Source organism: Lonchura striata, chromosome 16 (genome assembly GCF_046129695.1).
Source record: "Lonchura striata isolate bLonStr1 chromosome 16, bLonStr1.mat, whole genome shotgun sequence".
Classification (NCBI taxonomy): Eukaryota; Metazoa; Chordata; class Aves; order Passeriformes; family Estrildidae; genus Lonchura; species Lonchura striata.
The window spans coordinates 14,634,428-14,692,680 of record NC_134618.1 but is presented as its reverse complement, the minus strand read 5'-3'; the positions used below and the strand labels follow the sequence as shown (position 1 = coordinate 14,692,680).

Here is a 58,253-nt window from a genome sequence, read left to right as displayed (position 1 = left end):
TTCCACACCCAGCCATGCCTGATCCAAGTTCCCCACTGCAGCCCAGGCTGATGCTGCCTCTGCTTGGGGCCTCCTCGCTGAAGGAAGGCAGAAAAAGGGACCTCAGGATCCTTTTGGAGGGCAGAAAAAGGGACCTCAGGGCAGGTTCAGGCATTCACTGCCTGCATTCCCAGGGCACAGCTGCTCTCTGTTTCTGCAGCATCCCAAAAAGCTGGTCTGGGCATGGCTGGGGTGGTGATCCCCACCTCTGGCAGGACCCAACACCACACAGAGTTGTCCCATCCTCACTTTGAGATGGTGCATCCCAAAGAGGACATAAGAGGGCTTGGAAATGAGTCAGAGCGCAGCAGGGGGATGTCAGGAATGGGGACAAGCAGACTCTGGCCAAGTCACTGCGGGTGGGGGACAAGGAGGAGGTGACAGCTCCTGGTTTTGTGTTTGCCATCTCCCCTGCTTGTCACAGCATTCGGGGGGGGACGTGGACATGGCAGGGGGCTGGTGCCAAGATCCCCTCAGGGGCTGCACCCACAGGTGCACAAATCCCCCCTGGTGGGCTCAAGGGGCCAGGGGATTCCCCCCAATACCCCCAGGTCAGCGGGGGGGCATCTCCTCAAGGATGAGCTATTGGTAATAGCAGCAGTAACAGGAGCCAGCTGGGATGCCCCAGGGGAGCCCTACAAAGGGCTGAGAGGGGCAGGGGGCTTTTACAGCCTGTGACTTGGAGAGGAGGTGAGTGGATTGTCTGACTCCTTGGTGGCAGTGCTGGGGCATCGTGGGGTGGGTGTAGGGCAGCAGCAGAGCTGTGCCCTTACGTGCAGGGGGAGGTGGGATTTTGGCCAGGGAAGGGGCTGGAAGCAGAGGTTTGAGGCTGGGGGGAGGAGGTCAAACCTCCCTGCCCAGCCCTGGCCCCACCAGCTGTGCCTTCCTGGGCCCAGAGATCCCCTTCCAGATGGATAACTCCATTGTCAATAGTGAAAAGAGTCCATTAGTCAGGATTAGGAACGGGGCCTTTGGGGATTAGCCCTGCACCTCCCACCTGGCCCTCCTTGATTCCTGCAGCCACTAGTCCAGGGGCACTGTAGTCCCTCTGGGTTTTTTTGGATGCATCTAACTGAACCACTGGGCTGAGAGATGTGGAAAGTGGTGAAAGGAATTGAGCTGAGTCCCCAGGTCGCTTGATATCCTGCTCCCCATTGCATTTTGTCATGGAATTGCAAACTCTCCCAGGAGCAGAACCCCGTGGATAGAAGGGGTTAGCAGAACCCCATCTCTCCTCAGTGTCTGGGCCTCCTGTGCGTCCTTGTAGTGGGGCTGGAGGGAGCTCTGCACATGGAGAAACTGAGGCAGTGGGAGTCCAGCTGTGCTTGCCATCTGGTTTGTGGGAAACCACATCTGGGCTGAAAGTTGAAGATGTTCTTCCTGTGGCATCTGCAAGGAGGGGTGGCTGAGGCGGGGGGAAGTCCCAAAATCTGGAGCCTTTTGATGAGGTGAGGGTGATTCCACTGGGCATTAATTCTATGATTCCCTGTGTCCTCTGCAAAGAGGGGCTGGATCTGGCCTCCAGCTCAGGAAACCCGGTGTGTGCTGGGGTGAAAGCAGTGGCAGTGAGAGCTGGGGGGGCTTTGAGCCCCCCATCCCACTGTCCCACAGCTCCCTTCGCTCCCCAGTGCTGACAGCCTGGCTTTGTCCGTGGGCAAATGGCCACAAGGAGGGCTCAGGGCCGGGGGGCTCTGGCCAGGCTGGCTGCAGGAGGCCCCCGGGAAGGCAGGAATGCAGGCGGGGGGACCGCCCTGAAACCCAAAACCTCGGCACAGGGGCCCTGCTCCGGGCGGCTGCGGGAGGCCCCGGGCTGTGGGCAGCCGGTGCTGGGGCTGGGGGGGCTCTGCAGCCCCCCTGTAGTGAAGGTGCTGGCAGCCCTCTCCCCTGCCCCTCCTGCCATCCCCCAGAGGGAGAGATGTGCAGCCATTCCCAGCTGGAAATGGAGGAGAGCACCCCACTGATGTGAGGTTTGGGGTCCTGGGGAGCAGAGCAGCCCCTGGGCCTGGGTGTGTGCCCCAAAACTGGGCTGGACACTGGGCAGAGCACCCTGGGGGTCCCTGGGAGTGGCAGGGGTGGCCGTGGCTCTGCAGGATGAGGGGAGGCCTTGGTCAGTGGATGACCCACTGCAGCCGGTGCCTCCTTGTGCCATGTGTGGTGGCAGGAGCAATCTGGGTGCAGGCTGTGTGCAATGTGCATGTTGGTGTGTGCAATCCCTCGTGCCCGCAGTTCCTTGTGTGACACACGCGTTGTTGTACACGGGCCATGCACAGCTGCATTTTGCCATGTTCAATGGCACGGGCAGGGCACGCCTCGGTGTGCCCGATGCCATGTGGGGTGTGCACGTGTGTGCAATCCCATGCAGTGTGTGTGTGTGTTGGGCTGGGATTTCAGGTGTGCTGGGATCACCCTGGAGTGCCTGTGTGCAGTCTGCACCCTTGGGGTGTGTGTGTGTGATCACATGTGAACCACGTGCATCTCAGCATGCGTGATCCCACACCCAGCGCGTGTGATCCCAGTGTGTGGCTCATCCGTGGCCTCACATGCAGCCTGTGCAACTCACCACGCATAGCCCTGTGTTCCACAAGCATGATCCTGTGTGGATTTTGTCACAGAGACCCCAACATGTGTGAATGTACACCTCGATGTGTGTGTTCTCACATGTAGCATGCACCGTCCTGTATGCAACACATGCATCAGTGTGTACAATCCCACATGCAAGGAGCATCTTGGTGTGCACAATCCCAAGTGCAGGTTGCATCTCGGTGTGCACGATCCTGTGTGCAACACATGCATCAGTGTGCACAATCCCACATGTGAGGAGCATCTTGGTGTGCACAATCCTGTGTGCAGTGCCTGCATTGGTGTGCACAATCCCAAGTGCAGGTTGCATCTCGGTGTGCACAATCCTCTGTGCAGCACCTACACTGGTGTGCACGATCCTGTGTGCAGCACGTGCATCAGCATGCACAATCCCAAGTACAGAATGCATCTTGGTGTGCATGATCCCACATGCAGGGTGCATCTTGGTGTGCATGATCCTGTGTGTGGTGTGCGAGGTGCATCTTGGCATTCATGATCCCATGCGCTCTGTGCATCTCAGCATGCACGACCCCACGCGCAACATGCATCTCGGTGGTCACGATTCTGTGTGCAGCACATGCATTGGTGTGCACCCCCACGTGCAGGCTGCATCTTGGCGTGCATGACCCTGTGTGTGCTGTGCACGATCCCACGCACTGTGTGCATCTTGGCATGCACGACCCCACGCGCAAGATGCCCCTTGGTGCCCACCGCCCTGTGTGCAGCGTGCGTGATGCCCCGTGCCCGCGGCTCTCGGCGTGCGCGGCCCCGGTGCGCGGTGCGGTGTGTGCGGTCCCGGTGCGCGGTCCCGGTGCGCGGTGCGGTGCGTGGTGCGGTATGTGCGGTCCCGGTGCACGGCCCTGGTGCGCGGTGCGGTGCGCGGTGCGGTGCGCGGTCCCGGTGCGCGGTGCGGTGTGTGCGGTCCCGGTGCGCGGTGCGGTGCACGGTGCGGTGTGTGTGGTCCCGGTGCGCGGTGCGGTGCACGGTGCGGTGTGTGTGGTCCCGGTGCGCGGTCCCGGTGCGCGGTGCGGTGTGTGCGGTCCCGGTGCGCGGTGCGGTGCACGGTGCGGTGTGTGTGGTCCCGGTGCGCGGTGCGGTGCGCGGTGCGGTGCGCGGTGCGGTGCGCGCGGTCCCGGTGCGCGGTCCCGGTGCGCAGTCCCGGTGCGGTGCGCGGTGCGGTGCGCGGTGCGGTGCGCGGTCCCGGTGCGCGGTCCCGGTGCGCGGTCCCGGTGCGCGGTGCGGTGCGCGGTGCGGTGCGCGGTCCCGGTGCGCGGTCCCGGTGCGCGGTGCGGTGCGCGGTGCGGTGCGCGGTGCGGTGCGCGGTGCGGTGCGCGGTCCCGGTGCGCGGTCCCGGTGCGCGGTGCGCGGTGCGGTGCGCGGCCCCGCGCGGTGCGCGCAGTGCGCATCCCAACAGCACCACCCAGCAGCGCGGCCGCGCTCTGCAGCGGGAGCGGCGCAAGGACGGGCGGCGTGGAGACCAACAAAGCGCCGAGCGAGCGAGGAGGGCGCGGTCTGTGCCCGCCCGAGCGCGGCTGGTCCCCGCTGCGGTGCCGCGTCTGCCCGCGGACGGGTCGCTTCTCTTTGGGCGTTGCTGGGGAACGCGAGCCAGAGCTCCGTGCTGCAGGATTTGAGCTTAGGGTGGGAGTGGGCAGCACAGCGCGGGGAAGTGGGTGCCCCGGTGCCGCCAGATGCCTGCTGGTGAAGCCACAGGCTCGGCGCTGCTCACGGCAGACTCCAGCTTGGCCATTCAGGCAGGTTCTCCTTGCTCTGAGCTGACGAAGTGCTGGTGTGGCTGCTCACTCCGTCACAGCCCGATCCACATCGTGGTGCCCAGGGACAAGAGACCCCACATGATCCTCTCAGCATCATCCATCTCAACCATTCTTTGTGGCTTGGAAAGCACCTGGCCCCCACACAGACCTGTCCCTCCCTTCAGCCCGGGGGATGCTGCACACCCCACGGCCCTGCACCCGCCTCTGGCGCTGTGAGATGTCACCAGAACATTTCCAATCTTTTATTGCTGGGGTGAATCATTTACTGGGGCAGCCAGCCTGTCTGCAAAAGCCTGGTGCCAGCTGAGCACAGCCTCCCCGAGAGTGTTTTGAGGTGTTTACCCCGTTGTGCAGTGGGGATGCCACCAGGCTGATTCCCCTCCTTGGTCAGGAGAAAGCTTCAAACCTCGCAGTGGTGCTGTGTCCCCATGGTGAGGTGACAGGGTGACACAGCCACCTGGACCAACACCCAGGCTGTCTCCTGGGGCAAGAGCAGATGTCACTTCCTCACACCCCAGGGCGTTTGCTGCCTGTGACGCAATCCCGGGTGACTGTGCCATGCTGCGGGCAATCCTGCACGGATGAGGAGCCCTGGTCACTCCTCTCAGGCTCAATAAAGTGCCCCGGGGCACGGCAGGCAGTCAGCCCTGCTTCCTCTGCGGGGAAATCGAGGCAGAGCCAGGGCTGGAGGAAGTGGCATGGAGGGAGCTCAGGGATGTCCCATGTCCTGCTCCGGGCCAGCTCACGGGTCATCCTTGGAGCCATCCCGCCATGAGGATGGGACCAGCACCCAGAGCCTGTGTTCTGGAGGGGCTGGTGGTCCCTTAGATCGGTGATGAGCTCTTTGATACCTGTCCCATGGGCAGCAAACAGGCTTTGCCCACCCAGTCCCAGGTACATCCACACATCTGTGCTCAGGAACAAATTCTTTGCAGAAAATGAGATTTTGCCGCCTGACCAATTGCGGTACCACTGCACCGGATGCCAAATTTTGTTTTCCCCAGGTTGTGCATTTTCCCCCTGGCTCTCGTTGGGAGCAGGGCAGCATCTCCCCAGCCCAGCGTGTCCGGGAGCAGCCCTGGGCCCAGGCCGGAGCCCTGGGCACGGCGCTGGCCGGGGCAGAGCCGCTCCTCCCCGTCCCCCCCGCGCAGAGGGGAGCGCGGAGAGGAAATTGCTGCTGACGGAGCTGCGAGCGCTGCCGGACTGGGGATGACTAAGTTTGGCAGTGCTACCTGCTGGCTGTTTTTCCTTTTATGGAGGATTTGAGCGAGCCGCTGGAGCAATTCTCCGAGAGAACCCGAAGGGATCCACCCTGACCTTGGGGATGGGCACTGCCGGGTTGGGGAAAGGGTGGCTGGCGAGAAGGGTGAGGTCGTGAGACGCTGGGGCGGCGCTCGGCTGGTGGAGGCGGGGATGGGCCCCCCTCGCCCATCCGGACGGGGCACCCGAATGTTTTCACTTTCTATTTTAAGGTGCCGGGCTCTGGCTCCGAGCGGAGGCCTGGCCCGCGGTGCCAGCCGGGCGCGTGGCTGCTGGCACCCTCCGTGCCACCCTGCACCGCACATCCGTCCCTGCGTGGCTTTCCCACGGGTGATGGGGTGAAGAGAGAGGTGAAAGGGGATGTGGCCCTGCAGGGGGACGCTGCTGCAGGGGTGAGGGCATCATCTGCTCAGGGACGTGCTGTTGCAAGGTGACAGCATTGCAGGGGACATACTGCTGCAAAGGGACAGCATGCTGCTCCTCGGGTGTGGGGGCACAGCTCTGCACCCCAGAGCTGCTCCATGGTGCTGAGGTGGAAACGGGGCATCCCAGCCTCGGAAAGTCCCCAGCTGGTGAGAAAAGCAGAGAAAGAGAAACAAAAATAGCACCTTTCCAGTGGCTGCAGTGGGGTGGCTTGCAGGGACAGGACTGGGCTTTGGCCAGGCTGCCAGCTGTCCCACAGCCCTCAGCCCCTGTCGAGGGGCTGGGACTGGGCTCCTCAGCTGTGTCCTGCATTCTTAGCATTATTCTCCTTTTTTCTCCTCCTCTTCCACCCCGGGGACAGCTCTCAAACCTCTCCATTTATGGACAGGAGGTTAGGTCAAGTGGGAGGGTGAGGGGACGCCCGGGTCCCTGGGGAGGGACAGGGGTCCCACGTGGTGCTGGGAGCTGTGAGCACCCCAGAGGTCACAGAATGATGATGTGTGGAAAGTCGAGGGACACCTGGGCACTGCCTTGGGATCCCCATCATGATGCCCAGTGCCACTGGGACCCCCACCCAGGGTGGTGGCTGGGGTCACTCATCCCCCCAGGATGCTGGAGCACCCTGAGCTGCTGCAAGCAGAAAAGAGGCCCCACAGGTGGGGAGGGTTTTTTTCCCTCTTGCTTTATAATTTTATTTTGAAGCCAAAACCTGCCAGTTTGGGGGTGAGGCTGGAGCAGCTGCACCCCACCCTGGGGTGGCTGGATGTGTCCCTAGCCCCAGGCTCTGAGGAGTCACTGGGGCAGGGTGAGATGACTCCGAAGCCACTCCAGATGATGAAACATCCTGACTCATTCTAATCATTAATATTATTAAAAAATAAATAAATAAAGAAGAAATTACTCAGACAGCAGTACTCTGCCATTGGGTGGTGACAAAGTGGCTGCTTGGGGTTAGGTTTTTGGGGTGGATTTCCCCCTGGTCTATAATAACACCTTGGGGTGCTGCTGACAGCAGGGAGCTGAGGGAGAGGCAAATACCCGAGGAAATGTGCTGCTGGGGATCCTCCCACTCTGCCATGCTTTAAAGGGCAGTACATGCAAGCCCCCCCTGAGCCCTGGGATGTCCCAGGTTGTCCCCTGGCTGGGGGAGGACAGCAGCACCTTGTGGGGAAGGGTGAGATGAATGAATATCAGCTGGTTTTTGGTGTTTTAACCAGGCCTGCGGCCCCCTGGGCAAAACTCTGTCCCCATGGGCTGGGGGACCGAGGGAGGGACCTTGGGGACTCATCCCTGCACCCTGTGGGGGCTCATGGACCCCTCCCCAGCTCCTGGCTGACTCAGCCATGCGGGATTCCCACAGTTTCCGTCAGGTGCTGCCTGGAGTAAATGGGGAAGAGGTTTCACAAGCCCTGGTAATTAATGCTAATTACAGAGCAGCGACATGGGAAACATTTCTTCCCCAGGTGTCCTTCCAAAAATGGTTTTGTGCAGGTGTGGCACCATCCTTCACTTGTCATTAGCACTGCTCCGCCTGGGAGAAGGTGAAGCCTTCGAAGGCTGGGACTGTGGGAACGGCGGGACGGGGACGGGGACAGTCCCCACAGCCCCACGGGCGCCCGGCCTAGCTGCTGGCAGCTGGGTTTGGCTGCAGGGCAGGGCTCATGCAACCCCGGGTCAAGGCAATCCATGGGGAAAAAATACCCTCCGACCTCCTTGAGCAGCATGACTCCTCCTGGCAGCTGCTGGCAGAAAAATAAAACCATGGAGAAGGGGCTTGGAGTCCTTTTTTTTTTCCTTTTTTTTTTTTTTTGTGGCTTGGTTCTGCTGCCTGCATTGGAGGGACAATGACATCCCCCTAGGATCAAGGGCTCATGCTGAGAGGGGTTGAGCTTCTCAGAGGCTTGAAAAAGTTAGGCTGAAGGGGTTTAAAACCCCTTTTCATCTTTGTTTTTCTTCTCCTCACCGAGCTGCTCATGCTCAGCCCTCCCAGGTGTGAAGTATTATAAATAAGGTAAGGTGAAGGTGGGCTGGGAGACCTGAGCTGCAGAGCCAGCTGGGATGGGCTGGGGAAAGCCTCCCCTGCCCTAGAACATGCTGAGCATCTGCAGTGCTTGGGTTGTAGGAAATCTCTACTTCCTTTCATCTGGCTGGAGAAAAGAAGTTACAGGAGACACAATTGGGCAAGGTGTGGAGGAAGGGACCACTGTCCTCCATGGCCACAGTGACCAATGGCAGAAATCCTGGGCTGGACTGACAGTAGCAAAGAAGCGGGGTAGAGGTGAGGAAACTCTTTCCATGCAGACTGTGGTGTCTTGATCCCTGAACCCTGATTTTATGTGATTTTTATAGAAGACTGAGCAGTGGGAAGCAGCTTGGACATGATGCAGTGATGCCAGGGTGGTGGTGGTACCATGACCTATAATAGTGACAATCAACCACCCTGGATGGTTGCAGGAATTGACAGCTCTGTTGGTGTCCCACAGCCCCATTTTGTTGTTTAAAATTGGTCTTTGAATTGTGGGATTTACATCTCCACCCTAGGATGGTTGTGTCCTATTTGCCTTAAGCTTGGGACTTCTGGAGCAGAGGGAGATGAAGAGGTTGGTCCTTCCCTGTCTGATGAAGAAGAGCATATCCCAGGCTGGAAACATATTTATTTAGGAGTGGAAACAATGTCAGAAGACTTGGAAAAAGCTCACAGAAGAGGAAATCACATGGCATTAAATCCACCCAGAGCCAGTTGCCAGGCCATTTCCATGCTTCTCCCAGTCTAGGGGCTGTAGGTGCTGCAACTCCCTGTCCCCTGGCCAGCCAGGGTGGGGACCTTGTGACAGAGCGGGGCTGGCAGGCAAAGCCTCATTCCCACTGGGCTGGCGAGCTGGGAAACCGGTCCTGGCACAGGAGAAACCTCCTCCTCCACAGGCTCAATGGGAGCTGTGACTGTCTGTGGGGTTTTTAAATAATCGTGACTTTGCTGAGCTGATTCCTTTTTGATGTGTGCAGACTTCTCCCTCCGACTTTCCCTTTGCAGTTGCTGCGTGTATCCCAATGGATGGGGCTTCTCCCACTGCTCCGTCCTCTCTCCTGTCTGAAGGTGGGGAGGAAAAGGGCCACACCAAAATCCCAGTGCTCCTGTGTGCGAGCCAATTCCCCCAAGGATGGTTGCTTTAATGAGATGTCACAGCTAATGAGGCTGCTGGCAGGGTGCTCCTGGAGAAATGTGCTGGGAAATGGGAACGCAGCAAGTCTCAGCTTTCCAGGCTCTGTCCCATCCCAGAGATGGGAATCCATGGGAGCCCCTGGGTGAAGGACCTTGTGCTCCATCCCAGCAGTAGCCAGGAGCAGCTTGCTGACAGCCCACTGCCTGCTCTCTATCAGGATGTGATTGGGCCAAGTGAAAGGAATAAATTCATCCCAAAAAAGTGGGGTGGCCAACAACCCAGCCAAAGCAAATATTGGGAGCTCCCAAATACACCAGGCACCAGTGCAAGGTTCTTTAAGTGGGACTGGTGATTTATGGGAAGAAATTCATGCTACGGGTGGGCTCATCCTGCACCGTGAGACCCTCCTTGCCCACAGCCCAAAAAAGAACATCAGGCTACCAGCAGATCCAAGGCTCTTCTTTACAGCAGCTGGGCCTGAGAGGCACCTCAAAATCCCCCTGATGAGTGAGCATCCAAGTTCCCTCTACCCCAGCACATGGAGACTGGGGGAGCTCGGAAATGTTTTCACGGCTGAGCACAGAGAGTTCTCTTGGAAGCAATTTATGCCCTGGAATCTGCTGGGAGTTAACCCACAAAAGTAACAATGGGAGGCTGGGGAGGGGGCTCGTGTCCCTCATTGTTCCTTGAGCTGATGCACAAGGGAAAGGAAATACAGAGAGCTTTTCTCTGTATTATTCTCTTATTCTCTGTGCCTGCCTCAGGAGCAGGGTGCAGGATGAGCAGGGTGCAGGGTGGTCCAGGGCACCATCCCACAGGAGGGCACCCCCAGCACTTGTGGGCAGAGGAGGGAGGAGATCATTTCTAAGGTATACTCCTGGTGAATTTAGGTTCACAAAGCCATGGAGGAGGGGGGAGGAGGGCCTCAGCTGCTCTCTGGTTTCCGGTTTCTGCTGCCTCTTGCTCCAGCTGGTTACCGCAGACAGGGCCAGGTTTTGCCATTTAAGGCTGATTTCCCCAGGCTGGGCTGTGCCGAGAGCTGCCTGGGACGGTCCCTCAGCCACTCACTGTTAATTAAAATGTGTGCCCAGAGAGATGTGGGTCCTCTGGGGGAGGAGGGAGAACCCTCACCATCTCGCCATCCCTTTGTCTTCTTTCACTGGTCTTGACGAGCCAAGGGAGGGGGTGTGGGTTCATCTCTGGAGCGATGTGCCCACTCTTGATGGGCAGGACAAAACCTTTCTGGTCCCAGAGGTGACAGAAGGCTCTGGTCCCACTGCTCCAGCCCTGAGTGAGGGACCTGAGCTGAGCAGTGCCAGGGTGGAGCTGGGACACCCTTTGCCCTGCCAGGCTGTTGCCAGGACCGAGCCCAGGCCGTGCTGGGGCTGGAGCTGCCCCACACTCTGGGCTTCCTCATTCCTGTCACCACAGCTGGTTGCTTTTTTCTTCCTCTTGCTTATCCCCATCTGCCCCAAGCTCTTGCAAAACACGAGCAAGGGTTCCCAGAGAATGAGATGTGCTTTGTAGCCCTCTTGCAGCCTTGGGCAGTGATCTGGGAACCAAAAGGAATCTGCAAAGCCCCATAGGAAAGTCACTCCCTATTTTTCTCTGCATGCTGACTTCCCTCTTCTTTAGCCTGAGAAACTGTAAAGACAGTGGCCACTCTTTGCATCCATCTGAGCCCCACCAGGGCCCTGGTGGCCTCTGTACCCACTTGGCTTGCTCTGCTGCTCTGTGCTCCAGCAGTGGAGAAGCTCTGGAAGCCACCTCTGCAACCCCACACTGCTCTGGCTCTGGCATGGGAAGGGAAGAGAGCAGGAATGTGGAAGACTTAACCCCGTTGAAGGCTGGGAGAGGTGTGTTCATACCCCACCCTGCTCATACCAGCAAAGGCTGCCTGAGGACACCTGGGCCAGGGAGTCCCCAGGGCTGTGCCATTGCTCCAGCAAGTGCCACCTGCAGGTACTCGAGGTACTCATGGCACTCAAGTGCATTTTTTAAATATTTCAGAACTGATAACACCTCTGCCGCTCCAGAGAGGCTCAGTGCCTACCCAGGCACACATCACCCATGTGGGACAGCAGAGTGGGCATCCCAGGGTGGCACAGGCACCCGGGAGAGCAGAGTTCTGCAGTCCTTCTCAGGAGCAGGAGGGAACCTGACAACTCATTCAGCCACCTGAGTCCCGCCACAGTTTCTCTTTCTGGAGCTCACCCCACAGCTCACCTGTGGTGGGATGAAGATGGATGTGACCTCCCAGACCAGAGCAGGTGAGGAGGGAGCAGGGTACCTTAATGAGTCAGGGGAGTGACAGCCAGTGCCTGGCACCCAGGGCTTTGGTTTGCCTTTCTCCTGAGATCTTATCACCGGCCAGCAGGAATGTGTGAAATGAGCCAAACAAAGCACATGTGGAAATACTGTCTCGAGTGAGGAATGGAAACTTTGGGGGCAATGGGCTGGGAGGGAAATTAAATGCAGGGGGGCTTGGTGCCTCTGCACCTGGGCTTTGAGGTGGTGCTTTTCTCCCGTGCCCAGTCTCCCTGTGAGTGGACTCGGAGGGATGATATATTTGCAAAATTGCTGGCTTGTTCCCAAGTTTGATGCAGATTTTGATGTGAACTGGACCAGGGGGACTGGCTGGGACGAGCACCACCCTACAGAAAGCCTGTGCTCCCTCCTTCCCCACTGCCAGCCCATCGTGAGTGGCATCACCCCGCTGCTGCCCCAGCCATGAGGACCACAAACAAGCCTGGCACCAGACAAAAACCACCTGGCTCTCCTCCCATGCACCTGCTCTCCAAGGTTGGGGGAGAGGGACGGCCATTGAGTTTCAGTTCTGGTGGCTCTGTGAAAAGGCTGAGTGCTGTGTAAGTGCTGAATCACCCCTGAAGGTTCATTTCAACCCGGAGGAGTGGATGGGGCATTGACTAGGGCAGGTCCCACTCCTCTGTCACTCTCTCCCCGCCTGGGGAGAGCTGCTTGCATCACGGCACCGGCTGTGCAAACAGAGCCGGGGGCCAGCCCGGGCAGGGATGGGGCTGGGACGGGGCCCGGAGCAGTTCCTGGGTTCCTCTGCATCCCTCCTTCTAGGAATGGGCAAACCCTGCCTCGCCCATTCATTCCCCGAGCATCCCTGTGCCTGCAGGAACGGGAGCTGCTGCAAGTCTGGAGGTGGGGGGATCCCCACCTTTGGGTGCCCCCACAGCAGCACCAGCACAGTGGTCAGACCCCTGTGTCTTGCTGCTGGAGTAAAAGGGGGCTTATGGCCCAAACCCAAGCCAGAATTATCTGCAGAGTCACAAGTGCTTCACATCACCTGGCACGGGCAGGAGAGTCACCCTGGCTGAGGGCAATGGCTGTCCCTGCTCTCCCTGCCTCCGTTTTGCTCACAGAAAACAAAGGCAGCATTATTCCCACTCTCTCCAAGGTAGGAGAGGTCACCTCTGTCAAAGGCTCGAAGCCCCTGGATGGAAAGTGCCATTAGCCTGGCAAAGATCAAAGCGAATTTCCCGGCATGCTTGGCTAGCCCAGGATCTGTTTCATTTCCTAGGTACTGTACGAGCAGAAAACTCCATCCAGCTGCTCCCCTGCCTTTATCATCAGAGACCGAGAAAAATCAATTCTCAAAGTAATTAAGAAGCACTTGAAAATGCACAGTATGGCTCGGCATAGTGCCATGTAACACCTGTGGGAGGCTTTTGCCAGGACAGGTAACTGAGCTCCAGGGAGCATCCTTGGGGAAAAGACCCCTTGGAGGTGCATCAGAGCCAAGGGGTCGTTCAGTAGCATGGGGGTGGTGTGAGTGGGGCCAGAGAGCTGAGACAGGCAGAAAAAAAACCCAGGGAGAATCAGCTTTTTCTCTTCCTCTTCTGTTTTTAGCTGGAGGAAATATCCCCTGAAACTGATGCCAAGCCTGGCTGGAGGGGAGGGCTGCTCCACCATTCTCTGTCTCTGCAGGGAAGCTCCAGCACAGGATTTAGCTTACACCTGTCCCGATGCTGTGGAAGAAGTGGGCTCCAGAGATGCCCAGGGTAGGGCTGAGGCTGGGCATGGCCTCAGGCTCTGGCTGTGCTGGTGTAATCGCTCTGTGCTGCAGAATGACCTTGGGCTGAAAACAATTCCACACTCTGGCCTCCCAGGCTGTTGCTATCAAGGTCAACCAAACCAGCCCCGGCAGCACGTTTAACCAGTGGGGGAAGGGAGGGCTTTGCTCTGCTCTGGCCAGGCCAGCGCAGCCAGGGAGGGTGAGAGGGTGGCAGGGCTGTGGGACACCAGGATGGGGCTGGGCACCACCTGATGGATGCTGACCTGGCTGCCTACGAGGCTGGGAATGACACCTTGGCCTCCTGCTGCCTGTGTGAGCTGGGAAACCCTGGGGTCAACATCAGGATCTGGAAATGCTGGTACAGGGGTCAGCTCAGGGATATGCAATGAAAGGGCTGGGGAAGGCATGAGGGCACAGAGAGACAAGGCTGCAGAAATAGGTGGAGAAAAATCTTCAACCCCTCCAGCAAAGTCCACTTATCAGGGACAGCAGGCTGTAAGCCAGGCACGTGTGCCCTGCCAGCACCTTGGCTACCTGGGCAGGGCTGGGCCCTTTCCAACAGCCTCAGCAAAACCTGGCACAGGTTGTTTGTCTGTGCCTTGAAAACGGAAAATGGGGTATTGAAACAGTTTTCCAGCATGATACAATGGAATGATTTTCATTCCTTGTGAACGGGAGGGATGCTCGATGCACTGTTAGCCCATCCATGCAGAGGCAGCAGATCAGGGGAGAGCACCCTTGCACGTGGAGGTCTGTGAAGGGAAAGGCTGTCCCTCTGGAAAAGGACTGATAGATCAGAGAGAGCTCAAGGATCAATACAAAGGAGCAGAAACCTCGGGGAGGGGTGTATGAGAGTGGAGAATGATGCTTAAAGGGGGAGAGTCGAGTCTGCAGCTTGTCAGGGATGAGCTGGCATCAGGGATGCAACACAGCAAGCCAGGAAAATGTCAGGGGCTGTTTTGCTTCAGGTTTAATGCTGAATATGTTCCCATAAAGGGAGAGGTGGGGGCTGCAGTGAGGCCCCCAAACATCTCCAAAGGGAGTGAAGGGCCTGGGGTTTCTGCTTAGATTTTACCTCTTGCAAATTCCCATTTCAGCTGATGCTGCAAGGAGAAAATTGAAAGAGGAAGGTGCTGAGATAGTCCCTGTGCCTGTGAAACAGGGGATGTGGTCAGCACCTTTCCTTCTTCCCCTTGGGGAGCGGGAAGGGAAGGGAAAGGCAGTGCTTCAAAAAACCTCCATGATTTTTGTGCGAGGGTGATTTGAAGAGACTGTGGTTGTTTCAGAAGTTTCTACCTCTCTTCTCATTGTCAAAACAGCAGGAGGGAGAGAAGGGAGGCCTGAGCACATGACAGAGAGATGGAAGAGCTGGCACTGAAGGGAATGTGCAGAAATCCAAGCCAAAACTCCAAGTCCAAAAATTCCCAGAATATTTCCCCCTCTTTGACCCTCCTGTCCCCAAAAGCGTGGCAAATGCCATCCCTGCATGGGCACAGGGCTTCTGCACTAGGGGAAGGGCTGGGAGCAGTGAGGGGAAAGCAGAGTTCACATACTGTCCCACAAGTGCAGCAATTCAAGCCCAGCCATATCAGCTGGTGAAGGGCAGGAGGATCCTCCCTCACATAGTTTTGTCCAGAGTCGGTGTGAGCCAGGCACCAAGGACGAGCAGGGAGAGATGAAGCAAAACATGGGAACTTGGGAGCTTGTGATGTCTGCCCGAAGGTAACACGACAGCTGGGAAGCTTTTTGCTTGGTTCCCCTTTCTCTCCTCTCAGCTCTTGCAACATCCCAGAAGAGAGATGAGAAGAGAGCCCCAGCCATGGCCAGGGAGGTGGCCTGGCCCATCACACAGTGGTGAGCATGGTGACCAGCTGGTGGCTTTGCTGTCAAGGTGTCTTCAGCCTGGGAGGAAGTGGTGGCACCCAGCCATGTGCTGGAGGCCACATCCTGCCATGCCACCAAGGCCAGACCTCGCTGCCCCTAACGCCAGGAGACACGAGGCCGGTGCTGCTGCCCTCCGGATGCTGGCAGATTGATTGCCTTCTGATTCAGTCCAATAATCAAGAGTAATTGCCTGGCAGCTCCCTCCCTGCCTAATGGGCTGTCTCGCACCGTGGCTCCCCAGCCTGGCTCCACCCAACCTGCTCACAGGGATGCAGCAGTGCAGCATCCCACCCGTCTCATGCATGCCCCATCCATCTGCCCAAGTCACCCATGAGCCCTGGTGGCCTCTCCACCTGGCCCTGACCTGATGTTTCCCAAACCCATCACCCCAGTGGTACTGTTGGACTTTTTCCTGCTCTGTCAGCACAGTGGTGGACCACGCTTCCCAGCTGTGAGGGCCTCTGTCAGCTCTACCCATGCCTTGTGGCTCCCCTTATTTGACGTATAATCTCCTAATTAATAATCAGCCTTTTCAAAGTGGAATACAAACATTAATTAATTCCCCATGAGGCAGGTAATTAAGAGCAATGACTCCCATTTTTCTGCCAGGGAAGCTGCGAGGGGGAGATCTTGCACGATCCACCTCGAGGTGACAAAGGAATGATCGGGCAAAGGCAGCTCTGCTCCAGCATGGTCCTGCAGGAACCCTAGGCTGAGTCCCCTTCCACTGGGGGCTTCCTGTGGGGACTCTCCTGGGATATCTCTCCTTTTTCACTGTGGCCATCTCCAGTGAGGAGGGGATGGCAAAATCCCAAAGTGGCCTGGCAGGACACGTCCATCACTGTGGCCATCTCCACATGGTGGGGACGGCCTGGTCCCAAAGTCGCCTGGCAGGACACATCCATCACCATGGCCACCTTTGCCCTGAGGGAGGAGGCATGGCCCTGGGGTGGCCCAGAAGATCCCACAGGTCTCCTGTCCCTCTGTACCACCCCCTCCAAAGCACCCACCTGGGTACAACTGTGGTGCTGAATTTTGGGGCACCTTCACCAGGACAAGGCACTCCTGGGGAAGGAGATGCCATCCGAAGGAAAAGGGTTTCTCTTGTATTCCCATCCATGCCTGGTGTCCTGTTGCCTCCCATCCCCCCAAGTAACTGCAAATCTCCATCTCAACAAGCTTTTGCAGGTTGCTCCTGCTGCTCTCCTCCTTTGTTCATCCCACAGCAGGAGAAATGAAGGGTGGGGGGGTGAATAGTGCCTGGGACCCCTTCATTGAGACCCACACGGGCAGTTTGGGGAGGGAGCCCCATCCTCATCCTCACTGTGATCTCTGCAGCTCCCTGATGACAAAGAGCTTGCTGGTGCGGCCTGCAAGACCTTGACTGCAGGCCTGACTCCTGTCTCTATGATGCTGCACAAGGGGTTTCCCATGGAGATCAGGCATTTTGAGCCTTTTTTTAACCAATAATTTTTTTTTTAACCTGTCACTACTGTTTTCAAACGGCTGAGATTACACATCCAAGGTCCCCACGCTGAAGTCTCTGTGCTTCCAGCCGGCAACAGATTGCGAGTGGCTGCTGCTACTTTACTTACAGGACTGCTTAATTAACTTGATTAATCAGCCCGTGTTCGCACAACACTCTGGAGACGCAAAGCCCTCTGCTTGCTGCTGCCTGCTGCTCTGCGGCCGCTGCCCTCCCCTTTATTCCCGACCAGTGTTGGATGGTCACGGGCAAGAAGGGAATTGCAGAAAGGCAGCCTGGGCTGGAGCAGCCACGTCTCCTACTCCAGCAAGGTTTGGATCAGAGGACAGACACAAACATTGCTCACATCTGACCAAGCCACTGCTGCCGTGGTGTCCCCTGCCAGCACGGGGCAGGATGGAGAGCGAGGACCAGGGTCCCCAGCTTGACTCGATGCGTTCCCTTCCCCCCGGCCCCGCTGCCACCGTAGGCACACGGGCTTTCACAGCGCTCGGTGACGCCGCGGCGCTCCCGGTTGCCCGGGCGGGTCCAAGGGCCGAGGGCCCGGTGGCGGCTGGCAGGAGCCTGTCACCGCCGCTTGCTGACATCAGCAGTGAACTTGGCCCCGCGTCCCGCTCGTCCCGCTCCCGGCCGGGGTCACCGGTGCCCGCCCGGCCCAGGGGTGCAGGTGACGGCCGCTCCACGTGCCGGGCGGCGGGCAGGGCGGGCAGCGCCCCCGGGACCCCGCACCGCGCTGCCCCGGGGGCTGCATCCACCCGGCTCCCACCGAGCCAGGGGCGAACGGGCCGGGACCCGCACCCGCCGGGCTTTGTGTGAGGCCCGCGGTGGGGGGGCTGTACGGGGGTACGGGGGCAGGCAGAGCGCGGCGGGCAGGGACACGGGGCCCGGCGCCCGAGCAGCGCGGCGCCCCCGGGGCCGCACCCCCACCGCGGCCCCGTTCGCTCCCCCCCACCCCAATATTTTCCCCCCTGTCGGGGCGGCGGGGCGGGGCCAGGCCTGGGGGGCGTGTCCAGGCGTGGCCAATCGGAGCGGCGCACTCCGAAAGTTTCCTTTTATGGCGAGGCGGCGGCGGCGGCGGCCCGATATAAAGCGCGCGCGGGCGGCGGGCGGGAGCCGCCGCGAGCTCTGCCTGCCCTCACCGCGCGCGCGCCCCGCTCCCGCCGCCGCCTCGCGCCCGCCCCGGCTCCGACCGCGCCAACTCCCCAAAGGTGAGAGCGGCACCGCGACCACGGGGGCTGGGACGGTGTGATAATATTAACGAGAGCGGTAGCGAGGCAGGGGTGTTACGGGTGTCGGTGTGACCGGGGTTGTTGGGACGCGGCGCGCCCTTTGTGTGCTGGCGGGGTGGCGGCCCCGCGGCGCGCTGCCGCGCTTTAAGGGACAGAGGCGCAGCTCGCGGTTTGAGGCCGGGCTCGGGGGTGATGCTTGCGGACCGGGGTCGCGCCGCTGCCACCCGCGGGGCTAATCCGCCCCGTAAGAGGATTGCTGGTGCGGACGGGGGGAGCGGGCGGCTCGGTTGCTCTGTCCCGGCAGCGGCGGCGCGGACGGGGGCGCGGGGCTTTGTTTGCTCCGCGGAGCCGCCCGTGCTGGGGTCGGGGCCCGGGGGCGTTGTCCCCCGTGAGGAGGGGCGCGGCCCCCCCGCCTCGCACATAGGAATAGTCGTGCTGGCTGTGGCTTGCGGGGAGGGGGCGGCACCCCCTACACGGGGCGAGGCTTTGGATCGGAACAATGCGGGGCTGGGGGCGCAGAGGGGACCCCCCGTGTGCCCGGAGCGCAGGTGCAGGCGGGCTGCCCGCTCCGGCTCCGACTACACTTCCCAGGCTGCCCGTGCGGGGCGGCACATGTGCGGCAGCTGCCGCCGCCCCCCCGCCGCCGGATTACAGCGGCGCGGCCGGAGCGGAGCCGCCGGGGCTGAGCCTGGGCGGGCGGCAATTGCATAAGACGCTGCCTCTAATCCCGCCCGTGGTGCCGCCGGTCCGTGGGGCAGAGCCCCGGTCACGCTTGGCTAGTGAACTGGGCGTGGTGGCCAGCGCTTGCCCAGCCGCGGTTCCTTGTAGAGGCTGGCTGAGGCTTTGGGGTTGTGCAGGGGGGTCGAGTACCGCTGTCTGTGCCTGGCACACGGCTGGCACCGGGCGTAGCCCCCTAGGCTGGGTGGGCGCATCCAGCCCCGCTGACTGGCACATGGCGGGGCTCGGAGCAGAGCGCCGGGCGTGACCGGCGGGGCTGTGCGGAGGTGTTGAGCCCCGCCAGCCGGCGCAAGGTGGGGCACCGGGCGTGCCCGGCGGGGCTGTGCGGAGGCACCGAGCCCCGCCGGGCGGCACACGGCGGGGCGCTGGGGTGTGGCGGCCACGCCCGCCCGCTCCGGGGAGTGGCCGCCGCCGTCCCCCCGACAGCCGGTGGCGGGCGAGGCGCGGCGCGCTCCATCCATTGCCTTTTATGGTAATAATGCGAGAGGGCGCAGGGACTTCCTTTGTCCCAAATCCGCGCACTGCCGAAATCTGGGAGGCGTCGCCCCCTCTAGCGGGCGCCGGGCGAAGCGGAGCGGCGCCGGCAGGAAGGAAATGGGTGGGGAAGGCCTTGGCGGCATCGCCCTCGCTTCCCGCCATCGCCTTCCCTTCCCGCCTGCCGCGGGACGGGGCTCGGCGTCTGACTGGGGATGCTCATGTCTCCTTCTCTCCTCTGCTCCCGCAGCCAGCCATGGATGACGATATTGCCGCGCTCGTTGTTGACAATGGTTCCGGTATGTGCAAGGCCGGTTTCGCCGGGGACGATGCCCCCCGTGCTGTCTTCCCATCCATCGTGGGTCGCCCCAGACATCAGGTATGTGGCTGGTTGTCTAACAAAAGAGAGGAATTTTAGGTGGAAGTGGGTCCCCTAGAGGCAAGAAGCTTTTTTATTTGGCTTTGTACACTGGGAGGCCTGTGCACTGCAGCACAGCTGGTGGGGAATCCAGCCTCCTGCAGAGCCTTTGTGCAGTGTGTGTTGGAGCAGCTGATGGATGCCTCTCCTGATGGAGGGGTGACAGCAAAGGAACAATAATTAGCAACTTAGCTTTGGGTAAAGGGCGTTATCCACTCTTCAGTTATACTTATCACATGGTGTTTGTTCTGCAGGGTGTGATGGTCGGTATGGGTCAGAAAGACAGCTATGTTGGTGATGAAGCCCAGAGCAAAAGAGGTATCCTGACCCTGAAGTACCCCATTGAACACGGTATTGTCACCAACTGGGATGACATGGAGAAGATCTGGCATCACACTTTCTACAATGAGCTGAGAGTAGCCCCTGAGGAGCACCCTGTGCTGCTCACAGAGGCTCCCCTGAACCCCAAAGCCAACAGAGAGAAGATGACACAGGTATGTAGAACTCTGCAGCTTGGAGCTACAGCAGCTAATTGCTGTAGGCCGCCTCTCCTCTTCCATGTTGTTCTCTCTCCTCCTTCACCACTATTCTCCCTTTTGCCATCTTTACAGGGTTTTCCTTTCCTGACCTGAGTCTCCTCTTTGCTGGACCTTGACAGGTTTTGTTTGCTCTTCTAAGCTGGCTTTCTCTGAGACTGAACTAGCAACTTGTCTAACCGCTGTTTCTGACTATGCACACTAATCCATTTACAGCCCTTGAGTGACTCTACTGTAGTTTACTTGGCATTTGTTCTCTTCCTTGCTGTGATATGTGGATGGGTCTGTGGCAGTGGTGTCCCTGCTCAGACAGGTGTGGGTGGAGACCAGGTGAGATAAGCATGGACTTTGAAGGGAAGTGTAGAGATGCTTCTTATCTAGAGGGGAAAAGTGACACCATTTGCATGGACTTGGTATAGGTGTGTAGCAAGAACCCTAAATTCTGCTGTTGACTCAACTCATGCTTTTCTCTCCCTAGATCATGTTTGAGACCTTCAACACCCCAGCCATGTATGTAGCCATCCAGGCTGTGCTGTCCCTGTATGCCTCTGGTCGTACCACTGGTATCGTGATGGACTCTGGTGATGGTGTTACCCACACTGTGCCCATCTACGAAGGCTATGCCCTCCCCCATGCCATCCTCCGTCTGGATCTGGCTGGCCGTGACCTGACGGACTACCTCATGAAGATCCTGACAGAGAGAGGCTACAGCTTCACCACCACAGCCGAGAGGGAAATCGTGCGTGACATCAAGGAGAAGCTGTGCTATGTCGCCCTGGATTTCGAGCAGGAGATGGCCACAGCTGCCTCTAGCTCCTCTCTGGAGAAGAGCTACGAACTCCCTGATGGCCAGGTCATCACCATTGGCAATGAGAGGTTCAGGTGCCCCGAGGCCCTGTTCCAGCCATCTTTTCTGGGTAAGTCCAGCTTTCTTAGGATACTCCATTTGCCCCCTTAATGTTCCTTCTGTGAAGGATGATCTGGAGACTGTGGCAGTGATGTACCATATTTTACTGCTGGTCTGTAGCAAGGTTTGTGCTGCCCACCAGTCAGCCTCGCTTCTTACCCAGCTTAAAGCTGTTGGAGGGGCTTGGGTCAGTAGAGCCAAAGACTGAATCTGTCTCAGCCATGGGTCTGTAGTGCCTTCCTGCTGAAAGACCTGCTGGTCTCTTGGTTGCCTGTAGTATCCTCTTAGGTGTTTTTGACTTAGTCTGTGCCCTTGTTGACTTGAAACTTCTGCTGCTTCACAGGTATGGAGTCTTGTGGTATCCATGAAACTACCTTTAACTCCATCATGAAGTGTGATGTGGACATCCGTAAGGACCTGTATGCCAACACAGTGCTGTCTGGTGGTACCACAATGTACCCTGGCATTGCTGACAGGATGCAGAAGGAGATCACAGCCCTGGCACCCAGCACAATGAAAATCAAGGTAGGATGGAGTTGGGGGAACATCTCGGCACCCCTGTTTGGCTGAAATATGCAGCATGTGTGGAGGGTGCTATGCTGGAGTCTTGCTGCAGAAGATAGGAACCATGTTTGTCTGGAGCAGCCTTAATGGCCTTGGGCTGGACAGGATGGCATCCACCCAACTGCATGAATAATGGGATTAGAGTAAAGACTGACTGCAAAGGAGGGGGAGGTGGGTGTGTGAGGTTGTGTCTTGATCCTGTTTGGACTTCACGGTATCTTGGCCAAGGTTAGATAAGGGAATTAGGCAGCTCCATCTTGCAGGGCCGTGTGTGGGCTGTGGTGTAGCAGGATGCTGTGTCTGACTGGTTCCTCCTCTTCCTTGCAGATCATTGCCCCACCTGAGCGCAAATACTCTGTCTGGATCGGGGGCTCCATCCTGGCCTCCCTGTCCACCTTCCAGCAGATGTGGATCAGCAAGCAGGAGTACGATGAATCCGGACCCTCCATTGTCCACCGCAAATGCTTCTAAACCGGACTGTTTCCAACACCCACACCCTTGTGATGAAACGAAACCCATAAATGCGCATAAAACAAGACGAGATTGGCATGGCTTTATTTGTTTTTTTTTTGGCGCTTGACTCAGGATTAAAAAACTGGAATGGTGAAGGTGTCAGCAGCATTCTTAAAATGAAACATGTCGGAGCGAACGCCCCCAAAGTTCTACAATGCATCTGAGGACTTTGATTGTACATTTTTTTGGTTTTTTTAATAGTCATTCCAAATATTATAATGCATTGTTACAGGAAGTTACTCGCCTCTGTGAAGGCAAAGCCCAGCTCGGAGGGAGTCCACCAGCTACAGCTGGTGTTAGGTTATAATTGCTTGTCTGTAAATTATGTAACCCGACAAGTGTCTTTTTGTATCTTTCCGCCTTAAAAACAAAACACACTTGATCCTTTTTCTCTTCGATTTGTCAAGCAAACAGCCTGTGTTCCCCAGTGATAGATGTGAATGAAGGCTTTACAGTCCCCCACCGGGTCTAGAAGTGGTGCCAGTATGTGGGGGAGGGAGGGGCTACCTGTACACTGACTTAAGACCAGTTGAAATAAAAGTGCACACCATAGAGGCTTGACTGGTGTTGGTTTGTTCATTTTCTTTATTCTCATGCTATTTTTTGACAGTTATTCCCTGCTTGGATCTCACTCTGCCAGGCTGCACAGCTCTGCTATCAGGCCCAGGGGATGCTGGTGCTTTGGGGCACAAGGCAGATGGCTCTGGGTGATATGGGGAAGGGTAGAACTGAGCCTGCCAAACCTGTGAGTCTCCAAGGTTGCTGTGGGCTGGAGTTCTCTGGATACTGCCATTGTGTGCAACAGGGAGCTGCTGGAGGAGCTGGCCTTAATGGGGAATTCACCTGCATCTTCCCAAATGTTCCTCTGTGTGTGTTTCCCTTCTCAGTGTTTGTCTTGTGCTGGACTGATGGAAGCAAGTGGGGTGTGATCCATAACAAAGCCAAAGCAGCTGCTTTCTTTCCACCAAGGTTCCTTTGACTAGTCCTAGTCTGCAGCTCTACATGGGGCAGTGTCCCTGCTTCTCCCTGCTCCAGGTACCAGAGCTTGCCTGTCCTCCCATTTTGCAGGTTCAGGTAGGGAGACTCATACCCTGGCAGTGTGCTGGCTGGGTGGAGCAGCTTTCAGGTGAAAGCAAGAGAAAGTCCTGTGAAGTGGAAAAAACTGACTTCAGAGAGCAAGGCTTGCTGGAGTGTTACATGGGTGGGGCTGGGAAAAAGGTGCAGGGAGGAAGGAGGAAGCTTTGGCAGGGTGAGTGACACAGCTCCAGTGCTGGTACCTGCCTCCGGCCCAGCCTTCCCCAGGGAGGTTTTGGGCTTGCTGACTCTACCTCTCTTTTGAGCTTCCAAACCCTCTGTGAAGCTTCAGCCTTGTTTAGTCAACTCTTGCTAGTTTTGTTGAAAAGAGCAGGAGTGCCCCTCACAAAGCTGGGACCCTGCTGGGTACAGTGATGGCCACAAGTCCCCAGAGCTGGAGTCACATCTGGAAAGGAGACAGAAGAGGCTACTGGGTCAGGGAGCAGGAAAAGCTGAGCCAGGTAACACTTGCCAGCTCAGAGACCAGACCTGGGAGTGTATTCTGGAGTGAAGCTTCCTAAGGCTCTGCCACCCTCGCCTGCCTTTGAAGAGCTAATGTCTGTGATTGTGTCATGCTCCAAGCAGATGAAAGGTGGGGAACAGGCTCTGGTTCCTCTTTAATCCTCTGCTGGGCCTGCTGCTGCTCTGGCATTGTACTGTATTCAGGGTGGACCTGCTGGTTTCTGCCCTTCATCTCCCCAGGCTCCCTCCTGGGTGCAGTGGGAGCCTGGCAGGGCTGGTGGTGCAGACACTAGGTTGAGGTGAGTACTGGAAGCACTAGTTTGCAAGAGAGGAGGTGAAACAGGTTGGAGCAAGGCCCAAACTGGGCTTATAACCTGAGGTCTTGGGGAAATGGGGTGAGGAAGAGGCAATGGCAGCTCCTGGGGAAGGAGCTGGTGGGAGTGGGGTAGGAAAAAGGCCAGCAGCAAGAAGAGATGACAGCAATAGGGAAATGGGGTGTTTTTCTTCAGCCTCTTCTGAAATGGTCACTGATCGCTGTGGGAAAATGTACTGAGACACAAAGAACAGAAGAAACTGGTGGTGGTGAGAAACTAGTAAGCAGCAAAATGCCTGGGGCTGAGAGCAGCTCAGGTGAGCAGAGGTGTGGGCACAGAGAGACTGATGCAGAGCTGCTGGACACAGGGCAGTCGGGATGATTTTCATGCTCCACAGCCAACGGAGGTATGCTGTTAACACTCGGCAGGGCTTTTTCTCCTTTCTTCCCATTTCACTTGCTGTTTTGGGTAACCAGCCCCTCTGTAAAATGAGGCTGAGCCTTCCACAGCCCTTCCTGATGCCTGTCCAGCGTGAGGCCATGGTGTGCACAGCCACACTGCAGGCTGCTCCAGCAAGGCTCCATTTATCCCTCCTCTGGGACGTTACATGCTGGAGAAAAGAATGTGGTGCTGGGCAGGGACAACTGCAAGCATTACTCACTGCTCCCAACTCCAGTGAACACAGGGGAGCCCAGAGTGGTTTATTCTCAAGAATGTCAAGTGCTGGAAGAGAGGGGATTTTTTAAAGCACAATTTCTCTGCCATGGAGTTTCAGAGGGCTCAATTCACCCCTCATTTTTTCACAGAGGTGGGGAAATGCTGAGAGGCCTGTCAGGGAGGGCAGTAGAGGAGCCATGTCCTGGCTTTGCTAGACTCAAAGGAGAAGTTGTGTAGGGAATAATCAGTGATCTATCTCCTCCAGCACAAAAATAGCCAGGGGTTGTGGGGAGAGCAGAAGCTTTAACATGTCCACCCATGGGCCAGGCTGAGTGTGTCCCCCTGTCTGGCTCAGCCATGGTGATGTTCCAGGATTCCTCAGGCTGCAGAGACAGCAGGATTGCCTCTAGATCCTTCCAAGGCACCCAGCCCTTTCCTACCTCCCTGTAGCTGCCCCAGGAGACATGGCTCAGCTCAAGAGAGCTGAGCAAACATATTTTACACTCTTTCTTCCCTCAGAGTTCCCAAATTTCCCTCCTGCTGGAGACAGTCACTGGCACCTCACCTGCAATTAGCCGATGACCTGGAAAGTCACCTCACTGAGCTGCTTATGGAATCAAGCCACCGCCGGGAATTAGTGATGTCCTTGGCAAAGGAGATGCTTGCAGCTCTCGGGATTTAGCCCTGAAGGGCCTCATTGTCTCTCAGCTGTGTCAGGGACAGTTGACCAGAAACGGTCCCTGGATGGGGAGGGTCCTGTGCTCTCGTTAGTGAGCATGTGCTCCTCCAGGAGAGGTGCCAGCTGGCTGTGTGGAAAAATCCCAGGGAATCTCAGAGCATTCAAACTCAACTGGCCTCCTAGCAGAAGTCTCCTTGGAGGATGCAAATCATCAGCTTTAGAAAATGGCCATTCCAAGGTACCCATTCGGAGATGGGTCTGTGGTATTGCCTGTGCTCAGAGGAAGAGCGGTCTTGGTCTCTGAAGTCATTCTTTGCTGGACTGCTGACCTGGAGCCTGCCCTGACTTGCATTATACCCATCTGTAATCCACTTTAGCAGGCCTTACAGTATTAAAACCTATCAGGGATTGAGAATCACTTCCAGCAGTGGAGCTAGCAATCCACCCAAGCATACCGAGTGCTGTGGCCGCTACAGCATGGCTGGGCTTTAGTCAAGCTGACAAAAAGATGTTCAGGCTGTATCAGTCTTAAGAAGAATCAGAGGAGACAACTGAGGCAAGACTTTCCAGAGGAAAAAACATCAAATCCCCAGGACAGACTGGCCTTGAACGTTAAGATATTTTGTTTTAAAATACCTTGATAGTGGTATTAATTTGTTTGCCTTTCTGGACTGGGACAGCATGATATGTGCCTTGCCTTGTTTGGGCTAGGAAAATGTATATTGATTGTAGGATGACCAAAGTCTACCCACATGAAGAGTATTCCTGAGGCACAGCAAGGAGGGTTTTCTCTATCACTGTCTGGCCACCTCCCAGGGCCATGAAGAGAAATGCCAGAGTTTGATGTAGATGTACAATTCCTTCCTACTTTACTGCCCACTTCTGCCTCATGCTCAACCTCTGTGTCTGATCTGCACCAACACACTGCTCGTTTATTTGGTGGGTCACAAGTCCAAATGCAGCTCCTCTTAAAAATTCTCGTTTCTCCTCAGGAGCCACTTACACCACCCTCTGTTCCCAGTCCTTATTTGGGGTTGTCAGCTGCTCTGTGGTCGCTGTATGCCCCCGGGCTGGAGGGAACCCATGGCTATTCTAAATGCCAGCTGCTCCAGCCACCCTGCCTCTCTGGGCAGGGCCTTCAGTCTGCCTTTGGGACTCACTGATGGTTTTCTTTATCATTTGCAATGGAAATGCAGGTCTCCTCCACCCTGGTCTCTGCTTTCCCTGGTGACTGGAAATATGGTAGGTTGGTATTTTTCCCAGATGTCAAACAAGTCAGTCTTGACTGAAAGGCCTCCGGATTTAATTTCTGATTACCTTTTTATTTAAGTGAAACACATGACAAACAAAGCAGGTACAGATCCTCTGCAGAGGCTGTCTCTCATCTAAGAGCTAAAAATGGTTTTCCTCTTTGACTCCAGAGCTCTCTCACAAGCCTAGAAGCAAAATACATAATCAAGACTTGAGGCACTTGCTATTTCTAAGTGAAACCCCCAATTTACCCTTAATGTAATTCGCGGCCTTAAATGGCAACAATCAAGCAGGAAGAAAATAGCAACTTATTCATCTTCCTTTATGGGTCATCTTTAAAACACATTTTCTATGAACAAAATTCCTGAAGCATACACGTAACTGGAAATTCCAGCGCTCTGGTCCTGTCTGTACTTGAGATTTGGGATAGGAGCTATGTGGAGCTACACTGCTGGAGCCAGCTGCCCTCCTTGGACAGGCCTGTGTGATGGCTGTGGTCACAGCAGCAATCACAGCAGCAGTCATAGCAGCCCTGGGTGATTGATTCTGCATGGCCCTCTGCACATCAGCGAAGGGTTAGATGGGATATTGGGAAGAAATTCTTCCCTGTGAGGGTGGGGAGGCCCTGGCATAGAGTGCCCAGAGAAGCTGTGGCTGCCCCATGCCTGGAAGTGATCAAGGCCAGGTTGGACAGGGCTTGGAGCAACCTGGGATAGTGGAAGGTGTCCCTGTCCATGGCAGGTGGTGGAACAAGATGAGCTTTTAAGTTCCAACCCAAACCATTCTACTATCCCATAGCATGTCCCACAGCAGTGATTCTGCCCCTGTACTCGCAACTGGAGAGGTCACACCCTGAGGGCTCTGTCCAGTTCCAGGTGCCTCAATCCCACAAGGCCATTGCGGCATTGCAGTGTGTCTGGAGAAGGGAATGGGGCTGAGGAAGGGTCTTGAGCACCAGGAGTGGCTGAGGAAGGGTCTTGAGCACCAGGAGTGGCTGAGGAGGGGTCTTGAGTGCCAGGATCAGCCGAGGAAGGGTCTTGAGCGCCAGGATCAGCCGAGGAAGCTGGCGGGGGCTCAGCCTGGAGAAAAGGAGGCTCAGGGGCACTTTCTTGCCCTGCACAACTCCCTGACAGGAGGCTCCAGCGAGATGGGGGTCGGGCTCTGCTCCCAGGGAGCAGTGGGCAGGATGAGAGGAAATGGTGTTAAACTGTGCCAGAGGAGGGTCGGGATGGACATCAGGAAGCATTTCTGCACAGGAAGGTTTGTCAGATACTAGAAGGGGGTGCCCAGGTGGGTGGTGGAGTCACTGTCCCTGGAGGCGTTTATGGAAAGTCTGGACATGACACTAAGCGACACGGTGGCGTTCGGTCAAAGATTAGACTGGACGAGCTCAGATTTCTTTTCCACCGTGAGCGCTCTCTCACTCCGCGGACCCGCCGCTCCCTCCATGGCGGCGCCGCCGCCCTCAAGATGGCGGCGGGGGGCGGCCGCGCCGCGCTCAAGATGGCGGCGCGGGGCGGGCGCTGCCGCGGAACCGGGTCATGGCCGCGCCGGAAGAGCCGTGAGGCGGCCGGGCCGGCGGGAGCGAGCCCGGGACGCGGCCGCTGCCAGCGGGGCCCGGCGAGGCGGCGGTGGTGGCCGCGGCGGGACCGCGCGGCTGCCGCCATGTTGCGCTGCGGAGAGGTGAGTCGGGGCTTGTGGGGCTGAGCTCGGCGCCCGCTTCCCCTCCGCAGCGGCCCCTCGGGGCGCCGGTAACAGCGGCGGGCGCGGGGCTGCGGGAGCCCGGAGCCCTCAGGGCGGGCAGCCGGGCTCGGGGGCAGGCAGAGCGCTCGGCGGCGGGGCCGGAGCGCCGGGATCGCCCTCGGCGGGTGATCCGGGGGCTGTGAGGTGCAGCAGCCCCGCTGCCCCTCCGCGGCTGCCCTGGCGTTAGTGCCGGTTTGCGCTCCGGTGTCGCCGTTAAGGCGCGGGGGTGTTGCACAAGAGGTGGGGTGATGTTGGGCTGCAGTGTTGGTGTGTTTCTGTATGTGTAAGCAGATATATATAGCCGTATATATATGTATATATGCACGGTTATGTAACTCTAAAGGTTATTGAAACGGGTGGCGCTTGGAGGAAGGATGTAGAGGGAGATTGCTGTGATACATTTAGGAAAGGATCATGGACAGTCGCTTTTCCAGTTGCGAAGTAAGTACAATGAATGCAAATGTTAGCCAACAGTGAGAGACCGAGTGAAAGTGCCATGATTTCGTGTGAAATTTTGCACTACCTCCATATTCTCCTTTTATTTTTCCTCTTTTTTTTTTTTTTTTTTTTTCCTACTAGGAGGTCGTAAGTGAGGAGAGCGAGGAGGAAAGCAATGGAGTCAACTTGATGGAGTTCTCAGATGAGATCCTTCTGCACATCCTCAGCTATGTCCCTTGCACAGACCTGATCCTCAATGTCAGGAGAACCTGCAGGAAACTTGCAACGCTTTGCCTTGACAAGAGTCTAACACATACAGTCCTGCTTCAGAAGGACTATAAGGTGGGGAGAGTAGTTTCTTCTGTTAGCTGTGAAGACAAATCATACTTCTGAAAAACAATACCAAGAAGTAGAACTTTCCAATGTTTATACATAAATAGACTGCTCCTGAGCTCTGAAATCAAATACACAGTAAGCTGTTGTATAAAAGCATTTATTTTCCAGTATGCTTTGTTGAAACAGCTCTGTGCTTCCTTAGTTTTATAAAATACTGTCAGTGAAAACTTAACTTCTCCATATTTCTGGAAGCTAAAATGAAAGTAAATGTGACCTTAAAGTTACTATTTTCCCAAATTATGTTTTCCCTGTTGTTGTGCAAAAAAATCTTGTGCATGTTGCTGTCAGGTATGCAGTCAGCAAAGCCAGAAATTGTGTGCATGTTATAACAAAAATAAAGCTTGGGAAGGAAGGGTGATATATTCAATAAGAACTGTATCAGCTAGTGCAGGCAGGGGAAAGCCCCCTGTGCTCATTTCCAAAAGAGGAAACTGAATGAAGAAGAATGGAAACATTCTTCTTTCAATTTGAGTTTCTGCACATAGGCAGTTCTGCCAAAATAGTTTTGCTGGTAGAAAATTGAGGTGGTTTTCCTTTCCACTGTCAGCTGCTGAACAGTCTGTAATGCAGAACTGCAGAAGCAAAAGGAAGTGTAAATCTTAAGAGTCCAAAGCATGGCAAACTGAGCTGCCAGCAGTGTGGTAATTCTTAGGCTGTGCTGCCCTCCCCAGACTTCTGGATGAAAAGTACCAGCCACTCTTCTCTCCATCTCCAGCTGGGAAACTGAGTCACCACTGCTGTATCTCTCACTGAACGTGGTTTTGTTTGGATGCAGGTAAACAAAGACAAAGTGAAGCAGCTGATGAGGGACATTGGAAAGGAGATCTACCAGCTGAACATGGCCGGGTGCTACTGGCTGCCCAGCTCCACTATCGACCACGTAACACGGTGCAAGAACCTGGTGAAGCTGAACCTGTCCGGGTGCCACGTCACCTCTCTGCGGCTCTCCAAGATGCTCTCCACGCTGCAGCACCTGCGCTCCCTGGCCATCGACGTCAACCCGGGGTTTGATGCCAGCCAGCTGAGCAGCGAGTGCAAAGCCACCCTCAGCCGCGTCTCGGAGCTGAAGCAAACCCTCTACACGCCCTCGTACGGGGTCGTCCCGTGCTGCACCAGCCTTGAGAAACTGCTGCTCTACTTCGAGATCCTCGATCGCTCGCGCGAGGGGTTTATGCTCTCTGGGCAGCTGATGGTGGGCGAGAGCAACGTGCCCCATTACCAGAACCTCCGCATCTTCTACGCCAGGCTGGCTCCTGGCTACGTCAATCAGGAGGTGGTGAGGCTGTACTTGGCAGTGCTGAGTGATCGGACACCTGAGAACCTCCACGCCTTCCTCATCTCTGCCCCCGGCAGCTTTGCGGAGACGGGAGCCACCAAAAACCTCCTGGACTCCATGGCCCGAAATGTACGTCTGGATGCTTTACAACTGCCCAAAGCCTGGATTAATGGCTCTGGGCTCCTGCAACACTTGAAGTTCAACAACCCTTTCTACTTCAGCTTTAGCCGATGCACCTTATCTGGTGGGCACCTGATCCAGAGGGTCATTAATGGCGGGAAGGATCTTAAAAGCCTGACCAGTTTGAATCTCAGTGGTTGCGTTCACTGCCTGGCCCCGGAGTCCTTGTTTCGGAAAGCAGAAGATGACATTGACAGCAGCATTTTAGAAAGCTTGGTAGTGTCTTGCTGCAACCTGAGACACCTGAACCTCTCTGCAGCTCACCATCACAGCTCTGAAAGCATAGGGAACCACCTGTGCCAGCTCCTGTCCAGGCTAAAGCACCTGCTCTCATTAGCACTACCAGTTTGCTCCATCACAGATGTTGGTGCAAGCGTGGAGAAGCCTCCCAGCACACCTAATTTGGTGCCCCAAACATTTGGAAGGAAAGTTCGGATTGGGATACAGACATATCCAAGGAACTTAGGGGACCAGGCAAATCAGAAGATGGAGTCTTCAGTGTTTTGGGCTCTGATGGGAAGCCTCCGATTTTTGGGAACCTTGGAGATAATTGGGTCCAGTTTCTCCTCTGCCATGCCCCGCAACGAGCCAGCAATTCGGAACTCGTTGCCTCCCTGTGTCCGGGCACAGAGCGTGAGGGATTCAGAGGTGGCTGCCATTAGCCAATTGACTTACCTGCAGAGCCTCACCTTAGCACAGCTGCCAAATATTCTCACAGGCTCTGGGCTCGTCAACATCGGGCTGCAGTGTCAGCACCTGCGGACTCTTTCCTTGGCCAACCTGGGCATGATGGGCAAGGTGGTCTATATGTCTGCTCTCATGGACATGCTGAAACACTGCAAGTGTTTGAGAGATCTCAGGTGAGGGGCTGCCCTTGAACATCTCCCATTTTGTTTGTGGATCTCCAGAAATGTGATGTGTGGTTTGCTGTGGCTACTATTAAAAGCATTCCGGTCCAGAGTAGATGCAATGGCTTGAAAAGTGGCTTTTTCCTTCCTGACTTGTGGAGAATGGGAAGGCATTGCATGTTGTCCTTGGGGGCTCAGGATGTGCCCTTTAACCAGTGTTTTAGGAGCAAAAGGTGCTGTGACTGCCATCCTTTTAGATAAGAAAGAGTGCATGCTGCTTATTTGGGAGCTAGCAGCTTGTCAGGGTTGGTTAAATACTACGTGCCTTTGCTGATTTTTTTGGCTTTGTGTACATGCACACCTCTTAAATTTCCAGGAAGGAAGGGACTCTTACACTGTCTAGATAATGTAGAGTTTTCTTTGGGTTTGTATGAAAATCTTGCCTCTTTGTTTTTTTATTTGTTTTCTTTATAACGTACTGAAAGCATTCCTGATTTAGAGTTTGTCCTGTTGGTGTTCCTCTTCTGACAGGATTTAAAGGATCCTACCAAGGAAGGATCTGATCCTCAAGAGTGCCCAAAGGAGCTTTATGGTAGCCAAAATGGGCTTGTGAAAGGAAACTATGATGGTTTCCTTGCACTTGTCTATATGAACACAAACATTATCACTTTAGAGAGATGAGTTTTTTCTTTTTTTTTTCTTCTTTCAAAGTCATCCTCTTTCAGTGAAACTGCAGAACCTGTCAGTCTCATTGTCCCCCTTTGTTCACAAAACTCCGAAGTGCTGTGCAATTGAGACAGCAAGATCACAGTTACTGTGGCTGAAATTACTGTTTATCACCTGAGACTGGTGCTTGTGTGCCTGTCCCTGACCCACTGCAGTAGTGAGGGGGGATAAAACACCTCAGGAGAGTTTTTCTTTTCCACCACTTCCCATTTATAACGGGAGGAGGGTGCTGGTCTCTCATCTGGGTTCGGTTGCTCAAGGTCTTGGGTTATGTGAATGTATCTTTAACCTTGAGGAGGGTAAATAGCCATGGAGGAGCTGAGGGCTGGGGAAGGAGGTTTGGGTGTGCAGTGCTGCTTTGCTCATCCCAGGCCCTGTAGCTTCCTGAGGCTTTGAAATGGAGGCCAGGAGTGACAGAGATGGGAGGCAGCGCAGAGCCTGGAATGAAAGCTGCAACAGGGCTCTCTCCTTGTACCACATTTGGGTGGAAGCTGTCACTCTTCTTCCCTGAGTAAAATCTAAGGTTTTATATTGGCTTAAGATGGTTTTAGAAATCAGCACTTCCTCTTGATAACGTCGTTTCCTTTTGATCTGACTAATTCCCTGCTGTTTCCACACTTTTTTAACTTCCCAGTTTTCCAGGCTGAGGAACGAGTTTAAGGCGCTCTTCCAAAGCAACATTGCCATCTAGCGAGTGCAGGGCGGCCTTGCCGGTGTGGCTGGTGCATCCCAGAGATTCACCTGGAAACCTGGATCCTGGACATTCTGTGCTTTTTGTCCTAAATTTACAGTGCCCCAGTAATGATGCTGAAAAATTGAAGAGGCTGCCCGTTCTCTTAATATGAATTTTAACTTATTATCCAAAGTGTAGCTATGCTCTTAGGATCTCTTCAGGCAATGCCACCGGAGAGCAGTTGCAGGCTGAGACTGAAACAGAATTTATCAATTAACAGGATTAAGTTGCTGAGATACCCCTGCATACTACAAAGCCTGTGCAGAGATTACCCAGATCAGGTTGGGCCCGGCAGCTTGTTATCACCTAATGCATTAACCTTCTTAGAGCTCTTGGCTTTCCTGACCCAATGACAGAGATTCCCAAGTGCTCTGCAGCCTGGCAGTAAATCTGCATAAGCAGATGAACTGTCCTGGTGGCACAGGCCTCATGCAGGTTCAGCTCCCTGCAGGCTGGCTTCTGTGAGGGAGTCACCCACTTATGCTGCTGGGTAAAACACAGACCCCTTGTTGGCCAGGTATGGCTTCACTGTGTCATTTTATTGTCCTCCTGGATCACTGTGATAGAGGATCCTGTCTCTCTTCCCTGAGCCAGGTGTTTAAGGTAAAAGTTGGGTTGATGATGGTTGTTCTTCCTGTGGGAGAGCAGTAGCTCTGATCCTTTGCCAGGGCTGGCTATGGTCACTGTGTTGGCCCAGTTCTGCATCAGCCTGTGTGCCATGTGTGTTTTTCATGCCTGCTTCTCCCCAGGCAGTAAAGTGAAGATATGACCAGTTTGGGCAGTGTTTGTACACTGGAGCAGAATGTCCCTAAATCCACGCCACCTGCTTGGTGGATATCAGGTACAGAAGGCTGGCTGTGTTTTTAAGATGAGAATGGCTCTCCTGCTTAGACCCAAGGCTTGTCTTACCCACCATACCTCGTGGGAAACTTGCAAAACCAGGGTTACTCCAAGGTCACTCCCTGTGGGCGCCAGAATTCTGCACTTCAGGGCTTTCCTGCCTATTTGTGCCCTTGTGCTTCAGGACTGGAGGCGCTGCTCCATCCATTTGCCAGCCCGCCATGAATGTGCTGTGTCTTTCCCTCTTGCCTGAGAGCGCCCCAGGCATGAATTGCCCATTGAGTTGTTTTTGTTTATTCCTGCAGGCTGGAACAGCCGTACTTCTGTGCGGGCGCCCAGTTCTTCCAGGCACTGAGTCACTGCTCCTCTCTCCAGCGGCTTTGCATCGTCTCCCGGAGCGGGACTCTGCAGTCTGACGCAGTGATGTCATTCATGGCCAGCTGCCTTGAGGTCATCATGTGCCACATGTTTATGGGAGAATCTCTTACCGTTTGCAAAAATCTCCAGCAGTCCATTGTCCGGAGGTGAGTGCGGAAAAGGGTGGATGTGGGATTTCTGGAGCTGTTGGAGATTTATCTCCATCCCCTGCCTTGCCAAGGTTTATATGGCTTGGAGCTCTTGTTCCAAGGAGCTAATAGGTAATGTGTAACTGTTTGGCACATAAGCCAGCTTCTTACTTTAATAAGAGTGAATCAGTGAAATATTTGAAGGTATTATATGAATTCTTGATTCCATTCCCACCCATGTTCTCTGCAGTTCTGCTGGCCTGGTTGAAGTTCTGGATGCAAAGCTCCATCATAAATCAAACGACACTTTTTGTGTAAACAAAACATCTGCCGACATTTAAGTACTGAGAGATTTGACCTTGAAGCTTTCCTCCTTTCCCACAAGTGACTAAGATAATTCTCTGTCCTCTAATCACTTGTAAATGTCACTTACTGATAATCCCCTGGCAGCGCAATTCAAAGCCTTTAAAGGGTTGTTGTGAAGGGTTTTTTTCTTCGGAGGATGCTTGAGGGGGGAGAATTGGTACAAACTGCCTTTGCACGTTTGGCAGTTCTTAAATGCATTTTGCTTGGCCCCTTGCAGCGTTCTGAGGCTCACGTGGTGGGAAACGTTTGTGTGTGAGCCGTGAACTGCATTTGAAAAGAGAGCTTTTAATTACGCTTGGCATTTGGAAATCTTCTAATAATGGCAGTCATCTTACAAACTATTTCCCATGCAGCAGACTTTCCATTATTATCTTTTTTTTTTTTCTATGAGGCTATTTCCCCACCTTCAGCCTGTTTTCTTTGTCACCTACTGTTGCTGTGCCCTGTTAAGCTCTAATAAAAATTTCAAATCAGACGGCGTTATTAGTGCATCCTGAAGGGTGCTCCTCCCCCCCAGCCATCCTCCAGCTTCAAACTAACTTATTACACTTGGCTTGTTTCCTTGGATCAAATCCAGAGAAGGCTGTGACTATATTAGCTCCCTACCAAACTGCTCCTGAGATTGTTGCTGCCTCTGAAAGCCTCTGTGTCCTTCTGGGGTAGGGATTGTTGGGAACATCTGAGTAAATTCCTTGTGATACGACAAGGATTCTTTGAGTTTGTTTTACACAGGGCTTCGTATCTGTAAAAACATTACTGGGCTGATTTCAGTTGTGCTTTGGGGATCCTTGGAAAGAACCAGAAGTCTGCAGTTCCTGTTTTTTATTTTCCTTCCCTTTTGAGGTGCTGCTGCAGTGCTGGCCAAAATTTTAATGTCCACCTACTGAGCAGAAATACACCATTCTGCAGTCTTTTCTCCCTCTTTTTCTCTGTCATGGACTGATTCTCACTGCATTCTCTACCTCTTTATAATCTAAACCCTGGGAACTTTCAAAGAGCAGCTGATGCCTGGTGGAAATGTTAAAAACTATTTTTATATTTAGCTACAGTTCTGGCTGTCAAACTTATTTTCTTCTTTTGTATTTTATTAATAGAGACACTTGTATGAAAACAGGGTTTTTTGAATGTTGGGTTTTGGGGTTTTTTTTTGCTGAAGAGAGCATCTGCTCCCTCTGCAAATTCTACACCTGAAGTCATAATCCTCTATGACATTGTAATTGGTGGCTCTGGAAACGATTTTGATGTCATGTAAGATTATGACTTCAGGAGGAGGATAAGCAGTGGGAGCAGATGCTCTCCTAAGCAACAAAGATCCCGTTCTCATGCAACTGTCTCTAGTAATCAAATGGAAGAAACAAAATACAGAAAATGATGTGTAAGCAAAGCCTGGAGTCTTCCATGAGCCATCAGCAAGTCTTTAACCACAGGACTTCAGCAATTCCATTCTCATCCTTGCACAAATGTGCCTTGGGATGGGGTCAGGAATTGACTTGCTCTTGACTGCATTTTGTCTGCTACTCCAAGGCAGAGAGAAGTGCAGTAAAATCTGTGTGTGAGCTTCAACCTGTGACTATGGCTCCAATTCACACAGCATGGCATGCTCTAAGAGTGTGCAGCTGGTGTCTCTTCAATCCAAGTTTTACACCAGGCAGCAAGTTGGAAGTTATCTATCCTTGTGCCAGAATGAGATGAGGTGATTTATGCTTATTTTTTTCCATTTGTTTGGAACGTCAGTGGATGCTGTGTGTGAAACATGGGGAGCAGGTGGGAAGGAGGAGGTGAGAGGAGGGACCTCAAGCCTTTGTTTGCTCCCTTTCTTGAGCTGGGGCAATTGATCCTCAGGTTCCACTGAGGGTCAGTTCCTGTTGTAGGGCTGTGGTGATGGTGTTGTTAAGGATGAGAGATAGTTTTGGACAGCAAAATGGGGCCAAAGTGATTCACATTCTCCCATTTGCCTCTAAAACAGAGAAGAAACATGAGTGGGAATGGGAAGGACCCAGAGCTGGCTATGTATCAGGAGTTTGCTGCAGAAGGAAGAGCTGAGAGGGCTTGAAAATGCAATATAATGCAGGGTAGTCCTCTTTCAAGTGTTGGTGCATAGGAGGGTTTGGGTAACAGAAGAAGCCAGAACCTGTCTGGGGAGAAGAGATTGGTTTCAGCTGTGGAATTGTACTGGAAGATGGTGAATATACAGGGTGTGGTGATGAGAGCTTGGGAATTAAATCTGCTGCATCACAGCAATGGCTTAAAGCCTGAACTGCTCCTCAAACTGTCCCTTTTTACTGTAAAAGGAGGTTAGTGTTATGGATTTCTGTTCCACTGGCCTGAAAAGAAAGGTTGTTCTCATGTCTCTTAGTCTTGTGACAACTTTGAACAAGACCCTGTGATGTCCAGCTTTCTGGTGAGCAGTTTCTGGTTGAAGTTTGTTACTATTTGGGACAAACTAATTCGTACATTTGAGTCATTAAAAGCCTCTGATTCAGTTCTGGCTCTTTTGCAATGAAACACAATAAGCAGAGCAGGGCTCATCTGGAGCCTCATCAGCAAGCAGGAGGCTTGCAAGGGCAAGGTCTCCTCTGAGCTGTAGAGAAGACTGTAAAGATTGTTTCCCTCTGGGCAGATAAATCATTGCAGTGTTTTTCTTTATTCTTTTTCCTTCAGTGTGAGTGGGGAGGGGGGAGCTCCTTTATGGTTCAGGGAGATACTCTGCACATAAGAAGGGCGTAGTGGTTAGAGTGGGAGATGTGGCTTGAGTGATCCATATCCACTTCCCTGATCTTCCTCAGGTTTCACATGTGACGTTGGTCTAGTCTCCATTTCTGTGTAAATTGGCTTTTTTTTTTCCCCCATCACATGGTGCTCAGCTGCTGCCACACTTCAGATAGCAGCAGATCCAATAAACACAATGTTTTCCATTTTATGTTTGGACCCAAACTTTGCTGGAGTGCTCAGCTCCAAACACATGTTGTCCCTGTTTAAATAACTCTTCTGTTCAAACCACTGCAGCATTAATTCCACAAACACTAAAATACCATAATTTGAGGCTTTGTGGTTGGAGGTTCAGGTGTGACCCCAGACTTGCTGCTGTGCCAAGACTTCTTTGCAGAAAAGGTAAATTTGCTTCGCCATTTTGGGCTGAGCTGCTGTGCTGGGATTGTTTCTAAATTCCTGCACAGACCCGTGTGTCCAAAGGCAGGTCCAAGGGGTTGAGCCTTCCAGGAGCTTTCCCAATCTTTTCCACAGTGTTATTTTGTGGAAGAGTCAGTAGATGGAGCTGTGACCCATGGAAGGTCCCACCATTTACCAACGGGCTGCGTGCTAAATAATCCTATTTATATGCCAGTATGTCTCTGCCCCAAAAATCCTGCGGGCAAGGAATTTGGATGACTTCAGGCTTGCACAGCTACGTGGGGTTAGCAGGCACTTCACAAATGTGCAGGAGAAGTTGCTTTCCTGGCACTCTCCTTGCCATCAAAAAAAAACCAAAACAGGCTGGAAGAGGGGATGGGAAATGCTTCAGCAAATATCCCCTTGGCTTCAAGGACAGATTTTTATTTTCCACTCTGTGCCTTTAGAATTTTGTCGGTTTTAGCTGAAGTGTTTAGATAGCTCCTATCATGGTAGTGATTTCAAGGACTCTACAACACCAGACAATACAAGCCAGTGAAAAGTCCTTGGAAAAACACCTTGGAAAAAGATCAAGAAAGCTACAATAAAATAAAAACAATCAAATTTAAAAAAAACCCCAAAGCAAAACAAAAAACCTCTGAGAACATGGTGTCATTAGGGATTCTTCATAAAGAAGGGGAAAAGTGTCAAGGTGTAGAGGTGAGCTGTGATTTATAGAAATGGGATCCAAAGGAAAAAACATGGTGCAGCTGGAGTGTGTTTTGGGGTGCTGGGTGGGCAGGTGGGCTCAGCTGTTCACATCTCCCAAAAGTGCTGTTGCAAATTCCTGGAGTCTGAGAGCTGTTGGGAGATGGTGCAGAGGGCTGGGGCTGTGTGGGGCTGTGGAGCAGCATCCCCCCAGAGCTGTGGGGTCGGGGTGGGGATGTGGCAGTTCTCTCCTGTGCTCCCTGCCCCTGTTCCCCAGCCACACTGGTACCTCTCTCCAGCAAATGCCTTTGCAGAGCACCTGAGCAGCTCAGCCCTGCTGAGGCCACACCTTGAATCCTGGGGTCAGTTCTGGGCCCCTCAATTCAGGAAGGACATTGAGGTTTGAAGGGTGTCCAGAGAAGGGAACAGAGCTGGGGAAGGGTCTGGAACACAAGTCCGTGGGGAGAAGGTGGGGGAGCTGTTTAGCCTGGAGAAGAGGAGGCTCAAGGGGATCCTTCTGTCTTTCCATAACTCCCTGGCAGGGGGGTGCAGTCAGGGGGATGTCAGGCTATGCTTTCAGGATGAGGAAATGGTCTCAAGGTGTGCCAGGGCAGGTTTAGGTTGGATACCAGGAACAATTTCTTTACCAAAAGGGTTCTCAAGCACTGGCCAAAGCTGCCCAGGGCAGTGGTGGAATCTCCATCCCTGAAGGGATTTAAAAGCCATGAGGATGTGGCATCTGGGGACATGGTTCAGTGGTGACCACAGTAATGCTGGGGGAATGGTTGGCTTGGTCTTAGGGGGCTTTTCCACCCGAAACAATTCTGTGATTCTGTGACTCACGTCACTCTTGAGTTAACCAGTGCGGGAAAGTGCAGAGAATTTTTCTCATTTAGGACAATCCCACTGTTCTGGGGATCCCAAACTCAGAGGAAGAGAAACACAAACTTACCCTGCCTTGTGTCTGTGTCAGGTATGAGCTCTGCTTGGTTTGAAGTGACTTTCATGGTAAGATTCCTGCCACTTTCTAGGAAGAGCTTTCAGCCTCAATTAGATCATTTTGTTCAATCTTCTGTAGCATCACCTAAATTTCCCCGTGCTTGCTTTTGTCCTTTTTTTGACGTGAAACTCTTGGCTGGATCTTCCCTTTTTCTTAAACTGCTGATTCCAGTGGCTCTGTATGGCTGTGAGCTTATTTTTGTCCTTTTTTTAACATGAAACTCTTGGCTGGATCTTCCCTTTTTCTTAAACTGCTGATTCCAGTGGCTCTGTGTGGCTGTGAGCTTGCTGAAGGGATGGAGCAGCCTCCTGGGATTCAGTTGCAGAAACAGAGCTTCCAGGTGGGAGCACTGGGCTGAAATTGAGTATTGGAAAGTGCTGAGCGAGCCAGTCCCTCTCCTGGCATTTAGCACAGGACTAAGTTACCACAGATGAGTTTTTGCTCATCTCAGGGCTAAGTATTCCCCCTTGCCCTGGATATCCCTGCAGCACTCTGCTCGCCTCATTCTCATTGTGGTCTCAGGCTCATAAAATCCCTTTTGGGGATCCCTTTTACTCCTAGAGGGATTGGAGGGGGCTCTAGGGGCAGTAGGTGATTGCAAGATGATCTTTGAATTCAGCCTATTCCTGCAGTGTCACTCCTGTGCTGCCCACCCGAGTGCTGCAGTCTTACTGACACTGCAGAAAGCTGCTGTGAGCACCTAGGGCTTATTCAAGATTTTCAAGCTGGTTTTGCATCTCTTCAGCACCTTCTTTCCCTTCTGACCTTGAAGAAGTCCCTGTCTGTTTGCTGGTGGCTTTCCTGGTCCCAGAGCTGCTGGCAGTGGCTGCTGATCCCACCCCGCCAGCCCCAGCGTGCCGAGGGCTCCAGCCCTGCACAAGTGGGATTGCAGAGGATTTAATGTATCACCAGGCTGGTGTAGTGAATCATTAGCATCCTGCTCAAGCTTTCATTGTCTCTTTCATTTCCTGCTCTTGGAAACCCCTGAATCATTCTGTCACAGACTGAATAACAAACTGCATCCTTGTCAGATTGCGTTGCCCAAGGATTCCTTGGCGGGCTTGGCGAAGGTTGAATGCGTGAGGTGTGGCCCAGACACCTTTGCTTCTACCAGGGATGTTGCTTGTGGGTGGGTTTAAATACTTTACAAGCCAGCAGGGCTTGTGGGACCATCCCCAGTTTGTCATATTAATTTATCTTCTTTTGGGGGTACTCACAAACGCCCTTCTTTAAATGCATTCCTGTGGCTGACCCAAATGCCTCGTTCTAACTGCCAGCTCATGTGTTTTGAAAGGAATTCAGTTCTGAAACCTTCCTCAGCGGGCAGATTGGTTTGTGCATGAAATAACTTTCAAGGATTGTCCTCTCTCTCTCTCTCTCTCTCTCTCTCTCTCTTGGCTGAGAAATAATATTGGAATAGCACTGTCGTGCTTTCTCTTCATGAGGGTGTAAAAGGCTGAACGGAAGCATTAACTGCAGCTTTAAAGCATTTCCATAGTAAAATAAATCTAATTGAGCAGTTATTGCAGTAGCTTTTTAATTTGTGGAAGAGATTAGGAAATAACTTTCAGCTTGCTCTGGCAGAGCACTCCCCTAGGACGTGTCCTGGGCGCTCTGGCATCGCTCTTTGGGTTCTTATTCCCTCCCCCTCTAATTGTCCGGTCACATTTGAGTGATGCAGAGTTCAGCTGGCAAAATAACTAGGAACCTCAGTCTGCAGGCGTGTTTGATACAAACCTCAGTTCACAGGAGAAGTAGCAGAGTGCCATTCATGCCTTACAGGGAAACCACAGCAGAGAGATGTAATTTGCCTCGGCTTGGGATGAGTCTGATGTGTTATTGCTCCTTCCCTGTGGCTCAACGCAGTGGCAAATGAAGAAACTGTGCTGAGGATAATGGGAGAGTTGGCAGTGATGTGTGTGAGTGATTTCCAGAGTGCCATCTACACCCCTTGGTCTCAGGTTGGAGACTGCAGTGATTGGACTTAGCGTGGAAAAATCAGCAGCCTTGGGAGAATATTGGTTTGTCTACATAGACATGAAGGGATGGAAGATACCCCTAAAGGAAAACACTTTATAGCAAAAATATCTCATTGTGTGGAGTTAAGAGCAACCAGAGGAATCTGAACATCTTTCCTTGGGAACTTTTCAAGTCTGTTTCTGAGCTTTGGAAATAAAGTCTGCTTAGCATTGGCACTCTGGCAGGGCTGGAAGGGAGAATGGCACTAGAGAATGGATCTGCTTTAGAATTAGTGTGAGGAGGGTTTGGAACCCCCTGAGAGGCTTCTGGGGGGTGGGTGGGAGGCAAAGGTTCTCCCTGCTCCCAGGAGAAGGGGCCTGGGAGAATCCCACCTACAGTTTCTTTGGCAAGGCCAAATCTTTGGAAGATGCTCCTGCAGAAGCATCTTTGGCAGTCACTGTAAGCAAGGAGAGATTTGCAGCTCCTTGGTGCTGAGGTCAGGGCACGGCCAGTGGAACAAATCTGAAGTGTTTGTCTGGCCTTTCCTGAGAAGATGAGAAAAGTGTGAGTATATGTCGGGTCATGCTGCTGCCAGCTGCTCCAGCTTGTCCTGGCATTTCCTCCATTTCACCGTGCCATGCTGCAGGAAGGGAGTTTCCAGGCTGGCTCAGGTATGCTGGCTGAAGCTTTCAAGACAAATGCCACACTTGAACTTGGAGGTGTGAGCAAGTCTTCCAGTAAAAACACGCTGTGCCTGGCAGAGGATTAGCAGGCTTTGTGCATGTAGGTGAGAAAGCTGCATACAGGGCAAAAAGTGAGTTGGTTTGAAACTTCTGCTCTTGAGAAACTTGTGCCTCTCCAAAAACAGCTCATCAGCCTGCATGGAAGGTCAAAACAGAGAGGGGAGAAGGTGTGTGACTGTAGCAAACTGGTTTGCATTTGTGAGAGTAGTGCCAACCAGAGTCCATATCTGCTCTGTTCCCCCAAATCAAACTTCTCTTCATTTCCTTCCTTCCTCTCCTTCTCTAGAGCTTCTTTTTTGATAAGCTCAGCTTGGTTTGTGGAGGTCAGAGATCTGCCCTTGATCCATTCCTGATACACTGTATTTCCTCACTTCATCTGCTGTGTGCTGCTTTTGTTGGCAGTGTTTAATTATCCCTCATTGCATGCCCTCGGTCCTGCTTGCCAGCCTCTGTGAAGTGGGATGTGCTGAAATGTCTGATTTGGCTTAGGACTTTCCTTGGGCTTCTGTGGAAATCTCAAGGGGAAGAACATTCTTCAGCCCTAAATACTTCCTTATCCTTTCCTTATAAGTAAAGGAGGTTTGAGCAGCACCTAATGCAGAGGGCTGTCACCTTATAGGGTCTGTGGTGTAGAGGGTTGCAGGGGGGTGTGATGCATCTTTCCAGGCTGGCTGGAGAGATTCCACAAGGCTTTGGGCTACCCCTTGGATCTGTCAGCAGGTGGAATCCCCTGGGGACTCACTGTCCTCTCTGGAGAGGCATGTCAATGTTTGCCAGGAGATAACTGCATTCCAGGGAGGGACTCTTTTGTCTTGCTAAAATCGAGGAAATCTGATCAAAGTGCAGCCTTGCTTTAGACTTTTTCTCTTTCTTTTTGACTTTGTCCCTGACCTACATATTGGATCCTGCCACAGTGGTTGGAAGTAATTGAGAGCCTAGTGTTAGGCTATTTACCAAGCTGTTCACTTGAAAATAACCTTACTGAGTCCAGTCCACACCTGTTCTGGGAGAATTCCGGAGACAAATAGCAAAGCATCATTAACCCTTTCATCTGCACACAGCCAGTTCAAGATCTAGGAGCAGAGAGATGCTGCACCTCCGCTGATGCCAGGAGGAATTTGTGACACAGGGTGTGCTTCATCATTTGTTTCCCAGCTATGTGGATGATTCCAACCAGCTGCTGAGGCCAGCTCTGCTCTGTGTCCACATCCACATGAGGACACTTCAGAGACCTCCTTGTGGAAATTCCTGCTGGGTGGTGGTTGGTTTGGTGTTGATTCTGCTGGACCAGAGGTTATGCTGGAAAATATACGTGGGGGGAGGGGAGGGAGGTGTTTTCTTTGTTATCCCAGTGGTTGTGTCTGATTAAAAGATCTGTTTTGAAGGGGCTGCTAGTCAGTTGCCTAGAAAACTTGCTTTCATTTAATTAATCATGATGAGTTTAGTCTGGAGGTTTTGTAGGAGAGAGAAAGAAAGCATATCCTTGGCTTTTTTCCCTTGAAAAAAAAAAAACAAAAACAAACCCAAACCGAAAAAAGCAAGGCTTCATGTCTGAAACTGCAGCTCTTTTGTCTCCCCGGGTCAACATCCTTCTCTGTCCTTCGGGTTTTAATTTTACAAGCCATGCGTTTGCAGAGGTGGATGGAGTTTGAAGTCCATCCAGGTGTGGAATGAGGAAAGAGCCCTCAAGAAGATTACAGGAGCTGTTCTGCAACTCATTAACTCACTCTCTTCCCCTTCTTGTTATCTCCTCCCCGTGCCTGGGGCCTTTCGAAGTAGTGCTCTAAGTGCCTCTCACTTAATCTAGCCCACCTGGACAGGTGGATGAAGAAAGGAATTGCCTTCCGGGGAAGGACTAAAGGAGCATAGATTGCAGAGGGAGGCTGCTTTTGGGAACTGCTAATCCCAGTTTAACGTTATGACAGCTGCTCGTTAAAATCAGGGTGTTTTTTAACAGGCAGTTAAAGGAGAGGCTTTGCACGCACATTTAACTGAGAATAATAGTCAACCATGTGCATTTGATTTTTTTTTTTCCTTAAATCACGCAAATTGTACATGGAAAGAATTCTCCGGCGTCAACTTGCTGGGGTATGGAATTTACAAGGTTTGCAGTAACATACAGTTTCCTGTTGAGGGGGGGAGAAAATCACAAAGCTTTCTTTTTTTTTCCTCTTATTTTAAGATCAAGTTCAAACCCCTGGTATAAACCCAGCCTCTTTAGGAGGGACACTTACTGCGTTGGGGTTTTTCACTTGTCTCGGTGGCAGTTCATCATGTAAACTTGTCTGGGTTTTTGTTTTTATAGCTACATGTAAAGGCTGCTTATAAACTACAATTTTGTACATGGTGAGAAGGCGGCACTCAGGACCAATTTGGGAGAGTCTATATACAAAGAAGGAAACAGTTTCTTTCCCTTGGGGAGATGGCAGTTTCTTCCTTTGCTGAACTTCAGTAAACTTGGTCTATTAACATGATTTTCTCTGCAGGACTGTGGTGTTGGATAAGAAACATGAAGAGCTGAGGCAGAGCAGGGACTATCAAAGAGATGTTTGGCTGTATTTTATGTGATTTCACTGCAGACTTTACCAGCTGCCTCCCAGATCAGCAGTTATTTGCTGGTTGATTTCTTGAGGGCAGTGCTGTGGAAGTAAGAAGCTGCCCAGCTCTGACACAAGTCCCCAGATCCACCCAGAGAGCTGTGTCCTTTTCTGCCAGCCCTTAGGCAGGAGGCATGAAGGGCAGGTCTGTGATGCAGAGAGATATAAAATTGCCCCAGGTAGTTCTGTTGCTGGAAATTGTTATTCCTGCAGCTACTTAGGTTCTGGCAAATTAATTCAACCCATCAAGACTGAGCAGCTAGCTTGGGAATGGAAGTTTCTCTGCTGTGTTTTTGGCAGCTCTACTCCAAATCGTTTGTGGATGGGAATGTCCTTATTGTCACCCAGGAAATGCCAGTCTCTCCTGTTGCTTTCTTCAGCTGGCTGTATTACTACCTGGGATTTTCATGTCTGTTTCCAGCAGCTGGATCTCCAACCTTTCCTCAGTGTTTGGCAGAAATCTGGCCATTTCAGAGTTAGAGATGAGCTGGGAATCTTCCAGGCACACACCTGTCTAAGGTTGTCGAGCAGAGAGCTTCTCTTTGGGCCCAGCACAGCTTGGTTCAGCCTCCAGGGACTGGTGCTGTCCGTGTGACTCTGCCTCCTCCCGAGTGATCATGAGCTGGTCCTTGTCCCACCCTTCAGAGGAAACATCTTGGTGGTACAGGACTAGGAGTCAAATCTTTTTCATTTTAAGGTGTAACTCTTAGGGTAATTATGCTACATTTTTACCCCCCCAGCTTTAAAAGATTAAATTCTTGTTACACTGCACTGAGTAATACCATTTCTCTTCCTCACAGGTTGCTGTCAGTAAAGTACCTGCTGGTGGGCACTTGGGCTTTTTCTGTACGGTTCTTTCTACACGGTTTAATGGTTTTAACTTGTGCAAATCTCTTCCTTTGCTTTGCAGCCTGGATTGAAAAGCAGGATGCAGTGTGTGAGTGTGAGCACACTTAAATGCTTATCTGCACATCTGAGCTTTCTAAACTTGCCTATGCTCTAATTGCAGAGTGTAGACTCTGCGTGCAGAACAACCCAGCCTGAAGTGATAATCCCAGGCTCAGCCCCGAGGGGATGCCTGACATTGCTCTGGCCTGATTTTCCTAATGGCTCTGCAACTTGCCTCTGGTTTGCAGGTGGTTTAAATTGTTATCGCTGAGCACTTTGCCCAGCTTGGGCAGAACTCTTGGGATCTCTGATCCTCTAAGAATACCTACCTGTCTTGATTTATTTTTTATTAATTTTTTTTTAAACTTCTTCCTCCCTCCCGATTTTAGGTGCAATTTGGGCTTGTGCCAGCTTAGCAGACTCATTGCAAAGGGGTGCAAACCCAGCCTGAACTCCCTGCTGACACAGAGAGGGAAGAGTGGGGAGACCTGGAGTTCCAGCTGCCCCTCCTGCCTCCTCTGAACAGCCCTTCCTTGCCCCCATCCTGCATGATCCATACCCAGGCCATCCCCTTCCCTTGCACTGGAGAGCTGGTGTTTTTCCTTGGCTAATAACCTGTGTCTGATTTAGTTTCCAGGCAGAACGCCCTGCATTAAACGTCGTCATTTTCCCTCTGCTTCACGAGGACTTGACAGAGGTCATCAGAGATGTCCCCATGAGGCACTTGGATGAAATTACCTTGTTTAAAAGCAGAGTGGCCGAGGAACCTCCCAATTTGTGGTGGTGACTGCCACAGCATGGAAAGGACAAGTCAGTGTGAACCCATGGAGCAGCTTCTTGTTGGCCTGGATTTCCCATCCTCGGCTCCTGGCCACCTCACTGGATGCTGTACAATCACTTCAAACAGGTGCAATTGCAAAATAAAAAAAGCTGGTTCTTTGCAGTGGGGAAGCATCTATTGAATATTGCTTGCATCTGAAAATCCTGTCTCAAAGGCTTGTGGAATCTGATGAGTATTTCCTTGCGGTTAATATGAATCGTTTTTGTTGTTTTACTGAAGTTAAAGGTAAGAGAAACTGACTTAACAATGCTCTTTCCCCTGTGTCCCCTGGTGTCTGTCCCAAGGGTCCCTGTGTATGTTGGCAGTGTGCTTTGTGGTTTTGGTGGAAATCATTCTTTGCTTCAGTCTGTTTTTGGCAAAGTAGAAAGCCTAGGCCAGCTCAGAGGCACAAAAATGTGTTGCTCAATTGAAGTGCATCACATCTTTTCTATGTTTCAAATAGGCATTTGTAGTCACACATGTGCAGTCACGGATATTTAATAGGTTTTTTTTTGATGGAGAAGTACCACAAGGACTCTTTTTTAAATTTCTTAATAAGAAAATAAGGTCATTATCACCTTGACTGTGGTATCAGCATCCTACTGATGCTGTTTCCATTGGTCTGGTGGAAGAAGTTCTCAGCTCTTCTGGAAATCCTTGTCCTAGAGTAGATGGTGCCTACAGTGAATAAGTTGAGGCTCAGATCTGATTTATATGCAGTCTGTCTTGCCGTGTAGATGGGAATGTAGTGTTCCAGTTCTGTCCTTATATCCCATGCCTTGAGCTCATGTTAATTTTAGAGATGTTATGAAGCATGTTCACAGTGTGATTTCAGTCAGCTTCTCTGCTCCACAGAACTTCCTCAGGCATCAGTAGTGGTCTGGATCACTTTCATATTGCCTTATTTACTGAGCACTTTTAAAAGCATCAGACAGCTGTACCAAAAGCCAAGTTACAAATTCCTGGAGCTACAAGTCTGGGTGGCAGAATTTTCCTTGGTAGCGTACCAGGTCTGTCTTCTGCAAAGCAGCTGCTGACCAGAGCTGTCTAACTTCACCCAAATCCCGAATGTGTTGAGCTCTGCTTTTCTGGGAAAGCCCAGAGTCATCCAAAGATGATGTGCCCATCTCCTTGTCAGCATTTTCTACTCAAGATGCCCTCTCCCAAACGCTCTTCTGCCCTCAGTGTTCATAGGAAGCCTGGTCTGATGGGATAAATTTGAGAATAAAATGCATCTCCCAGCCTTGGAGGACTTTCTGTCCTTGCTTTCCAATCAGCCACGTGTGAGCCTGCCTGGAATTCTGTCTCACAGGTGTAAATCTTGAGCCAGGCTGTGATAACCCTTGTGCTCAGAGAGGTTACAGTAAAGAGCACGTAAGTGTCAGGCTCTGCTAGCACAGGTCTGTGCCTTGCTGAGACCAGCCCCTGGTGGTTTGCTGCCTTTCCCGAGGCTCTCACCCTTCCCCTCTGAGGACAGGGAGCCAGCACAGCCTCTGGAGTGCAGCTGGCAGCAGGAATGTGAGGCCAGCTCCCCTGGGGATGCTGCAGCTGAGCTGTGAGCACTTCTCCAATGTTTGAGGCTCTGCCTCAGCTTCAGGTCCCTGCAGCTGAGTGTGAGGAGCTGCTGCCCTGCTCCTGCCACTGTTTCCCCTGCCACTCTCCCCCATGAGGTCGTTCTTTCTACCTCTTGTTGTATTACTCACCTGTTGGAATCCCTCTCTTCTCTCCCTCTCTTCAGCACATCCTTTGTGCTTTTTGGCAGGAACACGAGCTGCTGCTCTGGCCACTTCAGCTCTACCTGCTTTTGTTCGTGTTTTTTTTCCCTAGGATAACTAGCAGGACTGGGCAGAGGGTGTTTGCAAAGCTGCTTTCTCCTCCTGGTAAAGTTGCTTTGTCCTGCTTGTGCCGCTGGCCTCAGGGCAGAGGGAAGGCCGAGGGTGAGGGTGTGGTGGCAGCTCTCTGATGCCCTGGGGCACCTGTTCAGTCCTGTGAAGGAATCCTGGGGTTTGTGAAGCCATTCCCACCCTCAGCAGGGATTTCCCTGCATAAACAGCTGTGGCATCAGCAAGAGCTTGGCAGTGCTGCCAGCTCACCTCTGCCTGTTCCGCTGGAAAACCTGGACTGGGGGACAGTGGTGTGCACAAACCAGCTGTTGCTTGACTCTGGTGTTAAACCCTTGCTCTTGGGCTTGCAGTCACCTGATGGAACATGCTGTACACTTGGCTTGGCACATCCATATCCACCTGCCTTGTGTCCTGCTGGATGGGAGCAGCGGCCAGGGGTGTTTTATAGTGCTGTTACTCTCTTGCCAGGGATACGATGTTTGGGCATCTGTATTCATGCAAGTGAGTCACAAGCCCTGATGATGCTACCAGTTACAAGCAGGGCTAAGAAAAGTCACCCACAGGTGATAAAGGTAGCATTCCAAATAGTAATAAAGAGCTAAAAACCTCCTTCCACCCCCAGCTCCCCAACTCCGGGCCAGTGCTTGATATCTCTACTACAAATCCTCTTATGGTGAGTGAGAATTTCCGCTGCTTTTGCACTCCAGGCAGGATTCACCAGATGTTAATAATGTGCTTATTTTCTCTAAGTGCTATTTTGGCATCGGTGTTAATTACAATTTATATTCTGCAACATTTACACTGGGAAAAGAACCCACCCTAATAGTACCCAATTGGCAGAGCTGGGCTATTAAACACAGCTCCATATGTTCTGAGCAGAGCAGTGGATGGGACTCGGAGCCCACTCAGTGCTCAGGCAGGCAGCTGTGGAGGAAGACAGGGGAGCAGAGAGAGGGGTGTTCTGCTCCTGATTTTATTTAATATTAAATCCCCTCTCCTTTTCTCTGTCCCCATCTCTCCAGAAATCTCCCTTCTGCTATCTGTGAGCATATAAGGAGGTGATCTCTGAGGCTGCTGATGCTGCTGTCCGTAGTCTAAAACAAATGAATTCAATTACAGAAGGTGCCCTTCTTGCAGGGAGTGCAAGATCTGCAGGATCCCAAGTCCCTGCTGGCTTTTCCTTGCTGCCTTCCAAAGCAGACCTCCAATCTTTGGGAACTGCAGCAGAAATCTTTGCTTTGACCACCACTAAAGTGTCAGTGGTTCTGTGGGAGAAGGATATTCTGGGACAGTTCTGTTCTTATGTAAAACTCGATGTAGTTTGCTGTTCTGCTCATGTCCAAAATCTTGTTTGGCAGAGTGGCATTTGGTTCCTGCAGGCTGGGAGGGTCTGGAGTGACACTGGTGTGGGGAATTTGGAGGGGCTAAGTCATCTGTGTTCCCATGGGTTTCTTAGGATTGTAGGTTAAAGGATTGCTTCCTCAGCTGTTTGCAAAGCTGATTTCATGGCCTCTTTAGGAAATGGAGTGTATCCCCTGCTCTGTTAGGAGAAGGGGCTGTGTGGTGACAGCTTCTCCCTTCAGGAGAGACTATAGTCACTGCTCCATCAGGGAGAAGATGGGAGTCAGAGGAGGCAGGGTAGGATGGAGTCATGGATCTCGCCCTGGAAGCCAGACAGACATAGTGAGGCTTGGCCTGTTTCCTCACTTGTGGAGGGGGAGGAAGCTCCCCAGGTGCTGAACCCTCCCCTCCTGGTGAGGTGTTGCTTGCTGGGGCGCAGAGGGCAGACCTGGGGCTGGTGTGGACTGAGAGCAGCAGAGCCACAACCCCACTCACAATTCCCATCCTCTGCCAGGCGTGTGGGATCCCTGGGGGCAGAGCAGGACCCATCCCCTCACGTGGATGTTCAGAGCTGTGGCAGCTCTGGGACAATGGGCAGGTGTGTGGGACTGTCTGTGTGAGGTGCTGGGCGCTTTCTTCCAGCACTGCTGTTTTAGGATAGGGCCGTAGAAATTTGGGACTTTCCCACTGGCAGAGTGAACCAGTGCAGAAGGGTTGTTTCACCTGTCTCAGGGGGTGCAGTTCCCTCTTGGCTGGTCCCAGCTGGGGGAGCAGTGCAGGAGCTGTGCTGGGTGTTGCAGAGCCCAGTCTCCTTGCACTGCAGCTCTCCTGCCTCTTTGAGATGCACAGGCAGCCAGGGTACTCCAGCAGGAGAATCATTTCCATAGAAACCAATTGGGATGTTGTACGGGGAATAATGATTAATAGTGAAGGGATGTTGCCTCAGGCCCTTTTCATTTTTTAGGGGGCAGTGAGGGACAAACTGGGGCACAGGTAGGGGGACAGGGAGACTTGAAAACTAATGGAAACCATCTCTTCCATTAATTTCCAGGACAGCTTCCCCTCTTCTCCTCCTGCCCAGCCCCCCACTGCTGCTCCCAGCTTTCGTCAAATTTTCAAAATGGCTAACCTGGTTAGAAATAATCATAATAATAAAAAAGGATGGATGAGGTCTGACTACTAACATTGTTGCTGTTAGCAGCAGGATTTCAGCCATAAAACATGAAGCAAGGGAGGCATTGACCTTTCCGCTGTTTGAAATGAATGGAGACATCAATATCTATTGTTTTGTGGCATTGACCTCTGACGCTCTCAGTTCGCCCTCCCCTTTCTTTTATTTTAATTTCCCCCTGACACTGGAGGAAAGGGGTCAGTCTGTACCATCTATTGATCCCGATCTTACTTGGTGATAGGGAAATAATTAGAATTTTAAAGATCTCTGCTGCACGGTGGTGAAATACATACACAGAGGCACAGGCTAAGCCCCCGCTTGCCATGTTCTGTTCTCCCCCCTTCCTTGCAGAGATCCAAAGCTCTGAGATCTGAAGGAAGGCAGATCAATATAGGTTTAATCATGGTGGGGGTTTTATTTCAGTTTTTTAAACAGTAAAGTGTAACATTTTATGTTAATGTTGTCGGAGCCTGGCTGCCTGGTGCCTTGTTTTATTTATTCTTTTAAGTAGCCCCTTCTTTTGTGAACTTCATCTATGTACAGAGAATGTGAAATCAGGCATTGCTAATTAGCTGTATGACAATTAAGTAATGTAGCACAAAACCATTAGGACACTGGATTTGTTTTTGAAGTTTGTCCTTTGAAGTGGAAGCTGCAACTCCCTGCCCAAGGCTGCTGGGGAAAATGTTTTTCTATCAAAACTTTCTTTGAAAATAAAATGTCAGTGTAAGAGCCCCTATTTCTGTCGTCTCTCCTTCTAAACAGCGGGTGAAAATTGTTTCTCCTTGTAAAAACTGCTGGCATTGATAGAAAGGGGAATTCAGGAAAGCATTAAATGGGCAGTTGGTCTCCAAACACCCTCAATTCTGGTGGAGATATTACCAAAAATCCTTGTTTAGCTCATTGAAAGGGAACGGTGCCACACTAGGAGAGAAGACCCAGCTCACAACTCTGGAGATGGCAAAGGGAGGTGGTCCTAAAACTGGGATTCATCTCTGACACCCCAGGTGCCATCAGGGTGCCAGCCTGGTCACAGATCCCTGCAGGCTCCCGGGCTCCTCCGTCCGTGCGCGCGTTTGACGCTTGTGTTTGCTCTGCCCTTTGTCCCTGTAGTGAGTCCAGTTCTGAATGTGCAACTTTCATGTATGCTGGTGGCATGTAAAACTTCAAATAAAGAGTGGAACATTTGGAACCAGCTCTGTCTCCTTGCCTCCTGCTTCCCTCTCACTGTGGAGCCCAAAGCCACCCTCTCGTGGGGAGGGCTTTGGCACTGCCAGGTGAGTGTGTGCTTGGGTGCAGCCCCAGTCTGCACTGGGAGCTGTGGGGTGTCACTGGGAGTACTGGGATGAGCACTTTTGGGGTTACAGCCCTGCCCTTCTGGGTCTCCTGGGTTTGGGGATGCTGTTCTGTGGTGTTTGTGGCTGTGGGCTCAGCTGAAGAAGGAGCTGCTCTGTGTTTAGGAAATGCTTCTCCTTCTTGGATCTCTGCACATCCAACTGCTGAGCTGTGCTGATGTGGGACGAAACATCAGTGCCAGGTTGGGTGGGGACTGGAGCAGCCTGGTCTGGTGGAAGGTTCCCTGCCCATGGCAGCAGGGTTGGAATGAGATGAACTTTGAAGTCCCTTCCAGCCTGAGCTGTTCTGGGATTCTGCCACCATTATCCCTGGTAAGTGACTCACAGTGAAGGTCCATTTCTCTGGGCAACCCCAGGCCACCTCCCACACCTCTCTGACAGCTCCAACCCCTGGACAGCAGACAGGACCTGCACCACTGCTTTGTGTGAAGCCAAGGGCTTAAATCAGGTGCCTGGTGAAATGTGAGCTGGGATGGCCAAAATGCCATCAGTGGCACCATGTCTGCGTGGATTTAGCTGAGCTGGGCTGGCTGAGGCTGCAGGAGGGGGAAATTGGGATGGGGGAGTGGGCAGGATGAACTGCTTGTGGTGATGGAAACTCCTGAGGCATTAACCTGCCTTGGCAGCAGCACTTCTGCCCTGGCAGCCACCTCTGCTCCCTGGAGCTCTGCAGTGGTGGCTGAAAGGGCTCTGCCACCCACACTGAGGAGCTGGAGGGGAGTGGGATGGATGTGCTGGGTCCACACAGTCCTGGGCACGTCTGTGTGACCAATGCTCAAGAAAATGTGCACCCTGTTGAGCTGTCTCTGTGTTACTGTTCCCAGGGATAGTGGTACACAGAGAAGCCAGGCTTCAGCACCTTCTTTAAGAAAATCCACGAAATAAACACACAGGAGGAGCAGCTCATGTACTTGTGTGCTTAAATCTACTTGCCCCAGGTAGGTGAAGTAGAGAAAAGCCTCAGAACTGGGGTGTGATCAGTTTTAAAAAGGTGAGTGAGTCCATGCAGGACTTGTGGGACTGTAGGAGAGCCTCTTGCCTGAAGTGATCTCTGCCTGAAGTGATCCAAGGTTTTATTCCCAGAGAGGATCAAGGGCTCTCCTCTGTTTTTCTGTTCTGGCAGGTGTGCTCACCCAGGCAATGGAGACCCTCCTTCCATCCCTCCTGTGCTTGTGTTTAAGTTATGGATTTTATTGTTCCAGTAACATTTATCTAAATGTGCTTTGTGGCGAGGGAGGAAGGAGATAAGGAGGGAGGAGGCTGAGGAAAGAATGTGCTTTTGGACTCTGCTAAAGCCTCCATCTTATTGCTGGGACTCGCTGTGGGGTTTTGGAATTCATGATCCCAGGGGAGGACTCGGGGAAATGACTGGAAGAGCTGTGGTCAGTATGAAACACTGGTGGGAGGAAACCCAGGGATAGCCTGTGCAGAGCATCTCTCTTCCCTTTTGGTACTGATCTCATGTCCTCTGCCAGCTTATCTCTTGGCAAGGAGGGACCTGACTCGGTTTCCAGGAAGGAGAAGTGAGGTGGAGGTGTGGGAATGCTGAGGATGCAGAGCTCAGCTTGGCAAGGGAGAGATTTTCTGCTCAGAAGTCTCAGAGTGTTTTGGGGTTTGCCCTCGCCTGCACAGCCATGAGGTGGGCACATAGAGTGGTGATGTCAGGGAAAGGGGGCAAAAGGCCCTGGTTCTTCCACTGCTGGGACATTCTCTGGGAGGTGTCCAGGAATGGGATGGCAGGAGGAGAGGTCCTCTGGGTCTGTGCTCCAAGTGCAACTTCACCCCCAGGTCAGTTTGGGAGCAGTTTGTGCATCTCTGGCACTGACACGGAGGCAGGGGAGAAGGGAGTGTGGAGGACACAGGGCAGATTGCTCAACTCCCAGAGGCTGAAGGATGTCTGCGGCCACAGGATGCAGCTGACAATTCCCAAGGTGCTAATTTGGGGTTTGGTACTTCCCAGCCCCAGAGCTGGCCTCTCACAGGGGCTGACAGATGGGGCAGAGGTGGAGGATTCCTGCCCTGCACAAGGGAGGGGCAGCATGTGAGTGAGGTTCTGCCCATGGGGAGGGTCAGGAGAGGAGGAGTGATGGTGTCAGGGCATGGATGAGCTGTATCCCTGTGATCCAGCCCTTTCTGTCCTTTTTGGTTGCCACCACAGTGAACTCCAGGGTCCCCATTCCCATTTCACCGTGCTTGAATTTGATTTTTGGTGTGGTGGTGAAGGCTTGCATGGCGAGAGAGAGGCATGGCAAGTGGAGAAGAGAAGGAAAAGGATGAGCTTTCTTTTTCCTAGGAAGCACAAATGGATGGAGCAGTATTTCTGAACAAACAAGTCTCTCCTCCCTGTCTCCTGGAAGCTGCATTATCAGAGCACCATTACTATCCTCTCTTCTCCTTCCCCCCACCAATGAACAGGAATTAAAAATACAACTAATAAAACCCTTTTACTTTCTCCAGCAGGAGGAAAAAAAAAAAAAAAAAAAAGCAAAGCAAAGCAGCCTTGGAAATGCTAAAGGACATAAAGGGCATTCATGAAAGGGTTGGATGGTGGTTATTGCAGCAGGGGGAAAAACATTATTTCACTGTGCAGATAAAAGGAAGTGGAAAAGCAGCATATTTATAGCTGGGGAGCCTGGATTCCTTGTTAAGCTGCTATTATCAAATTAATGTCAAAATGCATCAAACAGGCACGAGTGTTCTGGGCCCCTTATGCAAAGTGCTTGCAAATTGGTTACAAATACATTTGTTTACAGGGGACGAGGCAGGAGCAAGCTAATTAGTCATTGTAGCAGGGCTGTTTTGTGTCTTTTTTTTTTTTTTTTTTTTTTTTTTTTTACATTTTTTTGGCAATTACACAAACAAGCTGTTTTGAAGTATAAATACACGCTGCATTACAGCCCCTTTAAAGGGGAATCAAATGGGAATTGTGGGATGCAGAGGGCTTGGTGTGAGTGGTGTGGAGCATCGGGTGCAGCAGCAGTGCCACGCTGAGCGCTCGGCTCTGGGATGTGCTGTGGAAAGGGAACAGCTCCCATTCCTGGGCATCAGGAGGATGGGATGTGGGTGGAAAGGGAACAACTGCTTTTTGGGTCCTCTGAGAGGCCAGAACCCCCTCCTATGGGGCACGGTGCTGTTTTCATACAGGACCTGTTATGGTTTCAGCTGCCCACCTCTATTGTGGGAATTCCCTTTGGGCCTGGGATATTTTGGGGTGATTTTGGTGTCAGTGGCGGCTGCCAGCTCAGGGTGTGAAGCTCCTTGTGCCCAGCTGGTGGGTGCTGACATGGTTCTGGATGTAGAGCATATCCTGGATGTGTGAAGAAAGGAATCTGGTGTGAGCTCTCCCAGGTGAACGTGTCCTCAAGGCTTCTTTAACAAAACCACAGGCTGCACCTCCCAAACCCATTAAGAGGAAGGGAAAGAGGAGAGCTTATCTGATCCTCAGTGTGGGAATGGTTGGGGAATTTGGTTGGGGGGCAGATGGAAACTTCCTGCTGCCCTGCATCTTAATATATCCCATTCTGGGAGTAAATCACACCTCTGCCACTCAGGGAAGCTGCTAATTGAATCTGCTCTGGTGGGAGAGCATAAAGCCAAGAGGCATCTACCACCATTATTTTTAATTTACTAAGAAAGAGAAAAGAGAGAGGAAGGAACAAGTTGTGCCCCTCTGATGCTGGAGGCCCTGACATTTCTTGGCAGAAGGTGCAAAAACCCCACAGCTGCTTCTCCATTTGGATTTGTTTGTGGTAAATCTGCCCTTCAGGCTGAAATAACCCTTCTGAGCAGGTCCTGCACTCCCAGAGGTGCTGGGAACATTGAGTTTAATGCCATCATAAAACCCTGTTGTGAGTGGGAACAGAACAGGAGAAAATCTCAGAGGACCAAGAGCAGTGGAGAGGGCAGGGCTTTCCCCAGCCTCCTGCAGGAGCTCAGATGTTTGCACCAGGTTTTATTCATTTAAAACTCAGGGTAGCATTTCTCTGCACCTTGGACCTGCTTTTCAGCGGTGCCTTCAAATTCCAAACCTCTCATTACCATTTGCCTTGTTGGCTTTGGTGGGCTCATTTGCCATGGGGAGGGTGACCCACTCCATTGGGATCAGGGGCTATGATTTTGAGGAATATTCCCATTTCCAGCATAATCCTACCCCTGCCCTCCAAGCTGTGCAGGAGCAGCTCAGCTGGCCAGCAAATTCTCGAGCAGCTCGTTGTAACCAGGCTCTGACTCCTGCCCAGTTGTTCCAATCAGGACCTGTCTCTCTTCATTTACAGCAGGGCTCTGGTGTGACTGTCACCTCCTGTGATTGCTGGTGACCTGCCACGGGCTCCTGCCCTGGTTTGAGCAGTTGGTGTTGCACACCTGCTCCTCTTATCCAGGGCTGTTCCAGCATCTCCTTGCTCTGAGAGTTGGGAGCAGACCTGGAATTTCCATCCTCTGTAAGTCACTGGTCACCCTTTCCCCTGGAGAAGGCTGTGGAGCCCAATGGCTTTGCCTTGGTGGAAGGGGATGAAGGGGCACAGACCTGTGCTTGATTTCCTTCTCCTCTGTTAATTAACATAATGAGGGTGCAACTTTTCCTGACCTCCAGGCTGCCTGGTGAACCCCCAGTTTCCAAACGTGCCCAAAGCATCCAAGAACCTTCCTTGGTGTGTTCTTGGGCGTGTTCCTCAGCATCCTCCTCTCCCGTGTGCAGAGGGATGGAAGCACCACCTTCAGTTCTGCCTCCTGTGTTCCCCACAGGACAGGATGTTCCCGTGGGATTGAGGTGTCCGAGGTCTCCTAAACGCTTGCAGCAAAGAGGAGAACGTTCCAGTTGTCCTGCCCTTGTGCTTGTTGAGCTCAAGGGAAAGGATGAAGATGTTTCCTCGAGGCTGAGGGGCAGGAATTGGGTGCTGGCCATGGAGATGATGATCCCCTGGTGTGGGGTGCAGAGCTGGGTGGTGCCCGATGAGGCTGCGGGCGCTGCTGGGGTAACCCAGCATCCTCTTCCTCCCCCCGGGAATCCCACGTGGGCAGCACGAGGGCTGAGCTGGCCAGGGGAGGGATGTGGCCTCTCCTGATAAGAGGCTGTGGTTCCTGCTGCTGCAGATTTACAGCCTGGCAGCGGCGCTGGGCACTGAGCTGATTTATCTGCTTCCCCTCTGGCCAGAGCCTGCCCGGGGAGGCACTCCTGACTCAGCCAGGGCGAGGCAAAGGCTCAGCACACGGTGGGACACGGCTGGGAGCAGGTCTCTGCCATCTGTGGCTTGGAGAATGTCCCCATCCCAGCCTGGGGAGGGCTGGGACCGTCAGGCTCTGTCCCGTGGCAGCAGGGATGCTTCCAGCCCTGCAATCCCCAATCCCACATGCTGGAGCCCACCCAAATCACAAGTGACTCACGTGGGGGACCCAGGACCACCACCAGCCCCACCAAGCAATGCCTGCACTGCCCAGCTGTGTCCCTTTGATACAGACAATGCCAGGAGGGAGGAGCTGCAGCGGGGGAGGATGAGGAGGGAAAGGTCGGATGCCATCCCTGTGCTCCCTTCCATGCCCCAGCTCCTGCCTGGGTGAGCTTCCCAGCTCCTCTGGTTTGTTTTAGAGGCAGCATGGGGGCCCCAGATCCCTGCAAACCCTCCACGCTCTGGGTTTTATTGGCATGTGGAAATAGTTTTGTCTGGTTTCAGATCTGGCTGATCACTGACTTTCCCGCTGCCCTCCCCCCGAAAAGGGCTGACAACCACGGGCGACCCAACCGCACTCATCTTCCTCCCTCTTTCTTCTTTCTCCCCACATTGTTCTCCAAAATCCCAGCTGCTGCTTCTCCCTCCTCCCTTTCCTCTCCTCTCACATCAGCTGGGATCTATCTGTGTTTTGTATAAAAGCTCTTTTTTGTTGTCTGTACTTCTCCCCATCCTCTCCTGGGGGCCGTGCAGGGGCAGGAGCTCTGGGCACCCTCATTGTCACCCCCAGGCTGGCACTGGCACAGGAGGAATCCTTGGCAGGGGTGAGGGCATCAGCATCTCCAGAGTCCTCATTTTGCTTCTCTGACAGAGAAACTTGGCAGATCCTGGGGCCAGAGCCACCACATTCCTCCCTTATTTCTCACTGGTGGGGCACTGACGTGGGGGATTCCTGCTGAGCCAGCTCCTGTAGGGTGGGATGGGATGGGGCAGGGCAGATCTCCTCGTGTCTGTGGGCTGCTCCTGATCCACCACA

The 58,253-nt window shown here is 53.0% G+C and overlaps 2 protein-coding genes across 4 annotated transcripts; both read left to right on the top strand.

Moving 5' to 3' along the window:
• The first annotated feature begins 17,771 nt into the window (after nucleotides 1–17,771).
• ACTB (actin beta) lies at nucleotides 17,772–22,581 on the top strand. The gene is made up of 6 exons (XM_021549554.3): nucleotides 17,772–17,858; nucleotides 19,342–19,470; nucleotides 19,764–20,003; nucleotides 20,524–20,962; nucleotides 21,296–21,477; nucleotides 21,844–22,581. Exons 2-6 carry the CDS (start codon nucleotides 19,348–19,350, stop codon nucleotides 21,985–21,987), a joined length of 1,128 nt encoding a protein of 375 aa, XP_021405229.1. The 5' UTR covers nucleotides 17,772–17,858; nucleotides 19,342–19,347; the 3' UTR covers nucleotides 21,988–22,581.
• Nucleotides 22,582–28,061: 5,480 nt separating this feature from the next.
• On the top strand, nucleotides 28,062–51,892 carry FBXL18 (F-box and leucine rich repeat protein 18). 3 transcript variants are annotated; one of them, XM_021549541.2, is made up of 5 exons: nucleotides 28,062–28,149; nucleotides 28,789–28,989; nucleotides 29,819–31,359; nucleotides 33,952–34,170; nucleotides 46,152–51,892. In XM_021549541.2, the coding sequence occupies exons 1-5, from the start codon at nucleotides 28,132–28,134 to the stop codon at nucleotides 46,306–46,308; spliced, it is 2,136 nt and encodes a 711-aa protein (XP_021405216.1). In that variant the 5' UTR covers nucleotides 28,062–28,131; the 3' UTR covers nucleotides 46,309–51,892. The 3 variants fall into 3 exon arrangements, with proteins under 3 accessions (XP_021405216.1, XP_021405204.1, XP_031361949.1); XM_021549529.2 differs by lacking the exon at nucleotides 28,062–28,149 and adding an exon at nucleotides 28,443–28,650; XM_031506089.1 differs by lacking the exons at nucleotides 28,062–28,149; nucleotides 46,152–51,892 and adding an exon at nucleotides 28,443–28,650 and having other exon boundaries at nucleotides 33,952–34,174.
• Nucleotides 51,893–58,253: the final 6,361 nt, after the last annotated feature.

What these genes read in the sequence shown, in the direction of transcription:
- ACTB (XM_021549554.3), top strand. Translation starts at nt 19,348, where the DNA reads ATGGATGACGATATTGCCGCGCTCGTTGTTGACAATGGTTCCGGTATG. An exon ending in ACAGAGAGAAGATGACACAG is followed by an intron (nt 20,004 to 20,523) that starts GTATGTAGAACT and finishes TTCTCTCCCTAG; the next exon opens with ATCATGTTTGAGACCTTCAA. An exon ending in CCAGCACAATGAAAATCAAG is followed by an intron (nt 21,478 to 21,843) that starts GTAGGATGGAGT and finishes TCTTCCTTGCAG; the next exon opens with ATCATTGCCCCACCTGAGCG.
- FBXL18 (XM_021549529.2), top strand. Translation starts at nt 28,624, where the DNA reads ATGGACAGTCGCTTTTCCAGTTGCGAA. An exon ending in AAGTGTTTGAGAGATCTCAG is followed by an intron (nt 31,360 to 33,951) that starts GTGAGGGGCTGC and finishes TTATTCCTGCAG; the next exon opens with GCTGGAACAGCCGTACTTCT. An exon ending in CAGCAGTCCATTGTCCGGAG is followed by an intron (nt 34,171 to 46,151) that starts GTGAGTGCGGAA and finishes TGTCTGATTTAG; the next exon opens with TTTCCAGGCAGAACGCCCTG.